General features: G+C 45.1%; 1 protein-coding gene and 1 non-coding gene across 2 annotated transcripts; one reads left to right on the forward strand and one right to left on the reverse strand.

Moving 5' to 3' along the window:
* The first annotated feature begins 20590 nt into the window (after positions 1–20590).
* On the forward strand, positions 20591–28591 carry LOC129867764 (neurosecretory protein VGF-like). Its single transcript, XM_055941273.1, has 2 exons — positions 20591–20819; positions 26601–28591. The coding sequence occupies exon 2, from the start codon at positions 26610–26612 to the stop codon at positions 28578–28580; it is 1971 nt and encodes a 656-aa protein (XP_055797248.1). The 5' UTR covers positions 20591–20819; positions 26601–26609; the 3' UTR covers positions 28581–28591.
* A 21415-nt stretch (positions 28592–50006) lies between these two features.
* trnaa-ugc (transfer RNA alanine (anticodon UGC)) lies at positions 50007–50082 on the reverse strand. The gene has a single exon. It is a non-coding gene; the product is annotated as a tRNA-Ala (tRNA).
* Between the last annotated feature and the right edge of the window lie 22007 nt (positions 50083–72089).

Consider the following 72089-nt stretch of genomic DNA (forward strand, 5'->3'; position numbering starts at 1 on the left):
CCTCTTCCTTCCCCTCCCCTCTTCCTTCCCCTCTCCTCTTCCTTCCCCTCCCTCTTCCTTCCCCTCTCCTCTTCCTTCCCCTCCCCTCTTCCTTCCCCTCCCTCTTCCTTCCCTCTCCTCTTCCTTCCCCTCCCTCTTCCTTCCCCTCCCTCTTCCTTCCCCTCTCCTCTTCCTTCCCCTCTCCTCTTCCTTCCCCTCTCCTCTTCCTTCCCCTCTCATCTTCCTTCCCTCCCTCTTCCTTCCCCTCCCCTCTTCCTTCCCCTCCCCTCTTCCTTCCCCTCCCCTCTTCCTTCCCCTCTCCTCTTCCTTCCCCTCTCCTCTTCCTTCCCCTCTCCTCTTCCTTCCCCTCTCCTCTTCCTTCCCTCTCCTCTTCCTTCCCTCTCCTCTTCCTTCCCCTCCCCTCTTCCTTCCCCTCCCTCTTCCTTCCCCTCCTCTTCCTTCCCTCCCTCTTCCTTCCCCTCCCCTCTTCCTTCCCCTCTCCTCTTCCTTCCCCTCCCTCTTCCTTCCCCTCTCCTCTTCCTTCCCCTCCCTCTTCCTTCCTCTCTCCTCTTCCTTCCCCTCTCCTCTTCCTTCCCCTCTCCTCTTCCTTCCCCTCTCCTCTTCCTTCCCCTCCCCTCTTCCTTCCCCTCTCCTCTTCCTTCCCCTCTCCTCTTCCTTCCCCTCCCCTCTTCCTTCCCCTCTCCTCTTCCTTCCCCTCTCCTCTTCCTTCCCCTCCCTCTTCCTTCCCCTCCCCTCTTCCTTCCCCTCTCCTCTTCCTTCCCCTCTCCTCTTCCTTCCCCTCCCCTCTTCCTTCCCCTCCCCTCTTCCTTCCCCTCTCCTCTTCCTTCCCCTCCCCTCTTCCTTCCCCTCTCCTCTTCCTTCCCCTCTCCTCTTCCTTCCCCTCCCCTCTTCCTTCCCCTCCCCTCTTCCTTCCCTCTCCTCTTCCTTCCCCTCCCCTCTTCCTTCCCCTCTCCTCTTCCTTCCCCTCCCTCTTCCTTCCCCTCCCTCTTCCTTCCCCTCCCTCTTCCTTCCCCTCTCCTCTTCCTTCCCCTCTCCTCTTCCTTCCCCTCTCCTCTTCCTTCCCCTCTCCTCTTCCTTCCCCTCTCCTCTTCCTTCCCCTCCCTCTTCCTTCCCCTCTCCTCTTCCTTCCCCTCTCCTCTTCCTTCCCCTCTCCTCTTCCTTCCCCTCCCTCTTCCTTCCCCTCCCTCTTCCTTCCCCTCTCCTCTTCCTTCCCCTCTCCTCTTCCTTCCCCTCTCCTCTTCCTTCCCCTCTCCTCTTCCTTCCCCTCTCCTCTTCCTTCCCCTCCCTCTTCCTTCCCCTCTCCTCTTCCTTCCCCTCTCCTCTTCCTTCCCCTCTCCTCTTCCTTCCCCTCTCCTCTTCCTTCCCCTCTCATCTTCCTTCCCCTCCCTCTTCCTTCCCCTCCCTCTTCCTTCCCCTCTCCTCTTCCTTCCCCTCCCTCTTCCTTCCCCTCTCCTCTTCCTTCCCCTCTCATCTTCCTTCCCCTCCCTCTTCCTTCCCCTCTCCTCTTCCTTCCCCTCTCATCTTCCTTCCCCTCCCTCTTCCTTCCCCTCTCCTCTTCCTTCCCCTCTCATCTTCCTTCCCCTCTCCTCTTCCTTCCCCTCTCATCTTCCTTCCCCTCCCTCTTCCTTCCCCTCTCATCTTCCTTCCCCTCCCTCTTCCTTCCCCTCTCCTCTTCCTTCCCCTCTCATCTTCCTTCCCCTCCCTCTTCCTTCCCCTCCCTCTTCCTTCCCCTCTCCTCTTCCTTCCCCTCTCATCTTCCTTCCCCTCCCTCTTCCTTCCCCTCTCCTCTTCCTTCCCCTCTCCTCTTCCTTCCCCTCTCCTCTTCCTTCCCCTCCCTCTTCCTTCCCCTCCCCTCTTCCTTCCCCTCCCCTCTTCCTTCCCCTCTCATCTTCCTTCCCCTCCCTCTTCCTTCCCTTCCCTCTTCCTTCCCTCTCCTCTTCCTTCCCCTCCCTCTTCCTTCCCTTCCCTCTTCCTTCCCTCTCCTCTTCCTTCCCCTCCCCTCTTCCTTCCCCTCTCCTCTTCCTTCCCTCTCCTCTTCCTTCCCCTCTCCTCTTCCTTCCCCTCTCCTCTTCCTTCCCCTCTCCTCTTCCTTCCCCTCTCCTCTTCCTTCCCCTCTCCTCTTCCTTCCCCTCCCTCTTCCTTCCCCTCCCCTCTTCCTTCCCCTCTCCTCCCTCTTCCTTCCCCTCTCCTCTTCCTTCCCCTCTCCTCTTCCTTCCCCTCTCCTCTTCCTTCCCCTCTCCTCTTCCTTCCCCTCCCCTCTTCCTTCCCCTCTCCTCTTCCTTCCCCTCCCTCTTCCTTCCCTCTCCTCTTCCTTCCCCTCCCTCTTCCTTCCCCTCCCTCTTCCTTCCCCTCTCCTCTTCCTTCCCCTCTCCTCTTCCTTCCCCTCTCCTCTTCCTTCCCCTCTCATCTTCCTTCCCTCTCCTCTTCCTTCCCCTCCCCTCTTCCTTCCCCTCCCCTCTTCCTTCCCCTCCCTCTTCCTTCCCCTCCCTCTTCCTTCCTCTCTCCTCTTCCTTCCCCTCTCCTCTTCCTTCCCCTCTCCTCTTCCTTCCCCTCTCCTCTTCCTTCCCCTCCCCTCTTCCTTCCCCTCTCCTCTTCCTTCCCCTCTCCTCTTCCTTCCCCTCCCTCTTCCTTCCCCTCCCTCTTCCTTCCCCTCCCTCTTCCTTCCCCTCTCCTCTTCCTTCCCCTCCCTCTTCCTTCCCCTCTCCTCTTCCTTCCCCTCTCCTCTTCCTTCCCCTCTCCTCTTCCTTCCCCTCCCTCTTCCTTCCCCTCCCTCTTCCTTCCCCTCTCCTCTTCCTTCCCCTCTCCTCTTCCTTCCCCTCTCCTCTTCCTTCCCCTCCCCTCTTCCTTCCCCTCTCCTCTTCCTTCCCCTCTCCTCTTCCTTCCCCTCCCCTCTTCCTTCCCCTCCCCTCTTCCTTCCCCTCTCCTCTTCCTTCCCCTCTCCTCTTCCTTCCCCTCCCCTCTTCCTTCCCCTCCCCTCTTCCTTCCCCTCTCCTCTTCCTTCCCCTCCCCTCTTCCTTCCCCTCTCCTCTTCCTTCCCCTCTCCTCTTCCTTCCCCTCCCCTCTTCCTTCCCCTCCCCTCTTCCTTCCCCTCTCCTCTTCCTTCCCCTCCCTCTTCCTTCCCCTCCCTCTTCCTTCCCCTCCCTCTTCCTTCCCCTCCCTCTTCCTTCCCCTCTCCTCTTCCTTCCCCTCTCCTCTTCCTTCCCCTCTCCTCTTCCTTCCCCTCCCTCTTCCTTCCCCTCCCTCTTCCTTCCCCTCTCCTCTTCCTTCCCCTCTCCTCTTCCTTCCCCTCTCCTCTTCCTTCCCCTCTCCTCTTCCTTCCCCTCTCCTCTTCCTTCCCCTCCCTCTTCCTTCCCCTCTCCTCTTCCTTCCCCTCCCCTCTTCCTTCCCCTCTCCTCTTCCTTCCCCTCTCCTCTTCCTTCCCCTCTCCTCTTCCTTCCCCTCTCCTCTTCCTTCCCCTCTCCTCTTCCTTCCCCTCCCTCTTCCTTCCCCTCTCCTCTTCCTTCCCCTCCCCTCTTCCTTCCCCTCCCTCTTCCTTCCCCTCCCCTCTTCCTTCCCCTCTTCCTTCCCTCCCCTCTTCCTTCCCCTCTCCTCTTCCTTCCCCTCTCCTCTTCCTTCCCCTCTCCTCTTCCTTCCCCTCTCCTCTTCCTTCCCCTCTCCTCTTCCTTCCCCTCTCCTCTTCCTTCCCCTCTCCTCTTCCTTCCCCTCTCCTCTTCCTTCCCCTCCCTCTTCCTTCCCCTCTCCTCTTCCTTCCCCTCCCCTCTTCCTTCCCCTCCCTCTTCCTTCCCCTCCCCTCTTCCTTCCCCTCTTCCTTCCCTCCCCTCTTCCTTCCCCTCTCCTCTTCCTTCCCCTCTCCTCTTCCTTCCCCTCTCCTCTTCCTTCCCCTCCCTCTTCCTTCCCCTCCCCTCTTCCTTCCCCTCTTCCTTCCCTCCCCTCTTCCTTCCCCTCTCCTCTTCCTTCCCCTCCCCTCTTCCTTCCCCTCCCCTCTTCCTTCCCCTCTCCTCTTCCTTCTCCTCCCCTCTTCCTTCCCCTCTCCTCTTCCTTCCCCTCTCCTCTTCCTTCCCCTCTCCTCTTCCTTCCCCTCTCCTCTTCCTTCCCCTCTCCTCTTCCTTCCCCTCTCCTCTTCCTTCCCCTCTCCTCTTCCTTCCCCTCCCCTCTTCCTTCCCCTCCCCTCTTCCTTCCCCTCTCCTCTTCCTTCCCCTCCCTCTTCCTTCCCCTCCCTCTTCCTTCCCCTCCCCTCTTCCTTCCCCTCCCCTCTTCCTTTCCATCCCCGCTTCCTTCCTTCTCCTCCCCCCCTCCCCTTTTCCTTCCCCTCCCCTGCCTTGTCTGAGGACTGAATGAAACACATGGACACTCTTGCCCCAGCAATGAGCAATGTTCTTTTTTAAGTTTGATTAGAAGGCTATAAATACCCTCTTGACATGTAGGTTATGACATCATAATGGATCTGTATGTGTTTGTGTATGGTGACTATAGAACGCCTCCACTCCCCTTGGATTTGTTCACATTTTATTGTGTTACAAAGTAGGGAAAAAATCATGGGCATTAATATGGAGTTGGTCCCCCCTTTGCTGCTATAACAGCCTCCACTCTTCTGGGAAGTCATTAATAAGGAGTTGGTCCCCCCCCTTTGCTGCTATAACAGCCTCCACTCTTCTGGGAAGGTATTAATATGGAGTTGGTCCCCCCCCCTTTGCTGCTATAACAGCCTCCACTCTTCTGGGAAGGTATTAATATGGAGTTGGTCCCCCCCCTTTGCTGCTATAACAGCCTCCACTCTTCTGGGAAGTCATTAATAAGGAGTTGGTCTCCCCCCTTTGCTGTAATAACAGCCTCCACTCTTCTGGGAAGGTATTAATATGGAGTTGGTCCCCCCCCTTTGCTGCTATAACAGCCTCCACTCTTCTGGGAAGGTATTAATATGGAGTTGGTCCCCCCCCTTTGCTGCTATAACAGCCTCCACTCTTCAGGGAAGGCTTTAATATGGAGGTGGTCCCCCCCCTTTGCTGCTATAACAACCTCCACTCTTCTGGGAAGGTATTAATATGGAGTTGGTCCGCCCCCCTTTGCTGCTACAACAGCCTCCACTCTTCTGGGAAGGTATTAATATGGAGTTGGTCCCCCCCCCTTTGCTGCTATAACAACCTCCACTCTTCTGGGAAGGTATTAATATGGAGTTGGTCCGCCCCCCTTTGCTGCTATAACAGCCTCCACTCTTCTGGGAAGGCATTAATATGGAGTTGGTCCCCCCCCCCCCCTTTGCTGCTATAACAGCCTCCACTCTTCTGGGAAGGCTTTAATATGGAGTTGGTCCCCCCCCTTTGCTGCTATAACAGCCTCCACTCTTCAGGGAAGGCTTTAATATGGAGTTGGTCCCCCCCCTTTGCTGCTATAACAACCTCCACTCTTCTGGGAAGGTATTAATATGGAGTTGGTCCGCCCCCCTTTGCTGCTATAACAGCCTCCACTCTTCTGGGAAGGTATTAATATGGAGTTGGTCCCCCCCCCTTTGCTGCTATAACAACCTCCACTCTTCTGGGAAGGTATTAATATGGAGTTGGTCCGCCCCCCTTTGCTGCTATAACAGCCTCCACTCTTCTGGGAAGGCATTAATATGGAGTTGGTCCCCCCCCCCCCCTTTGCTGCTATAACAGCCTCCACTCTTCTGGGAAGGCTTTAATATGGAGTTGGTCCCCCCTTTGCTGCTATTGATCTATATAATACCCACCAGGGATTCAGACTCTGTAGTTTATTGATCTATATAATACCCATCAGGGATTCAGACTCTGTAGTTTATTGATCTATATAATACCCATCAGGGATTCACTCTGTAGTTTATTGATCTATATAATACCCACAGGGATTCACTCTGTAGTTTATTGATCTATATAATACCCATCAGGGATTCACTCTTTAGTGTATTGATCTATATAATACCCACCAGGGATTCAGACTCTGTAGTTTATTGATCTATATAATACCCATCAGGGATTCACTCTGTAGTTTATTGATCTATATAATACCCATCAGGGATTCACTCTGTAGTTTATTGATCTATATAATACCCATCAGGGATTCAGACTCTGTAGTTTATTGATCTATATAATACCCATCAGGGATTCACTCTGTAGTTTATTGATCTGTATAATACCCACCAGGGATTCACTCTGTAGTTTATTGATCTATATAATACCCATCAGGGATTCACTCTGTAGTTTATTGATCTATATAATACCCATCAGGGATTCACTCTGTAGTTTATTGATCTGTATAATACCCATCAGGGATTCAGACTCTGTAGTTTATTGATCTATATAATACCCATCAGGGATTCACTCTGTAGTTTATTGATCTGTATAATACCCACCAGGGATTCACTCTGTAGTTTATTGATCTATATAATACCCATCAGGGATTCACTCTGTAGTTTAATGATCTATATAATACCCATCAGGGATTCAGACTCTGTAGTTTATTGATCTATATAATACCCATCAGGGATTCACTCTGTAGTTTATTGATCTATATAATACCCATCAGGGATTCACTCTGTAGTTTATTGATCTATATAATACCCAGCAGAGATTCACTCTGTAGTTTATTGATCTATATAATACCCATCAGGGATTCACTCTGTAGTTTAATGATCTATATAATACCCATCAGGGATTCACTCTGTAGTTTATTGATCTATATAATACCCATCAGGGATTCACTCTGTAGTTTATTGATCTATATAATACCCATCAGGGATTCACTCTGTAGTTTATTGATCTATATAATACCCAGCAGAGATTCACTCTGTAGTTTATTGATCTATATAATACCCATCAGGGATTCAGACTCTGTAGTTTATTGATCTATATAATACCCATCAGGGATTCACTCTGTAGTTTATTGATCTATATAATACTAATCAGGGATTCACTCTGTAGTTTATTGATCTATATAATACCCATCAGGGATTCACTCTGTAGTTTATTGATCTATATAAAACCCATCAGGGATTCAGACTCTGTAGTTTATTGATCTATATAATACCCACCAGGGATTCACTCTGTAGTTTATTGATCTATATAATACCCACCAGGGATTCACTCTGTAGTTTATTGATCTATATAATACCCATCAGGGATTCACTCTGTAGTTTATTGATCTATATAATACCCATCAGGGATCCACTCTGTAGTTTATTGATCTATATAATACCCATCAGGGATTCACTCTGTAGTTTATTGATCTATATAATACCCATCAGGGATTCACTCTGTGGTTTATTGATCTATATAATACCCATCGGGGATTCAGACTCTGTAGTTTATTGATCTATATAATACCCATCAGGGATTCACTCTGTAGTTTATTGATCTATATAATACCCACCAGGGATTCACTCTGTAGTTTATTGATTATATAATACCCACCAGGGATTCACTCTGTAGTTTATTGATCTATATAATACCCATCAGGGATTCAGACTCTGTAGTTTATTGATCTATATAATACCCATCAGGGATTCACTCTGTAGTTTATTGATCTATATAATACCCACCAGGGATTCACTCTGTAGTTTATTGATCTATATAATACCCACCAGGGATTCACTCTGTAGTTTATTGATCTATATAATACCCAGCAGAGATGGAGATTCATCTGAGGCTAGGACTGGTCATACTGGATGACGGTGATGCTGGGGATGACGGGGATGACGGTGATGCTGGGGATGACGGTGATGACGGTGATGCTGGGGATGACGGTGATGACGGTGATGACGCTGATGCTGGGGATGACGGTGATGCTGGGAATGACGGTGATGCTGGGGGTGACGGTGATGCTGGGGGTGACGGTGATGCTGGGGGTGACGGGGATGCTGGGGATGACGGGGATGACGGTGATGACGGGGATGCTGGGGATGATGGGGATGACGGTGATGCTGGGGATGACGGGGATGACGGTGATGCTGGGGATGACGGGGATGACGGTGATGATGGGTATGACGGTGATGCTGGGGATGACGGTGATGCTGGGGATGACGGGATGCTGGGGATAACGGGTATGACGGTGATGCTGGGGATGACGGGAATGACGGGGATGACGGTGATGACGGGGATGCTGGGGATGACGGATATGACGGTGATGCTGGGGATGACGGGGATGACGGTGATGCTGGGGATGACGGTGATGCTGGGGACGACAGGGATGACGGTGATGATGGGGATGATGGGGATAACAGCGATGATGGGGATGCTGGGGATGACGGTGATGCTGGGAATGACGGGGATGATGGTGATGACGGGGATGACAGTGATGACGGGGATGACGGGGTGACTGTGATGCCGGGGATGACGGTGATGCTGGGGATGACGGGGATGACGGGGATGACGGTGATGCTGGTGAGGACGGGGATGACGGTGATGCTGGGGATGACGGGATGACGGGTTGGACGGGGATGATGGGGATGACGGGGATGCTGGGGATGACGGGGATGACGTGGATGACGGGGATCCTGGGGATGACGGTGATGCTGGGGATGACGCTGATGCTGGGGATGCTGGGGATGACGGGGATGACGGTGATGCTGCGGATGACGGGGATGACGGTGATGCTGGGGATGACGGTGATGCTGGGGATGCCGGGGATGACGTAGATGCTGGGGATGATGGGGATGACTGTGATGCTGGGGATGACGGTGATGCTGGGGATGACGGGGATGACGGGGATGACGGTGATGCTGGGGGTGACGATGATGCTGGGTATGACGGTGATGCTGGGGATGACGGTGATGCTGGGGATGACGGTGATGATGGGGATGACGGTGATGCTGGGGTTGACGGTGATGACGGGGATGACGGTGATGCTGGGGATGACAGGGATGACGGTAATGACGGGGATGCTGGGGAGGCTGATGATTCCGTCCCTCCATTGAGTGGGACTGATGATACACAGCTATCTGTTTTCCTCTGAAATGCTTATCAGTGTTACTGACGTCTTGTAACTGCCAAAATAAAGGAAACACTGAGTAAATGAGGGATACAAAGTCTTTTGAAAGCAGGTGCTTCCACACGGGTGTGGTTCCTGAGTTTAACATCCCATCATGTTTAGGGTCATTTGGACATAATTTTTGCTACCATGGCTAGAAGAAGAGAACTCTTATTCAAATCAAATCAAATGTATTTATATAGCCCTTCTTACATCAGCTGAAATGTCAAAGTGCTGTACAGAAACCCAGCCTAAAACCCCTAACAGCAAGCAATGCAGGTGTAGAAGCGCGGTGGCTAGGAAAAACTCCCTAGAAAGGCCAAAACCTAGGAAGAAACCTAGAGAGGAACCAGGCTATGAGAGGTGGCCAGTCCTCTTCCGGTTAGGCCGGGTGGAGAACATAACAGAACATGGCCAAGATGTTCAAATGTTCATAAATGACCAGCATGGTCAAATAATAATAATCACAGTAGTTGTCGAGGGTGCAGCAAGTCAGCACCTCAGGAGTAAATGTCAGTTGGCTTTTCATAGCCGACCATTAAGAGTATCTCTACTGCTCCTGCTGTCTCTAGAGAGTTGAAAACAGCAGGTCTGGGACAGGTAGCACGTCCGGTGAACAGGTCAAGGTTCCATAGCCGCAGGCAGAACAGTTGAAACTGGAACAGCAGCAAGGCCAGGTGGACTGGGGACAGCAAGGAGTCATCATGCTAGGTAGTCCTGACGCATGGTCCTAGGGCTCAGGTCCGCCGAGAGAGAGAAAGAAAGAGAGAATTAGAGAGAGCATACTTAAATTCACACAGGACACCGGATGAGACAGGAGAAGTATTCCAGGTATAACCAACTGACCCTAGCCCCCGACACATAAACTACTGCAGCATAAATACTGGAGGCTGAGACAGGAGGGGTCAGGAGACACTGTGGCCCCATCCGACGATACCCCCGGACAGGGCCAAACAGGAAGGATATAACCCCACCTACTTTGCCAAAGCACAGCCCCCACACTACTAGAGGGATATCTTCAGTCCAATTTACCATCCTGGGACAAGGCCGAGTATAACCCACAAAGATGGACAGACTTCTCCCCATCTTAGCTACTGTTGTATCAATATGTTTTGAACATGACCGTTTACAATCCAGGGTTACTCCAAGCAGTTTAGTCACCTCAACTTGCTCAATGTCCACATTATTTATTACAAGATTTAGTTAAGGTTTAGGATTTAGTGAATGATTTGTCCAAAATACAATGCTTTAAGTTTTTGAAATATTTAGGACTAACTTATTCCTTGCCACCCATTCTGAACCTAACTGCAGCTCTTTATTAAGTGTTGCAGTCATTTCAGTCGCTGTAGTAGGTGACATGTATAGTGTTTAGTCATCCGCATACATAGAGACACTGGCTTTACTCAATGGCATGCTGTTAGTAAACATGTTACTCTCTAGGACAGGAGTGCCGCTAGCGGCACTCCTCCCACACTCCATTGAAAAGGCAGAGCGGCAAATTCAAAAAATACATTTTTTTTAAATATTTAACTTTCACACATTAACAAGTCCAATACAGCAAATGAAAGGCAGACATCTTGTGAATCTAGCCAACATGTCCGATTTTTAAAATGTTTTACAGGGAAGACAAAATATGTAAATCTATTAGCTAACCACCTTAGCAAAAGACACCACTTTCTAACACCAATCAGTTTTTACGTCCATCACCAGCTATCACTAATTCGACCAAATGAAGATATATATAGCCACTAACCAAGAAATAACTTCCTAAGATGACAGTCTGATAACATATTTATTGTATAGCATATGTTTTTTTTTTTAAATGTGCATATTTATGGTATAAATCATAAATTACATTTCAGCTACACTCAAAAATTGCACCGAAAGCAGCCATAACATTTACAGACACCAACATCAAATACCTAATTACTCCTCATAAAACATTTCTGAGAAATACATACTGTGCAGAAATTGAAAAACAGGATTCTTGTGATTCCAGACAATATTTCCGATTTATGAAATGTTTTACATCGAAAACTAAATGTAGCGCTAAATTGGCATAGCCACGCCAGACAGACACACTTGGGCGCGCGCGACCAGTTGACATGCACGACAGATATATGAAATAACATTATAAATTTGGTCTTACTTTGGCTGATCTTTCATCAGAATGTTGATCAAGTTGTCCTTAGTCCAGAAGAGTCGTTCAATCCATTCAGAATGGCAACTTTCCATCTTCATTTAGCAGGGGTACTAGTCGAGTGGCATGGATCTCTCCAACATAAACAAAGGAAACATTACGGAACACGGCAAAACTCCCGAAAAAATTCAAATAATCTGATTAAACTATATTGAAAAAACATACATTACGATGACATGGTCTCATTTATCAAATCAAATCCGAGCTGGAGATAGTTCACATCAGAAACGGCAGCAAAACAAAACATGATATCTCTCCCAAGTCGCGCGCTTCTGACTTCCTGAAATTGACGGTCACGCCAAAGAAATAGGTCTTATTTCACGTCAGAACAAGATAAACGCAAGATTTCTCTTCTGACGTCCTCTTGACACCCAGAGGAAGGCGTACGAGGTGTGTTTCGGGTCATAGGTGGCATGACCATGTATAGGCAGAGCGTTGAAGCGAGCATGAACATCTTGCATTTTACTTCCTGGTCGGGGAAAGTGCTGCCAAAGGACTTGTGTTCCACTCAGAGAAAAAATTAAAACGGTTTTAGAAACTATAGACTCTTTTCTATCCAATAGTATTAACAATATGCATATTGTAAGAGCAAAAATATATTAGGAGGCCGTTTGAAAATTTGCACATATTTTCCAGTTTTTCCAAAACGCCCCCTATAGCCCCTAACAGGTTAAAAAGTGATAGACATCTCAGCACGATATATAGCCTATGTCAATCAACCAATCAAATGGTGTAATTAGGCTACTGGAGAATAATCGTGCTGAGCTTATCTTTTTCCTTCCTCATCACCTCACCCTAAATCTTCTACGATTTTAGCAGGTGCATTCTGTCTTCACAGCGCGCAAACACGAATTTACAAGACTGTGTCCTTGTACTAAAACTGATATTTTGTATTCGTTTTTGAAGTTACAAGCCTGAAACCTTGAACATAGACTGCTGACACCATGTGGACGCCGTAGAAATTGCATCCAGGGAGCTAATTTCCAATATGACCTTTTACTTGCATTTCTAAGAGGACGGCCTCTCAAAAAAATATATACATATTTTTACATTTGTATAAACTTCAAAGTGTTTTCTTTCCAATGATACCAATTATATGCATATCCTTTCTTCGGGGCCTGAGCAACAGGCAGTTTACTTTGGGCACGTCATTCAGGAATGGAGAAAAAAGGGGCCTAGCCCTAAGAAGAGAATTCACTTGGCTAAAACATCAATCAGTCCCATTAATTCACCCCAGCCGGCTTTACATTAGCCGTTATTAGAGTTCTGTGACGTTTCTACAGTCCCACTGCATAGCCTGTAATGAACAGGAACAGAGGGAGCCACCCACCGTTACAACTGACCGACCATTGGTCTATCTATGGAACGGCACCCGCTGTGGAGTGTTCAGAAGAGTGGAGATCAGCTGTTTCTCTCTGCTCGACAGGAGACGAGTGAGAGCGCTTTAATGTGACTGTTCTGCTTGAGTTGGTCACACGGACATCAAATCAATAAACAATTACATTATGGAAATAAAGTTCAGCTGGCCTCCAGTCACAAGCAAACACTATTCTGAAGTTACTTCAGCAGAATCCAAAGGGTACAGGTTAGGCCTCTCTATCCTGATAATACCTTTTTTCCTTGACCATGCCTAAATTATATTACATTGCCCACATCTAATCAATCTATATGCCAACATTTAACTGGAATTGTCTTGGATTGTCTTGTCGGTTTAAATTCTATGACAATATCTCAGTGGTATCTCAGTATTATCTCAGTAATATCTCACTGGTATCTCAGTGGTATCTCAGTGGTATCTCAGCGGTATCTCAGTGGTATCTCATTAATATCTCAGTGATATCTCAGCGGTATCTCATTAATATCTCAGTGACATCTCAGTATTATATCAGTGATATCTCAGTATTATCTCAGCGGTATCTCATTAATATCTCAGTGGTATCTCAGTGGTATCTCATTAATATCTCAGTGGTATCTCAGTAATATCTCAGTAATATCTCAGTAATATCTCAGTGATATCTCAGTAATATCTCAGTAATATCTCATTAATATCTCAGTGGTATCTCAGTAATATCTCAGTAATATCTCAGTAATATCTCATTAATATCTCAGTGGTATCGCAGTATTATCTCAGTGGTATCTCATTAATATCTCAGTATTATCTCAGTGGTATCTCATTAATATCTCAGTGATATCTCAGTAATATCTCAGTAATATCTCATTAATATCTCAGCGGTATCTCATTAATATCTCAGTATTATCTCAGTGATATCTCAGTGATATCTCAGTGGTATCGCAGTAATATCTCAGCGGTATCTCAGTGGTATCTCAGTAATATCTCATTAATATCTCAGTAATATCTCAGTAATATCTCATTAATATCTCAGTAATATCTCAGTAATATCTCATTAATATCTCAGTAATATCTCAGTAATATCTCATTAATATCTCAGTAATATCACAGTAATATCTCAGTAATATCTCAGTAATATCTCAGTGGTATCTCAGTAATATCTCATTAATATCTCAGTAATATCTCAGTAATATCTCATTAATATCTCAGTAATATCTCAGTAATATCTCATTAATATCTCAGTGGTATCTCAGTAATATCTCAGTGACATCTCAGTGACATCTCAGTGACATCTCAGTGACATCTCAGTGATATCTCAGTGATGTTCGGAGACTGTAGAGGACACTATGCAATTGCATCAAGTCAAGCTGTTCAGTAGAACTAGTATCATATCAGGGCAGGAGTGGAAATGTACCATTTTATGACTGAAGCTGTGGTACCCCCCTAGCCCCGTTATAGCTGGGCTGGCCATCATGTGCAGACCTGTTAATGTATTTGGCTGGGACTTGCAGGCCTATCTCCTGGACACACACACACACAGATATGCTGTGCACAGCAAACAAATGGAATATGTGACGAGTCCTCCAAAACTCCCTGGAGAAAACTGTTATCGGTTATCAGAGCGTGGCGCGACTGGACACCAAGTCATTATCATAGCACAGCTAGACACCACCCGACTGGGAGGGAAGTCATTATCATAGCACAGCTAGACACCACCTGACTGGGAGGGAAGTCATTATCATAGTACAGCTAGACATCACCTGACTGGGAGGGAAGTCATTATCATAGCACAGCTAGACATCACCTGACTGGGAGGGAAGTCATTATTATAGCACAGCTAGACATCACCTGACTGGGAGGGAAGTCATTATTATAGCACAGCTAGACATCACCTGACTGGGAGGGAAGTCATTATTATAGCACAGCTAGACACCACCTGACTGGGAGGGAAGTCATTATCATAGCACAGCTATGTTCTACCTTCAGATGAACCCCACAGACATGGTCTACCTTCAGATTAACCCCACTGACATGTTTTACCTTCAGATTAAACCCACTGACATGTTCTACCTTCAGATTAACCCCACAGACATGGTCTACCTTCAGATTAAACCCACTGACATGTTCTACCTTCAGATTAAACCCACTGACATGTTCTACCTTCAGATTAAACCCACTGACATGTTCTACCTTCAGATTAAACCCATTGACATGTTTTACCTTCAGATTAAACCCACTGACATGTTCTACCTTCAGATTAAACCCACTGACATGTTTTACCTTCAGATTAAACCCACTGACATGTTCTACCTTCAGATTAACCCCACTGACATGTTCTACCTTCAGATTAACCCCACTGACATGTTCTACCTTCAGATTAAACCCACTGACATGTTCTACCTTCAGATTAAACCCACTGACATGTTCTACCTTCAGATTAACCCCACTGACATGTTCTACCTTCAGATTAAACCCACTGACATGTTCTACATCTCCAGGCTAAATATATCCTCGCCGATATGCGTCAGAGTAAAAAACAAGGCCTCCTTCTATTACATGACGCAACACGCAGTGCTGACAGTATCAACGCCTCAACATATGAGATCACCAGGTAGAAGGACACTATTCTCAGTTGGTCTACCCAGAGAGGATATGTCACTTCAGATGGTCTACCCAGAGAGGATATGTCACTTCAGATGGTCTACCCAGAGAAAATATGTCACTTCAGTTGGTCTACCCAGAGAGGATATGTCACTTCAGTTGGTCTACCCAGAGAGGATATGTCACTTCAGTTGGTCTACCCAGAGAGGATATGTCACTTCAGTTGGTCTACCCAGAGAGAATATGTCACTTCAGATGGTCTACCCAGAGAGGATATGTCACTTCAGATGGTCTACCCAGAGAGGATATGTCACTTCAGTTGGTCTACCCAGAGAGGATATGTCACTTCAGATGGTCTACCCAGAGAGAATATCTTTTAGTCTAGCCAGAAGAGAATAGATGTGTCTATCTGTTAGTCTAGCCAGAAGAGGCCAGCGTAGCCCTACTGGAGTTGTGATCCTCACTAGAGATTTAGGTCTTCTTTAGATGATAGATCTTTGAGAACGTGAACATTTCCTTACGGAACATTCTACCGAGCTAGGCCGTCCAATGACGATTCACGGTGACATCGGCGACACTGTGTCTTCCTCCATTGAAAGTCTTCTGATGTTTAAAACTCTGATACACGGTGTTTCTGTTTTCCACCCACTATAATACATGGTGTTTCTGTTGTCCACCCACTATAATACATGGTGTTTCTGTTGTCCACCCACTATAATACATGGTGTTTCTGTTGTCCACCCACTATAATACATGGTGTTTCTGTTGTCCACCCACTATAATACATGGTGTTTCTGTTGTCCACCCACTATAATACATGGTGTTTCTGTTGTCCACCCACTATAATACATCGTGTTTCTGTTATCCACCCACTATAATACATGGTGTTTCTGTTGTCCACCCACTATAATACATGGTGTTTCTGTTATCCACCCACTATAATACATGGTGTTTCTGTTGTCCACCCACTATAATACACGGTGTTTCTGTTGTCCACCCACTATAATACATGGTGTTTCTGTTGTCCACCCACTATAATACATGGTGTTTCTGTTGTCCACCCACTATAATACATGGTGTTTCTGTTGTCCACCCACTATAATACATGGTGTTTCTGTTGTCCACCCACTATAATACATCGTGTTTCTGTTATCCACCCACTATAATACATGGTGTTTCTGTTGTCCACCCACTATAATACATGGTGTTTCTGTTGTCCACCCACTATAATACATGGTGTTTCTGTTGTCCACCCACTATAATACATGGTGTTTCTGTTGTCCACCCACTATAATACATGGTGTTTCTGTTGTCCACCCACTATAATACATCGTGTTTCTGTTATCCACCCACTATAATACATGGTGTTTCTGTTGTCCACCCACTATAATACATGGTGTTTCTGTTATCCACCCACTATAATACATGGTGTTTCTGTTGTCCACCCACTATAATACACGGTGTTTCTGTTGTCCACCCACTATAATACATGGTGTTTCTGTTGTCCACCCACTATAATACATGGTGTTTCTGTTGTCCACCCACTATAATACATGGTGTTTCTGTTGTCCACCCACTATAATACATGGTGTTTCTGTTGTCCACCCACTATAATACATGGTGTTTCTGTTGTCCACCCACTATAATACATGGTGTTTCTGTTGTCCACCCACTATAATACATGGTGTTTCTGTTGTCCACCCACTATAATACATGGTGTTTCTGTTGTCCACCCACTATAATACATGGTGTTTCTGTTGTCCACCCACTATAATACATGGTGTTTCTGTTGTCCACCCACTATAATACATGGTGTTTCTGTTGTCCACCCACTATAATACATGGTGTTTCTGTTGTCCACCCACTATAATACATGGTGTTTCTGTTTTCCACCCACTATAATACATGGTGTTTCTGTTGTCCACCCACTATAATACATGGTGTTTCTGTTGTCCACCCACTATAATACATGGTGTTTCTGTTGTCCACCCACTATAATACATGGTGTTTCTGTTGTCCACCCACTATAATACATGGTGTTTCTGTTGTCCACCCACTATAATACATGGTGTTTCTGTTGTCCACCCACTATAATACATGGTGTTTCTGTTTTCCACCCACTATAATACATGGTGTTTCTGTTGTCCACCCACTATAATACATGGTGTTTCTGTTGTCCACCCACTATAATACATGGTGTTTCTGTTGTCCACCCACTATAATACATGGTGTTTCTGTTATCCACCCACTATAATACATGGTGTTTCTGTTTTCCACCCACTATAATACATGGTGTTTCTGTTGTCCACCCACTATAATACATGGTGTTTCTGTTGTCCACCCACTATAATACACGGTGTTTCTGTTGTCCACCCACTATAATACATGGTGTTTCTGTTGTCCACCCACTATAATACATGGTGTTTCTGTTGTCCACCCACTATAATACATGGTGTTTCTGTTGTCCACCCACTATAATACATGGTGTTTCTGTTGTCCACCCACTATAATACATGGTGTTTCTGTTGTCCACCCACTATAATACATGGTGTTTCTGTTGTCCACCCACTATAATACATGGTGTTTCTGTTGTCCACCCACTATAATACATCGTGTTTCTGTTGTCCACCCACTATAATACACGGTGTTTCTGTTGTCCACCCACTATAATACATGGTGTTTCTGTTGTCCACCCACTATAATACATGGTGTTTCTGTTGTCCACCCACTATAATACATGGTGTTTCTGTTGTCCACCCACTATAATACATGGTGTTTCTGTTGTCCACCCACTATAATACATGGTGTTTCTGTTGTCCACCCACTATAATACATGGTGTTTCTGTTGTCCACCCACTATAATACATGGTGTTTCTGTTGTCCACCCACTATAATACATGGTGTTTCTGTTGTCCACCCACTATAATACATGGTGTTTCTGTTTTCCACCCACTATAATACATGGTGTTTCTGTTGTCCACCCACTATAATACATGGTGTTTCTGTTGTCCACCCACTATAATACATGGTGTTTCTGTTGTCCACCCACTATAATACATGGTGTTTCTGTTATCCACCCACTATAATACATGGTGTTTCTGTTTTCCACCCACTATAATACATGGTGTTTCTGTTGTCCACCCACTATAATACATGGTGTTTCTGTTGTCCACCCACTATAATACACGGTGTTTCTGTTGTCCACCCACTATAATACATGGTGTTTCTGTTGTCCACCCACTATAATACATGGTGTTTCTGTTGTCCACCCACTATAATACATGGTGTTTCTGTTGTCCACCCACTATAATACATGGTGTTTCTGTTGTCCACCCACTATAATACATGGTGTTTCTGTTGTCCACCCACTATAATACATGGTGTTTCTGTTGTCCACCCACTATAATACATGGTGTTTCTGTTGTCCACCCACTATAATACACGGTGTTTCTGTTGTCCACCCACTATAATACATGGTGTTTCTGTTGTCCACCCACTATAATACATGGTGTTTCTGTTGTCCACCCACTATAATACATGGTGTTTCTGTTGTCCACCCACTATAATACATGGTGTTTCTGTTGTCCACCCACTATAATACATGGTGTTTCTGTTGTCCACCCACTATAATACATGGTGTTTCTGTTGTCCACCCACTATAATACATGGTGTTTCTGTTGTCCACCCACTATAATACATCGTGTTTCTGTTGTCCACCCACTATAATACACGGTGTTTCTGTTGTCCACCCACTATAATACATGGTGTTTCTGTTTTCCACCCACTATAATACATGGTGTTTCTGTTGTCCACCCACTATAATACATGGTGTTTCTGTTGTCCACCCACTATAATACATCGTGTTTCTGTTATCCACCCACTATAATACATGGTGTTTCTGTTGTCCACCCACTATAATACATGGTGTTTCTGTTGTCCACCCACTATAATACATGGTGTTTCTGTTGTCCACCCACTATAATACATCGTGTTTAAATAACATGCAGAAGACAGTAGAATAGAATTCAATCGAATAAGATGAGGACGTTTCACAGTTGGGTTATTATTGGGGAGTTTCTCATCACCATTAATACATTTGCATATGAATCGTGGTACATTGCCTACGGCGAAGCAAGAGGAACTGCCCTCCCAAACCCTACACCGTTCCCTTGCGGAGTTCCGCTCAGCCCAGTCTCTTCTCTGTCCTGGCACTCCGATGGCGGGACCAGCTTCCCCCTGACGCTACGACAGCAGAGTCGCTGCCCATTTCCGATAACATCTGAAACTCTACAGTACCTCTTCCACCCCCAAAAAAAGCCTTTTGTGAACTAACACTAAGTACTAAAGTACGACCCACACCATCACCATGTTAACAGCTCTAACCTTCCTGGCTGACTTTATTGAGGAAGAATGTTTTACGACTGAGATATGTGTTTGTGTCACCTAACGATCTTAATTGAATCGACTAGCTGGAAGGCTCTCTGGATAAGAACGCCTGGTAAATGACTACAATGTAAATAAGAAAGGAGCATAGACACACATTCAACTCTCTGATCAACTCAGAGCCGGGGTTAATCACCCTCTATTCACTATGTGTGTGTGTGGCGGAGGGAGATAACTGCTGATCGATCAGAGGTGGCTGACAGATGGGAGGGGTGGCTGACAGATGGGAGGGGTGACTGACAGATGGGAGGGGTGACTGACAGATGGGAGGGGAGCCAGAGACGGCCTGAGACAAAAAGCGGATGAAATTTGAGGGGAAGTGGAGCAGTGGAGCTGAATTACATGCGTCACGGCTGCTCCTTCCTGCGGCCCCTCGTGGCCCCTCCACCGAGGATCAGGGGCCATCAGAGGAGAACGGAACTGCACCAGTCTTTCAGTCTTGGAAGCATGCAATCAAATCACCCCAATTAATAAGCTATCAGACAGACTCACTGTGCCTTTCCCCGCTTCTCCTGAACACATCATCAGATCACCCTAATTAATAAGCTATCAGACAGACTCACTGTGCCTTTTCCCGCTCTTCCTGAACATAATGCTGCTGTCTGGGGAGAAGGGGAACTAATTTAACCAACCAACAACATCTCAGTCAGAAAATGTCTGCTGTCACTCTCTCTCCACAGGCACAATGTTCTCCCTTCATTGAGGTAAAGTACTATTTCATTCATGCCATTTCCGTTCATTCATCAACAAGCGGGCCAGCAGACCCATCTCCACATGGACATTCCTATCAATGGAGCTGACGTCAGTCATGCCACGTCACTTCAACAGGAAGGGGGGGTATATAAAGGAATCATGCCACGTCACTTCAACAGGAAGGGGGGGTATATAAAGGAATCATGCCACGTCACTTCAACAGGAAGGGGGGGTATATAAAGGAATCATGCCACGTCACTTCAACAGGAAGGGGGGGTATATAAAGGAATGTTGCGCTGGCCGTGGTGCTGAAAACTCTACTCACGACGCGCAGATGCAACAACTAGTGTATTTGACAGTTGTTCCTTGAGACACAAACACATCACAAGACTTATATACCAAAAATAAATCACCAATATCACATTTCAAGGTAGTTTGTGATAGTCTAGTCCACCGGGAGAAGAGTTGAAACTGTTTATGAATGATTTATGAGGTGAAAGCTTAGAGACTACCTGAGTCACGAGATACAGCACTTCTCCCTTGCGGGAACAACAGGTGAGTTCCAGCATCTGTGTCTTTGTCTTGGTTTGTCTGCTCGCTCCCATGCCCACCGTAGTAATGATATCGGATAACTAGTGTTCCTATGTTAACTAAACTCTCTGAAGAATGAACATGTCATAAATGAAAGGGAACCTTCTATGTTTGGAATCTAGAACCATGTTTTTGGTTGATGAATGAAGAAAAGCAGTTTACAGAACATAGTGACCGTCTAAAGATGAAGTGAGGTAGAGAACTTACAGGGATTTTCTGGAAGTAGTTATTTGATATCGTGGTTTAAAACATCTATTCGGGAGTCCCATAGGGCGGAGCACAATTGGCCCAGCGTCGTCCGGGTTAGTGGAGGGTTTGGACGTCATTGTAAATAAGAATTTGTTCTTAAACTGACTTGCCTAGTTAAATAAAGGTTAAAGGAAGGTTAAATATAGGTTAAAGAAAGGTTGAGTTATTTACTGTCTGTTTGTCTCCTGCTGTGTGATGCTAGACGGAACACCCTGTTAGGCTGAAGGATTGAAGGCTATAGGTTAGGATTAGGTTAGGATTTGGTTAGGAATAGGTTAGGATTTGATTAGATTAGGGTTGAAGAAATTCGGGTTCCTTTTGGTTGTTGGGAACTCTATTCTGGACAAATTGTCACAGCATGAAAACACAGATGTGTACATAAAGCCAGATAAAAAACACTTTTAGGCTATTTTAACATTTGTCACCAATTTTTCCGTCACCATTTTGCCTACCTTATAAATACTTCTGATGTATCTGTCTTGGATTTAAAGGTTAGAAAGCTCCATTCTTCTCTCGCTCTACAGCTAAATATGACATCCGCAAAGACGACATTTCACACACACACATCCATAACAGTATTTCGGAACAGTCTACATACCGTTTGACCTCGGGCGGAGACGTGATCACGAGGTGTCTTAACGAACTGGGTTGTGAGCGGTTGAATGGAACCAGAGAAGGCGGGTTAACGTTAACAGCGTGGCTGGCCTTGTGTGCAGTCTGGGGCAGACGAACTCGGGCTGGTGTCCACATGGCAGTATGGGAATGCAGCGGGTGTGTCCTTGTGTGCAGTCGGGGGGCAGACGAACTCGGGCTGGTGTCCACATGGCAGTATGGGAATGCAGCGGGTGTGTCCTTGTGTGCAGTCGGGGGGCAGACGAACTCGGGCTGGTGTCCACATGGCAGTATGGGAATGCAGCGGGTGTGTCCTTGTGTGCAGTCGGGGGGCAGACGAACTCGGGCTGGTGTCCACATGGCAGTATGGGAATGCAGCGGGTGTGTCCTTGTGTGCAGTCGGGGGGCAGACGAACTCGGGCTGGTGTCCACATGGCAGTATGGGAATGCAGCGGGTGTGTGTTCTTGGCTTGGTGGCTGAGGTGAGGATGGTGCTTTAGCTCCAGGGGATTATGGGAGAATATGTCCACGCTATTTAGATACCAGTTTCACAAAATGTATGCGTTTTAAACACTTACATGGTTACAAATACACCTTTGAGCCAGTGGATTCCTGTGGTTTCTCCACACCTAGCAGAGCTCTGTCTCGCACCGTACCAGAACCAATATTGCGCAAAGTGTTGATTTATTAAAAGCTAGTTCTGTAACGTGTGTTAGACATCAGTCTCCTGTGGAACGTTGTCTCAGGTAATAATACGATGTCTTATTTGACTCAGCAGAAAACAGTCAACCATTTAGCAGTCCTTCAGCCAGAGTGAATTGTGGGTGTATTTAACAGTCCTTCAGCCAGAGTGAATTGTGGGTGTATTTAACAGTCCTTCAGCCAGAGTGAATTGTGGGTGTAATTAACAGTCCTTCAGCCAGAGTGAATGGTGGGTGTAATTAACAGTCCTTCAGCCAGAGTGAATGGTGGGTGTAATTAACAGTCCTTCAGCCAGAGTGAATTGTGGGTGTAATTAACAGTCCTTCAGCCAGAGTGAATTGTGGGTGTATTTAACAGTCCTTCAGCCAGAGTGAATTGTGGGTGTAATTAACAGTCCTTCAGCCAGAGTGAATGGTGGGTGTAATTAACAGTCCTTCAGCCAGAGTGAATTGTGGGTGTATTTAACAGTCCTTCAGCCAGAGTGAATTGTGGGTGTAATTAACAGTCCTTCAGCCAGAGTGAATTGTGGGTGTAATTAACAGTCCTTCAGCCAGAGTGAATTGTGGGTGTATTTAACAGTCCTTCAGCCAGAGTGAATTGTGGGTGTTTATATTTGTCCTATGTGTGTATTAATAAACATGTTTTTTTATCCCAACTCTCATGGCCACGGTCTGCCATTATCAACAGCGACGAGCAATTGGGACTGAGCGCACATCAACAGATGTGTTACCTTGGGGATTCGAACTCGCGATCTTTCTATTATTGGCCCAACGCTCTAACCGCCAGGCTATACTGAATGCAACAGGCAGTAGGTCAGTCTAATACCTCTCTAGCTGGCTGCTTCTCCCTGCAGCTGCTATGCTCTTAACATTAGGGGTTCAACAATGGTTCTTCTAAGATCCTTAAAATTCGATGGAGTACCTTATGGTTCTTGGCTCTGAAACATGCCCCCAAAAGGTTCTTCCAAGAACCCCATCGAAGAACCTCTTAAGTTCTTGGGGAATCTTTCAGGATCCTAATTATCCAACTAAAGAAAGCGTTGTCGGGGTTAGAGGGGAGGGTTTGAACGGGGTGTGCCGTCATTGTAAATAAAAGTTTGTTTTTAACTGACTTGCCTGGACTAGCTTTTCTATTAAAAGTGTACAGACTAAATATAGCTTCTATAGTAATTTACAACCTGTACACAGCTTTTATACCACTGACTATATGCTACAATATATCTCTATACTCGCTAATATCATAACTACAATATATCTCTATAATCTTCATACCCTTGACTACAATATATCTCTATACTCTTAACCACAATATATCTCTATACTCTTAACTACAATATATCTCTAAACTCTTCATACTCGTAACTACAATATATCTCTATACTCTTCATACTCGTAACTACAATATATCTCTATACTCTTAACTACAATATATCTCTATACTCTTAACTACAATATATCTCTATACTCGTAACTACAATATATCTCTATACTCTTAACTACAATATATCTCTATACTCTTAACTACAATATATCTCTATACTCTTAACCACAATATATCTCTATACTCTTAACTACAATATATCTCTATACTCTTAACTACAATATATCTCTATACTCTTAACTACAATATATCTCTATACTCTTAACCACAATATATCTCTATACTCTTCATACTCGTAACTACAATATATCTCTATACACTTTATAATCTTAACTACAATATATCTCTAAACTCTTTATAATCTTAACTACAATATATCTCTATACACTTCATAATCTTAACTACAATATATCTCTAAACTCTTAACTACAATATATACAGTGTATTTGATCCCCTGCTGATTTTGTACGTTTGCCCACTGACAAAGAAATGATCAGTCTATAATTTTAATGGTAGGTTTATTTGAACAGTGAGAGACAGAATAACAACAAAAAATCCAGAATAACGCATGTCAAAAATGTTTTAAATTGATTTGCATTTTAATGAGGGAAATAAGTATTTGACCCCTCTGCAAAACATGACTTAGTACTTGGTGGCAAAACCCTTAATGGCAATCACAGAGGTCAGACGTTTCTTGTAGTTGCCCACCAGGTTCTCAGGAGGGATTTAGTCCCACTCCTCTTTGCAGATCTTCTCCAAGTCATTAAGGTCTCGTGGCTGACGTTTGGCAACTCGAACCTTCTAGTGTACCCACTAGTTACACTCTTAACTAAAATATCTCTATTCTCTTAACTACAATATATCTCTAACCTCTTTATACTCTTAACTACTATATATTGCTAGACTATGTGTACTATTAACTGCAATATACATCTATACTCATTGTACTCTTTGTACTCTTTGTATAAAGTAGATGTTTCTTATTATTATTGCCAAAGGTACTGCATAGATGTAAACATGAATGTTTTAGCAAGAGATAGCACTTGTATAGCCTGAGAAAGTAGCAGAAATCTGCAGAAAGATGTTTTGAACGCATTTTATTGAAGTTAAACAATATATCTCAACACTCTCAAATACAACATATGTCTATATTCTTTATTATCTTAACTACAATATATCTCTATACTATTTAGACTATTAACTGCAATATATATATATATATACTCTTAACTACTATATATCTCTAAACTCTTTATACTCTTAACTACTATATATCTCTAAACTCTTTATACTCTTAACTACAATATATCTCTATACTGTTTATACTCTTAACTACTATATATCTCTATACTGTTTATACTCTTAACTACTATATATCTCTAAACTCTTTATACTCTTAACTACAAAATATATCTATACCATTAACTTCAATATATCTCTATGCTCTTTATACTCCTAACTATAGTACTACTACTAAGCTATATGGAATTGTTTTAAGAAGGTCCTACCAAGGATCATTTTACTTTTTGATTTAGAATTTTAAGACACTTTGAAGTACAAAAATATCTAACAAATTATTTGACGAAAACTTGTTTTGGGCCTTACTGCCATACATTCAATTTACTACATGAAACACCAGATGTTCCACAAACCAAATAAAAATGAAGTTTGTTCTGAAGTGTCCTATTTCTGAGAGGTATCAGACAGTTCAGGAAATGTTTTTAATACATGCATTTCAATCAAATTCAATCAAATGTATTTATAAAGCCCTTTTTACATCAGCTGATATCTCAAAGTGCTGTACAGAAACCCAGCCTAAAACCTCCAAACAGCAAGCAATGCAGATGTAGAAGCACGGTGGCTAGGAAAAACTCCCTAGAAAGGCCAGAACCTAGGAAGAAACCTAGAGAGGAACCAGGCTCTGAGGGGTGGCCAGTCCTCTTCTGGCTGTGCCGGGTGGAGATTAGAAACCTAGAGAGGAACCAGGCTCTGAGGGGTGGCCAGTCCTCTTCTGGCTGTGCCGGGTGGAGATTAGAAACCTAGAGAGGAACCAGGCTCTGAGGGGTGGCCAGTCCTCTTCTGGCTGTGCCGGGTGGAGAAGAGGGTCACATACATGTCTCACGGCCAATCCTAAGAGTTGGCAGCTCTGCATCCATCCATCCATCCATCCATCCATCCATCCATCCCTCCCTCCGTCCGTCCGTCCATCCATCCATCCATCCATCCATCCATCCATCCATCCATCCATCCACCATCCATCCATCCACCATCCATCCATCCCATCATCCATCCATCCATTCATCCATCCATCCATCCATCCATCCATCCATCCATCCATTCATGTATCGTCTTATAGAGAAGTGTAACACAGCTCAGATTATCAGCAATAGTATTATTAACAGTGCAGCATGAAAAATGAGACCATCTTCATAACGATATAATAATCTCTGTCATAATCTCTGTATATAATAATCTCTGTCATAATCTCTGTCTATAATAATCTCTGTCTATAATAATCTCTGTCTATAATAATCTCTGTCTATAATAATCTCTGTCTATAATAATCTCTGTCATAATCTCTGTCTATAATAATCTCTGTCTATAATAATCTCTGTCTATAATAATCTCTGTCTATAATAATCTCTGTCTATAATCATCTCTGTCTATAATAATCTCTGTCTATAATAATCTCTGTCTATAATAATCTCTGTCATAATCTCTGTCTATAATAATCTCTGTCTATAATAATCTCTGTCTATAATAATCTCTCTCCTGCTTTCCCTTTCACCTCTCCTCCTCCAGGTGTTCTGTATGGTCATGACCAGTCGCCACGCCCCCTCCACAGCCCAACTCATCCTGTTAGTCCTGCTCACTGTCACTCCACGGCTGGTATCTTCCCCTGTGGGGTGGGGAGAGAGCGGGGAGGAGGGGCGGTCCAGGACTCACCTCAATAAGGACAGCCTCAGCCCCAGCCCCTTCCACCCTCCCCTGGACCAGACCCAGAACCGGGTAAAGGAGCAGAGCCATGGTGGCCCCACAGACATGGACCAGGCACTAGCCTCTGTATTACTGAAGACCCTGGACCACACCGGGAAAGCACAGACACAGGAGAGAGGAGAGGGACAGGAAGAGAATGACCCAGTCCCTTTGGAGGAGAAAGGGGGTGAGGAGACGAGGAGAGAGGTTGGGATGGAGGAGGAGACGAGGATGGAACAACTAGAAGCAGCACTAGTGGAAGCAGCTCTGGGAGAGGAATTAAGAGAGAGGAATGAGGAAGAGGAGGAGAGGAAGAGGTTGGAGGACAGAGGCGGGCTTCTAGAGGGAGAGCAGGACAGAGCTGGTGGAGGGAGTGAGGAGGGAAGACAGCAGAAGGAAGAGGAGGAGGAAGAGGGGGAGGAGGAAGAAGAAGAAGAAGGTGGAGAAGGAGGGAGATGGGGAGGTGAGGAGAAAAGAGGAGAGGGGAGTGGGAGAGGAGAGGAGGGGAGGCCTAGTGACTCGTCTCTCCAGCGGAAGGCTCGGGGCTACTTCCAGAACATAGACCTCGGTCTCCAAGACAACGAGATTCGTCCTCCTCTGAAGGGATACAAGGCCTATAACACCCAGCTGGCACAGGCTGGCAAGAGGCTCCGCTGGGAGGAGGAGAGGGCACGCAACACACCACTGGGTGGCAACTTCATGGACCACTTTGAGAACAAGGCAGAAGAGGAAGAGGAGGAGGAGGCTCTGTCGTGGGCAGAGGAAGACGCACGTGCGCTTGTGGAGCAGCAGGAGGTGCAGCGGCAGCAGGAGGAGGCAGAGAGGGCCAGAGAAGAAGAGCAGCGACTTGCGGACATTGCGTCTGACATGCTGCTGCAGTACATGGAGAGGAAACGGCAGGGAACGCCGTACCTCATGCCCAGGCAGAAGACGAACGCTGTGGAGGACAAACGCTCGGAGGAGGTGGTAACCGACGTCGACGACCTGGACCAGCAGATAACTGACATGCTGATGGAGATCAGCAGCAAGCTGCACCTGCCGGCCGACGACGTGGTCCAGATCATCTCCAACGTAGAGGAGAAAAAGAAGAAGAAGGAGCTTCCGCCACCTAGCAACCCCATCGCCCCGCGTTACCGTCCCCTAGTTCCCCCTCCTCTAGTGACGGGTCCCATGTACCACTACACAGCCTCCTCCAACCCCAAGAAGGACCCTTACTACCAGCCCTACAAGAACAAGTGGAACAAGGCAAAGGCCTACAAGCAGGACGTCTGGTTCAAACCCCAGAAACAGAAGGACGTCTGGTTCAAACCCCAGAAACAGTTGCTTGCCTTCCCGTCCTACCCCTACTACCAGAAACCCTACCGAGCCTACTACCCTGTGTTCTTCCCCTACCTCAAACCCCAGTATTACGACAAAACGGCCATGTGGGAGGAGTTACCCCACCGCCCGCCCCCAGACTACGAGCTCCAGCCAAACAGGCGCAGACACAGGGCAGGTGGCAGGACAAAAGGGAGAAGTGGGCAGGGCTGGAGACAGCAGCCCCTCCCACCCCATCTCCCCTCATCCCCCTACATCTCCAACTACATCTTGCCACATCCCCGGACATATCAGCCCCTCCCCCTGCCCAGACCCCTCTCTCCCCAGAGCAGACGCCCCCCAGGGCCTGGGGGCTTGGGTGTGGGCGGGGGAAGGGGAAGGGTGGGAGGGGACTATGAAGAGGATGATGGGCTGGTTCCTCAGCTGGACAGTCAGGAAGAACTGGAAAACTTGATATCAAAAATATATATGAAACGCAGAATGTACTAGAGACAGACAGAGAGACAGAGACTACTACAGGAGGGAGGGAGGGAGGGAGGGAGGGAGGGAGGGAGGGAGGGAGGGAGGGAGGGAGGGAGGGAGGGAGTGGAAGAGGAGAGAGAATGACTGGATGGAGAGAAGCGAGAAAGAAGGTGGTGGAATGATTGTTTTTGTTTTTTCCATTCTGTAATTTTGTTTATTTGTGACCAGGGGAGGGGAGAGAGGAGAAGAGGAAGAGGAGAGGAGGAGAGGAAGAGGAGAGGAAGAGGAGAGGAAGAGGAGAGGTGGATCCATCCATTTCCATTGTCGGTCCAGTACAGATCAGGGGAGCAGCTGGCTGTATGCTTTCATTCAGGTCCATCTCTGATGCTGGGGCACATCCAGAGATCTGGGGGTGAATGACAAACAACAGCAGCAGGGTCCCAACAGCAGCAGGGTCCCAACAGCAGCAGGGTCCCAACAGCAGCAGGGTCCCAACAGCAGCAGGGTGCCAACAGCAGCAGGGTGCCAACAGCAGCAGGGTCCCAACAGCAGCAGGGTGCCAACAGCAGCAGGGTGCCAACAGCAGCAGGGTCCCAACAGCAGCAGGGTCCCAACAGCAGCAGGGTGCCAACAGCAGCAGGGTGCCAACAGCAGCAGGGTCCCAACAGCAGCAGGGTCCCAACAGCAGCAGGGTCCCAACAGCAGCAGGGTGCCAACAGCAGCAGGGTGCCAACAGCAGCAGGGTCCCAACAGCAGCAGGGTCCCAACAGCAGCAGGGTCCCAACAGCAGCAGGGTCCCAACAGCAGCAGGGTCCCAACAGCAGCAGGGTCCCAACAGCAGCAGGGTCCCAACAGCAGCAGGGTGCCAACAGCAGCAGGGTGCCAACAGCAGCAGGGTCCCAACAGCAGCAGGGTCCCAACAGCAGCAGGGTCCCAACAGCAGCAGGGTCCCAACAGCAGCAGGGTCCCAACAGCAGCAGGGTCCCAACAGCAGCTGGGTGCCAACAGCAGCAGGGTCCCAACAGCAGCAGGGTGCCAACAGCAGCAGGGTCCCAACAGCAGCAGGGTGCCAACAGCAGCAGGGTCCCAACAGCAGCAGGGTCCCAACAGCAGCAGGGTGTTAACAGCAAAGCCTCATCTAGTGTCTTGTCTTTCTGTCATTGACTTTTCCTGTTGATCTGTTACCAGACACAGTCAATCATTAACACAGAGGTGTTAGGATCCATGTTGTTTCTTCTCTATCTACGGGAGACATTTTAATACCAATCTTCTGTGATACCATACATCCAGACTTCGAGCAGTAGGACCCTGTGGCCCGACCTGATAGACTCTTCCATTGAGGGACAAGTCATTCTCTACCCAGGGCCTAGAGGGCAGGTCATACCTTATTAAACCATCCTCACTAATTTCACAGATTTTTTTCTCATCCTCACAGCTCCCAGATGTCACTCTGTCAAGCTATCTATAATCTTCAAAATAAATGGAAAAGTAGAGGAAGAGGAGAGATGAGAATAAGAGGGGGGAGAAGGAGAGGAAGAGGGGAGAGAAGGAGAGGAAGAGGGGAGAGAAGGAGAGGAAGAGGAGAGAATGAGAAGAAGAGGGGAGAGAAGGAGAGGAAGAGGGGAGAGAAGGAGAGGAAGAGGAGAGAATGAGAAGAAGAGGGTAGAGAAGTAGAGGAAGAGGAGAGAATGAGAAGAAGAGGGTAGAGAAGTAGAGGAAGAGGAGAGAATGAGAAGAAGAGGGTAGAGAAGTAGAGGAAGAGGAGAGAATGAGAAGAAGAGGGTAGAGAAGTAGAGGAAGAGGAGAGAAAGAGGAAGAGGAGAGGAAGAGGAGAGAGACGGATAGGAAGAGGAGAGAAGGAGAGGAAGAGGAGAGAGAAGGAGAGGAAGAGGAGAGAATGAGAAGAAGTGGGGAGAGAAAGAGAGGAAGAGGAGAGAATGATATGAAGAAGAGAAAGAAGGAGAGGAAGATGAGAGAGAAGGATAGGAAGAGGAGAAAGAAGGAGAGGAAAAGGAGAGAATGAGAAGAAGAGGGGAGAGAAAGAGAGGAAAAGGAGAGAATGATATGAAGAAGAGAAAGAAGGAGAGGAAGAGGAAGAGGAGGGAATGAGAAGAAGCGAGGAGAGAAGGAGAGGAAGAGGAGAGAAAGAGGAGAGAGAGAAGGAGAGGGTAGAGAAGTAGAGGAAGAGGAGAGAATGAGAAGGAGAGGGTAGAGAAGTAGAGGAAGAGGAGAGAATGAGAAGGAGAGGGTAGAGAAGTAGAGGAAGAGGAGAGAATGAGAAGAAGAGGGTAGAGAAGTAGAGGAAGAGGAGAGAAAGAGGAGAGAGAGAAGGAGAGGGTAGAGAAGTAGAGGAAGAGGAGAGAATGAGAAGGAGAGGGTAGAGAAGTAGAGGAAGAGGAGAGAATGAGAAGAAGAGGGTAGAGAAGTAGAGGAAGAGGAGAGAAAGAGGAGAGAGAGAAGGAGAGGGTAGAGAAGTAGAGGAAGAGGAGAGAATGAGAAGGAGAGGGTAGAGAAGTAGAGGAAGAGGAGAGAATGAGAAGAAGAGGGTAGAGAAGTAGAGGAAGAGGAGAGAAAGAGGAGAGAGAGAAGGAGAGGGTAGAGAAGTAGAGGAAGAGGAGAGAATGATATGAAGAAGAGAAAGAAGGAGAGGAAGAGGAAGAGGAGGGAATGAGAAGAAGCGAGGAGAGAAGGAGAGGAAGAGGACGTGAGTGAGGGACGTTCAGATACGGTTGTATTTATTCCCGTTTCACCTTTTTTTGTTTTGGGACCATTCTCTTACTAGGAGTCAGAGCTGTTTATTACTGATTTGTACTATTCATTTATACTACTATTTATACTACTATTGTACTATACACCACAGAGAGAAGGAGAGGAAGAGGAGAGCGAGAAGGAGAGGAAGAGGAGAGAGAAGAGAGAAGAGGAGGAAGAGGAGAGAGAAGGAGAAGAAGTGGAAGAGAAGGAGGGGGTGAGCTAGGAGGAAGGGTGAGCTAGGAGGAAGGGTGAGCTAGGAGGAAGGGTGAGCTAGGAGGAAGGGTGAGCTAGGAGGAAGGGTGAGCTAGGAGGAAGGGTGAGCTAGGAGGAAGGGTGAGCTAGGAGGAAGGGTGAGCTAGGAGGAAGGGTGAGCTAGGAGGAAGGGTGAGCTAGGAGGAAGGGTGAGCTAGGAGGAAGGGTGAGCTAGGAGGAAGGGTGAGCTAGGAGGAAGGGTGAGCTAGGAGGAAGGGTGAGCTAGGAGAGCTTGATCTAATAAATCTGTACGTCTTTAGACTTGCATCTCAAAAAAGCTACCAGAAAATGTTCACTTTACAACAAAAAAGCATCCAGTGAGGAGAAATGATTGTATTTGTTTCTATGATTAAACTGTGATCCAAAAAAAGTGAGAATGTAAAACTCAGGAGCCAGAGAAGAGCTCCACAGCCCCTGTTCAATGTGTACATATCAACATGACTACTTTGCTATAAGAGGAAAAAATAAAAGCAAATATTTTATTAAAGTTCCATTTTTTATGTCTTTTTGGAGAGCGTTTGATGCACAGTAGAGTTTTATAATGAACAGTGGAGTTTTATAATGAACAGTGGAGTTTTATAATGAACAGTAGAGTTTTATAACAAACAGTGGAGTTTTATAATGAACAGTAGAGTTTTATAATGAACAGTGGAGTTTTATAATGAACAGTAGAGTTTTATAATGAACAGTAGAGTTTTATAATGAACAGTAGAGTTTAATAATGAACAGTAGAGTTTAATAATGAACAGTAGAGTTTTATAATGAACAGTAGAGTTTTATAACGAACAGTGGAGTTTTATAATGAACAGTAGAGTTTTATAATGAACAGTAGAGTTTTATAATGAACAGTAGAGTTTTATAACGAACAGTGGAGTTTTATAATGAACAGCAGAGTTTTATAATGAACAGTAGAGTTTTATAACAAACAGTAGAGTTTTATAATGAACAGTGGACAGTAGAGTTTTATAATGAACAGTAGAGTCTTATGATGAACAGTAGAGTTTTATAATGAACAGTAGAGTTTTATAATGAACAGTGGACAGTAGAGTTTTATAATGAACAGTAGAGTTTTATAATGAACAGTAGAGTTTTATAATGAACAGTGGAGTTTTATAACGAACAGTGAACAGTAGAGTTTTATAACGAACAGTGAACAGTGGAGTTTTATAACGAACAGTAGAGTTTTATAATGAACAGAAGAGTTTTATAATGAACAGTGGAGTTTTATAACGAACAGTAGAGTTTTATAATGAACAGTGGAGTTTTATAATGAACAGTAGAGTTTTATAATGAACAGTAGAGTTTTATAACGAACAGTGGAGTTTTATAACGAACAGTGGAGTTTTATAACGAACAGTGGAGTTTTATAATGAACAGTAGAGTTTTATAACAAACAATAGAGTTTTATAATGAACAGTGGAGTTTTATAATGAACAGTGGACAGTAGAGTTTAATAATGAACAGTGGAGTTTTATAACAAACAATAGAGTTTTATAATGAACAGTGGAGTTTTATAATGAACAGTGGACAGTAGAGTTTTATAATGAACAGTAGAGTTTTATAACGAACAGTGAACAGTAGAGTTTTATAACGAACAGTGGAGTTTTATAACGAACAGTGGAGTTTTATAATGAACAGTGGACAGTAGAGTTTAATAATGAACAGTAGAGTTTAATAATGAACAGTAGAGTTTTATAATGAACAGTAGAGTTTTATAATGAACAGTAGAGTTTTATAATGAACAGTGGAGTTTTATAATGAACAGTGCACAGTAGAGTTTTATAATGAACAGCAGAGTCTTATAATGAACAGTGGAGTTTTATAATGAACAGTAGAGTTTTATAATGAACAGTGCACAGTAGAGTTTTATAATGAACAGTGGAGTTTTATAATGAACAGTAGAGTTTAATAATGAACAGTAGAGTTTTATAATGAACTGTAGAGTTTTATAATGAACAGTAGAGTTTTATAATGAACAGTAGAGTTTTATAATGAACAGTAGAGTTTAATAACGAACAGTAGAGTTTTATAATGAACAGTAGAGTTTTATAAAGAACAGTGCACAGTAGAGTTTTATAATGAACAGTGGAGTTTTATAATGAACAGTAGAGTTTTATAATGAACAGTGGAGTTTTATAACGAACAGTAGAGTTTTATAATGAACAGTAGAGTTTTATAACGAACAGTGGAGTTTTATAATGAACAGTAGAGTTTTATAATGAACAGTAGAGTTTTATAATGAACAGTAGAGTTTTATAATGAACAGTAGAGTTTTATAATGAACAGTGGAGTTTTATAATGAACAGTGGAGTTTTATAACGAACAGTAGAGTTTAATAATGAACAGTGGAGTTTTATAATGAACCGTAGAGTTTTATAATGAACAGTGGACAGTAGAGTTTAATAATGAACAGTGGAGTTTTATAATGAACAGTGGAGTTTTATAATGAACAGTGGAGTTTTATAATGAACAGTGGACAGTAGAGTTTAATAATGAACAGTGGAGTTTTATAATGAACAGTAGAGTTTTATAATGAACAGTGGAGTTTTATAATGAACAGTAGAGTTTAATAATGAACAGTAGAGTTTTATAATGAACTGTAGAGTTTTATAATGAACAGTAGAGTTTTATAATGAACAGTAGAGTTTTATAATGAACAGTAGAGTTTAATAACGAACAGTAGAGTTTTATAATGAACAGTAGAGTTTTATAAAGAACAGTGCACAGTAGAGTTTTATAATGAACAGTGGAGTTTTATAATGAACAGTAGAGTTTTATAATGAACAGTGGAGTTTTATAACGAACAGTAGAGTTTTATAATGAACAGTAGAGTTTTATAACGAACAGTGGAGTTTTATAATGAACAGTAGAGTTTTATAATGAACAGTAGAGTTTTATAATGAACAGTAGAGTTTTATAATGAACAGTAGAGTTTTATAATGAACAGTGGAGTTTTATAATGAACAGTGGAGTTTTATAACGAACAGTAGAGTTTAATAATGAACAGTGGAGTTTTATAATGAACCGTAGAGTTTTATAATGAACAGTGGACAGTAGAGTTTAATAATGAACAGTGGAGTTTTATAATGAACAGTGGAGTTTTATAATGAACAGTGGAGTTTTATAATGAACAGTGGACAGTAGAGTTTAATAATGAACAGTGGAGTTTTATAATGAACAGTAGAGTTTTATAATGAACAGTGGAGTTGTATAATGAACAGTAGAGTTTTATAATGAACAGTGGAGTTTTATAATGAACAGTGGAGTTTTATAATGAACAGTAGAGTTTAATAATGAACAGTGGAGTTTTATAATGAACAGTAGAGTTTAATAATGAACAGTGGAGTATTATAATGAACAGTGGAGTTTTATAATGAACAGTGGACAGTAGAGTTTAATAATGAACAGTGGAGTTTTATAATGAACAGTAGAGTTTTATAATGAACAGTGGAGTTTTATAATGAACAGTAGAGTTTTATAATGAACAGTGGAGTTTTATAATGAACAGTAGAGTTTTATAATGAACAGTGGAGTTTTATAATGAACAGTAGAGTTTTATAATGAACAGTGGAGTTTTATAATGAACAGTAGAGTTTTATAATGAACAGTGGAGTTTTATAATGAACAGTGGAGTTATATAATGAACAGTGGACATTAGAGTTTAATAATGAACAGTGGAGTTTTATAATGAACAGTGGAGTTTTATAATGAACAGTGGAGTTATATAATGAACAGTGGACATTAGAGTTTAATAATGAACAGTGGAGTTTTATAATGAACAGTGGAGTTTTATAATGAACAGTGGAGTTATATAATGAACAGTGGACAGTAGAGTTTAATAATGAACAGTGGAGTATTATAATGAACAGTGGAGTTTTATAATGAACAGTGGAGTTTTATAATGAACAGTAGAGTTTTATAATGAACAGTAGAGTTTTATAATGAACAGTAGAGTTTTATAATGAACAGTGGAGTTTTATAATGAACAGTGCACAGCAGAGTTTTTGTATGCCAGAAGAAGAAGCTCCTGACACTGTGAATTCAACAACATACATACAAGATTGTAAAGTACATAAATAGCTTCTGTTCTCAGCTCCAGGTCCGGAGGTCCGGCAGCACGGCTGGTTGCCATCCTTCCCCTCTAATCAGTGACCAAAATAGATCTAATGCAGGTGACTGGAAATGTGCCAATAACATACCTACCAGGGACAAGAGAGAATCATCTCCAGGCCTACTGCGGACTTCACGGATATAGCACCAGGCCTACTGCGGACTTCACGGATATAGCACCAGGCCTACTGCGGACTTCACGGATATAGAACCAGGCCTACTGCGGACTTCACGGATATAGAACCAGGCCTACTGCGGACTTCACAGATATAGAACCAGGCCTATTGCGGACTTCACGGATATAGCACCAAACCTACTGCGGACTTCACGGATATAGAACCAGGCCTACTGCGGACTTCACGGATATAGAACCAGGCCTACTGCGGACTTCACGGATATAGCACCAGGCCTACTGCGGACTTCACGGATATAGCACCAGGCCTACTGCGGGCTTCACGGATATAGCACCAGGCCTACTGCGGACTTCACGGATATAGCACCAGGCCTATTGCGGACTTCACGGATATAGCACCAGGCCTACTGTGGACTTCACGGATATAGAACCAGGCCTACTGCGGACTTCACGGATATAGAACCAGGCCTACTGCGGACTTCACGGATATAGCACCAGGCCTACTGCGGACTTCACGGATATAGCACCAGGCCTACTGCGGACTTCACGGATATAGAACCAGGCCTACTGCGGACTTCACGGATATAGAACCAGGCCTACTGCGGACTTCACGGATATAGAACCAGGCCTATTGCGGACTTCACGGATATAGCATCAAACCTACTGCGGACTTCACGGATAGAGAACCAGGCCTACTGCGGACTTCACGGATATAGAACCAGGCCTACTGCGGACTTCACGGATATAGAACCAGGCCTACTGTGGACTTCACGGATATAGCACCAGGCCTACTGCGGACTTCACGGATATAGCACCAGGCCTACTGCGGACTTCACGGATATCTCACCAGGCCTATTGCGGACTTCACGGATATAGAACCAGGCCTACTGCGGACTTCACGGATATAGAACCAGGCCCACTGCGGACTTCACGGATATAGAACCAGGCCTACTGCGGACTTCACGGATATAGAACCAGGCCCACTGCGGACTTCACGGATATAGAACCAAGCCTACTGCGGACTTCACGGATATAGCACCAGGCCCACTGCGGACTTCACGGATATAGAACCAGGCCCACTGCGGACTTCACGGATATAGAACCAGGCCTACTGCGGACTTCACGGAGAGAAGACAGGCTATGTGCACACTGCCCACAAAATGAGGTGGAAACTGAGCTGCACTTCCTAACCTCCTGCCCAATGTATGACCATATTTTGAGACACATATTTCCCTCAGATCACACAAATCCACAAAGAATTAGAAAACAAATCCAATTTTGATAAACTCCCATATCTACTGGGTGAAATACCACAGTGTGACATCACAGCAGCAAGATTTGTGACCTGTTGCCACAAGAAAAGGGCAACCAGTGAAGAACAAACACCATTGTAAATACAACCCATATTTATGTTAATTTATTTTCCCTTTTGTACTTTAACCATTTGCACATCGTTAAAACACTGTATATATATATAATAACACATTTGAAATGTCTCTATTCATTTGGAACTTTTTGGAGTGAAATGTTTACAGTGAGTTTTTAATTGTTTAATTTACTTTTGTTTAATATTTCACTTGCTTTGGCAATGTAAACATATGTTTTCCATGCCAATAAAGCCCTTTGCAATGAATTGAGTAGATTAACCTTGTACCCTGTCAGACCAGGAGAGAACTGCAGCTGACTGTTAGGTGCTGTTAGAATCTACCCTCAGAAAGAACACATTCAGCTGACTGTTAGGTGCTGTTAGAATCTACCCTCAGAAAGAACACATTCAGCTGACTGTTAGAAAACATGGAGAAAAGAGAGAGAAAAGTAAGAGAAATAGCTAAATGGGGAGAGAGGGAGAAGGAGAGATGGGAGGAAAGCAAAAGAAAGATGGATTAAAAGAGAGAGCGAGAGATAGAGTGTTTGGGAGAGCGACAGGAACCGCAGTGAGGCACATGATTGGTGGATGAGTCATACATGTCTTCAGTGAAGTGCAGAGACCCTCACGCACGCACGCACGCACGCACGCACGCACGCACGCACGCACGCACGCACGCACGCACGCACGCACGCACGCACGCACGCACGCACGCACGCACGCACGCACGCACGCACGCACGCACGCACGCACGCACGCACGCACGCACGCACGCACGCACGCACGCACGCACGCACGCACGCACGCACGCACGCACGCACGCACGCACGCACGCACGCACGCACGCACGCACGCACGCACGCACGCACGCACGCACGCACGCACGCACGCACGCACGCACGCACGCACGCACGCACGCACGCACGCACGCACGCACGCACGCACGCACGCACACACACACACACACACACACACACACACACACACACACACACACACACACACACACACACACACACACACACACACACGTACTTGTACATTTGAGCTGAATAATTTGACGGCTGCCTTTGAAGATAATGATTGAGTTGTGATTGAGCGGGCCTTGATTGATGCTGTCAGGGACCAGAACTTTGATTGATGCTGTCAGGGACCAGAACTTTGATTGATGCTGTCAGGGACCAGAACTTTGATTGATGCTGTCAGGGACCAGAACTTTGATTGATGCTGTCAGGGACCAGAACTTTGATTGATGCTGTCAGGGACCAGAACCTTGATTGATGCTGTCAGGGACCAGAACTTTGATTGATGCTGTCAGGGACCAGAACTTTGATTAATGCTGTCAGGGACCAGAACTTTGATTGATGCTGTCAGGGACCAGAACCTTGATTGATGCTGTCAGGGACCAGAACTTTGATTGATGCTGTCAGGGACCAGAACTTTGATTGATGCTGTCAGGGACCAGAACTTTGATTGATGCTGTCAGGGACCAGAACCTTGATTGATGCTGTCAGGGACCAGAACTTTGATTGATGCTGTCAGGAACCAGAACTTTGATTGATGCTGTCAGGGACCAGAACCTTGATTGAGGCTGTCAGGGACCAGAACTTTGATTGATGCTGTCAGGGACCAGAACCTTGATTGAGGCTGTCAGGGACCAGAACCTTGATTGAGGCTGTCAGGGACCAGAACCTTGATTGAGGCTGTCAGGGACCAGAACTTTGATTAATGCTGTCAGGGACCAGAACTTTGATTAATGCTGTCAGGGACCAGAACTTTGATTAATGCTGTCAGGGACCAGAACTTTGATTGATGCTGTCAGGGACCAGAACTTTGATTGATGCTGTCAGGGACCAGAACTTTGATTGATGCTGTCAGGGACCAGAACTTTGATTGATGCTGTCAGGGACCAGAACCTTAATTGAGTCTGTCAGGGACCAGAACTTTGATTGAGGCTGTCAGGGACCAGAACTTTGATTGACGCTGTCAGGGACCAGAACTTTGATTGAGGCTGTCAGGGACCAGAACCTTGATTGAGGCTGTCAGGGACCAGAACCTTGATTGAGGCTGTCAGGGACCAGAACCTTGATTGAGGCTGTCAGGGACCAGAACCTTGATTGAGGCTGTCAGGGACCAGAACTTTGATTAATGCTGTCAGGGACCAGAACTTTGATTAATGCTGTCAGGGACCAGAACTTTGATTAATGCTGTCAGGGACCAGAACTTTGATTGATGCTGTCAGGGACCAGAACTTTGATTGATGCTGTCAGGGACCAGAACTTTGATTGATGCTGTCAGGGACCAGAACTTTGATTGATGCTGTCAGGGACCAGAACCTTAATTGAGGCTGTCAGGGACCAGAACTTTGATTGAGGCTGTCAGGGACCAGAACTTTGATTGAGGCTGTCAGGGACCAGAACTTTGATTGAGGCTGTCAGGGACCAGAACCTTGATTGAGGCTGTCAGGGACCAGAACTTTGTTTACAACAAATCAGCTAATGGAAAAGTCTTTGAGTGACAGTTTCTGCTCTCTGTTGTTTATTTGCCCTTGCCTGCTTTCCACCACACACCTCTGTCTTCAACATCCTCTGCGACAGACTTCCGGTGGCCTTTTGGCAGAGATGCACGTGTAGTTCTGAGTACCGTCTCAAAAGTCCAAAATCCGTAATAAATTCCTGACAACTTGCCTCTGGCCCTTCAAAATTCTTAACAACATGGACCTATGCAACCGAGGACACTCAACTAAGGCACGGGGAAGCCTAAACGATTCCCAAATACAGAAAGAGCAAACTAAGACCAGCGAGGACACATCCAACTCCGCCATATTGAAGGCTCTGAATCAACAACAAACTTCAATGCAGGCGATGGTCAAACATGCAGTTAAGGAATCCCTGGAGGAACTGCTTTCTGGAGAAATTACATTACTTAAAGATATGGTGGAAGCCTCCAACACGTCTATCTTAAAACTCTCAAACGACATAGCCAGCCGGTCGCTATTGTTTGAGGAGAGTGCACAGTTTTGAACATGAAAAATTATTAATAAATCAATCACACCACTACCTGTATTTACTGGTGATTAACACCACTACCTGTATTTACTGGTGATTAACACCACTACTACCTGTATTTACTGGTGATTAACACCACTACTACCTGTATTTACTGGTGATTAACACCACTACTACCTGTATTTACTGGTGATTAACACCACTACTACCTGTATTTACTGGTGATTAACACCACTACTACCTGTATTTACTGGTGATTAACACCACTACCTGTATTTACTGGTGATTAACACCACTACTACCTGTATTTACTGGTGATTAACACCACCACTACCTGTATTTTCTGGTGATTAACACCACTACCTGTATTTACTGGTGATTAACATCACTACTACCTGTATTTACTGGTGATTAACACCACTACCTGTATTTACTGGTGATTAACACCACTACTACCTGTATTTACTGGTGATTAACATCACCACTACCTGTATTTACTGGTGATTAACACCACTACTACCTGTATTTACTGGTGATTAACACCCCTACTACCTGTATTTACTGGTGATTAACACCACTACTACCTGTATTTACTGGTGATTAACACCACTACTACCTGTATTTACTGGTGATTAACACCACTACCTGTATTTACTGGTGATTAACACCACTACCTGTATTTACTGGTGATTAACACCACCACTACCTGTATTTACTGGTGATTAACACCACTACTACCTGTATTTACTGGTGATTAACACCACTACTACCTGTATTTACTGGTGATTAACACCACCACTACCTGTATTTACTGGTGATTAACACCACTACTACCTGTATTTACTGGTGATTAACACCACTACTACCTGTATTTACTGGTGATTAACACTACTACTACCTGTATTTACTGGTGATTAACACCACTACTACCTGTATTTACTGGTGATTAACACCACTACTACCTGTATTTACTGGTGATTATCACCACTACCTGTATTTACTGGTGATTAACACCACTACTACCTGTATTTACTGGTGATTAACACCACTACTACCTGTATTTACTGGTGATTAACACCACTACCTGTATTTACTGGTGATTAACACCACTACTACCTGTATTTACTGGTGATTAACATCACTACTACCTGTATTTACTGGTGATTATCACCACTACCTGTATTTACTGGTGATTAACACCACCACTACCTGTATTTACTGGTGATTAACACCACTACCTGTATTTACTGGTGATTAACACCACTACTACCTGTATTTACTGGTGATTAACACCACTACCTGTATTTACTGGTGATTAACACCACTACTACCTGTATTTACTGGTGATTAACACCACCACTACCTGTATTTACTGGTGATTAACACCACTACTACCTGTATTTACTGGTGATTAACACCACTACTACCTGTATTTACTGGTAATTAACACCACTACTACCTGTATTTACTGGTGATTAACACCACCACTACCTGTATTTACTGGTGATTAACACCACTACTACCTGTATTTACTGGTGATTAACACCACTACCTGTATTTACTGGTGATTAACACCACTACTACCTGTATTTACTGGTGATTAACACCACGACCTGTATTTACTGGTGATTAACACCACTACTACCTGTATTTACTGGTGATTAACACCACTACTACCTGTATTTACTGGTGATTAACACCACCACTACCTGTATTTACTGGTGATTAACACCACTACTACCTGTATTTACTGGTGATTAACACCACTACTACCTGTATTTACTGGTGATTAACACTACTACCTGTATTTACTGGTGATTAAACCCACTACCTGTATTTACTGGTGATTAACACCACTACTACCTGTATTTACTGGTGATTAACACCACTACTACCTGTATTTACTGGTGATTAACACCACTACTACCTGTATTTACTGGCTATTAACACCACTACTACCTGTATTTACTGGTGATTAACACCACCACTACCTGTATTTACTGGTGATTAACACCACTACTACCTGTATTTACTGGTGATTAACACCACTACTACCTGTATTTACTGGTGATTAACACCACTACCTGTATTTACTGGTGATTAACACCACTACTACCTGTATTTACTGGTGATTAACACCACCACTACCTGTATTTACTGGTGATTAACACCACTACTACCTGTATTTACTGGTGATTAACACCACTACTACCTGTATTTACTGGTGATTAGCACTACTACTACCTGTATTTACTGGTGATTAACACCACTACTACCTGTATTTACTGGTGATTAACACCACTACTACCTGTATTTACTGGTGATTAACACCACTACTACCTGTATTTACTGGTGATTAACACCACTACCTGTATTTACTGGTGATTAACACCACTACTACCTGTATTTACTGGTGATTAACACCACCACTACCTGTATTTTCTGGTGATTAACACCACTACCTGTATTTACTGGTGATTAACATCACTACTACCTGTATTTAATGGTGATTAACACCACTACCTGTATTTACTGGTGATTAACACCACTACTACCTGTATTTACTGGTGATTAACATCACCACTACCTGTATTTACTGGTGATTAACACCACTACTACCTGTATTTACTGGTGATTAACACCCCTACTACCTGTATTTACTGGTGATTAACACCACTACTACCTGTATTTACTGGTGATTAACACCACTACTACCTGTATTTACTGGTGATTAACACCACTACCTGTATTTACTGGTGATTAACACCACTACCTGTATTTACTGGTGATTAACACCACCACTACCTGTATTTACTGGTGATTAACACCACTACTACCTGTATTTACTGGTGATTAACACCACTACTACCTGTATTTACTGGTGATTAACACCACCACTACCTGTATTTACTGGTGATTAACACCACTACTACCTGTATTTACTGGTGATTAACACCACTACTACCTGTATTTACTGGTGATTAACACTACTACTACCTGTATTTACTGGTGATTAACACCACTACTACCTGTATTTACTGGTGATTAACACCACTACTACCTGTATTTACTGGTGATTATCACCACTACCTGTTTTTACTGGTGATTAACACCACTACTACCTGTATTTACTGGTGATTAACACCACTACTACCTGTATTTACTGGTGATTAACACCACTACCTGTATTTACTGGTGATTAACACCACTACTACCTGTATTTACTGGTGATTAACATCACTACTACCTGTATTTACTGGTGATTATCACCACTACCTGTATTTACTGGTGATTAACACCACCACTACCTGTATTTACTGGTGATTAACACCACTACCTGTATTTACTGGTGATTAACACCACTACTACCTGTATTTACTGGTGATTAACACCACTACCTGTATTTACTGGTGATTAACACCACTACTACCTGTATTTACTGGTGATTAACACCACCACTACCTGTATTTACTGGTGATTAACACCACTACTACCTGTATTTACTGGTGATTAACACCACTACTACCTGTATTTACTGGTAATTAACACCACTACTACCTGTATTTACTGGTGATTAACACCACCACTACCTGTATTTACTGGTGATTAACACCACTACTACCTGTATTTACTGGTGATTAACACCACTACCTGTATTTACTGGTGATTAACACCACTACTACCTGTATTTACTGGTGATTAACACCACAACCTGTATTTACTGGTGATTAACACCACTACTACCTGTATTTACTGGTGATTAACACCACTACTACCTGTATTTACTGGTGATTAACACCACCACTACCTGTATTTACTGGTGATTAACACCACTACTACCTGTATTTACTGGTGATTAACACCACTACTACCTGTATTTACTGGTGATTAACACTACTACCTGTATTTACTGGTGATTAAACCCACTACCTGTATTTACTGGTGATTAACACCACTACTACCTGTATTTACTGGTGATTAACACCACTACTACCTGTATTTACTGGTGATTAACACCACTACTACCTGTATTTACTGGCTATTAACACCACTACTACCTGTATTTACTGGTGATTAACACCACCACTACCTGTATTTACTGGTGATTAACACCACTACTACCTGTATTTACTGGTGATTAACACCACTACTACCTGTATTTACTGGTGATTAACACCACTACCTGTATTTACTGGTGATTAACACCACTACTACCTGTATTTACTGGTGATTAACACCACCACTACCTGTATTTACTGGTGATTAAGACCACTACTACCTGTATTTACTGGTGATTAACACCACTCTACCTGTATTTACTGGTGATTAGCACTACTACTACCTGTATTTACTGGTGATTAACACCACTACTACCTGTATTTACTGGTGATTAACACCACTACTACCTGTATTTACTGGTGATTATCACCACTACCTGTATTTACTGGTGATTAACACCACTACTACCTGTATTTACTGGTGATTAACACCACTACTACCTGTATTTACTGGTGATTAACACCACTAGCTGTATTTACTGGTGATTAACACCACTACTACCTGTATTTACTGGTGATTAACATCACTACTACCTGTATTTACTGGTGATTATCACCACTACCTGTATTTACTGGTGATTAACACCACCACTACCTGTATTTACTGGTGATTAACACCACTACCTGTATTTACTGGTGATTAACACCACTACTACCTGTATTTACTGGTGATTAACACCACTACCTGTATTTACTGGTGATTAACACCACTACTACCTGTATTTACTGGTGATTAACACCACCACTACCTGTATTTACTGGTGATTAACACCACTACTACCTGTATTTACTGGTGATTAACACCACTACTACCTGTATTTACTGGTAATTAACACCACTACTACCTGTATTTACTGGTGATTAACACCACCACTACCTGTATTTACTGGTGATTAACACCACTACTACCTGTATTTACTGGTGATTAACACCACTACCTGTATTTACTGGTGATTAACACCACTACTACCTGTATTTACTGGTGATTAACACCACGACCTGTATTTACTGGTGATTAACACCACTACTACCTGTATTTACTGGTGATTAACACCACTACTACCTGTATTTACTGGTGATTAACACCACCACTACCTGTATTTACTGGTGATTAACACCACTACTACCTGTATTTACTGGTGATTAACACCACTACTACCTGTATTTACTGGTGATTAACACTACTACCTGTATTTACTGGTGATTAAACCCACTACCTGTATTTACTGGTGATTAACACCACTACTACCTGTATTTACTGGTGATTAACACCACTACTACCTGTATTTACTGGTGATTAACACCACTACTACCTGTATTTACTGGCTATTAACACCACTACTACCTGTATTTACTGGTGATTAACACCACCACTACCTGTATTTACTGGTGATTAACACCACTACTACCTGTATTTACTGGTGATTAACACCACTACTACCTGTATTTACTGGTGATTAACACCACTACCTGTATTTACTGGTGATTAACACCACTACTACCTGTATTTACTGGTGATTAACACCACTACTACCTGTATTTACTGGTGATTAACACCACTACTACCTGTATTTACTGGTGATTAACACCACTACTACCTGTATTTACTGGTGATTAACACCACTACTACCTGTATTTACTGGTGATTATCACCACTACCTGTATTTACTGGTGATTAACACCACTACTACCTGTATTTACTGGTGATTAACACCACTACTACCTGTATTTACTGGTGATTAACACCACTACTACCTGTATTTACTGGTGATTAACACCCCTACTACCTGTATTTACTGGTGATTAACACCACTACTACCTGTATTTACTGGTGATTAACACCACTACCTGTATTTACTGGTGATTAACACCACTACTACCTGTATTTACTGGTGATTAACACCACTACCTGTGTTTACTGGTGATTAACACCACTACTACCTGTATTTACTGGTGATTAACACCACTACTACCTGTATTTACTGGTGATTAACACCACTACCTGTATTTACTGGTGATTAACACCACTACTACCTGTATTTACTGGTGATTAACACCACTACCTGTATTTACTGGTGATTAACACCACTACCTGTATTTACTGGTGATTAACACCACTACCTGTATTTACTGGTGATTAACACCACTACTACCTGTATTTACTGGTGATTAACATCACTACTACCTGTATTTACTGGTGATTATCACCACTACCTGTATTTACTGGTGATTAACACCACCACTACCTGTATTTACTGGTGATTAACACCACTACCTGTATTTACTGGTGATTAACACCACTACTACCTGTATTTACTGGTGATTAACACCACTACTACCTGTATTTACTGGTGATTAACACTACTACCTGTATTTACTGGTGATTAAACCCACTACCTGTATTTACTGGTGATTAACACCACTACTACCTGTATTTACTGGTGATTAACACCACTACTACCTGTATTTACTGGTGATTAACACCACTACTACCTGTATTTACTGGCTATTAACACCACTACTACCTGTATTTACTGGTGATTAACACCACCACTACCTGTATTTACTGGTGATTAACACCACTACTACCTGTATTTACTGGTGATTAACACCACTACTACCTGTATTTACTGGTGATTAACACCACTACCTGTATTTACTGGTGATTAACACCACTACTACCTGTATTTACTGGTGATTAACACCACTACTACCTGTATTTACTGGTGATTAACACCACTACTACCTGTATTTACTGGTGATTAACACCACTACTACCTGTATTTACTGGTGATTAACACCACTACTACCTGTATTTACTGGTGATTATCACCACTACCTGTATTTACTGGTGATTAACACCACTACTACCTGTATTTACTGGTGATTAACACCACTACTACCTGTATTTACTGGTGATTAACACCACTACTACCTGTATTTACTGGTGATTAACACCCCTACTACCTGTATTTACTGGTGATTAACACCACTACTACCTGTATTTACTGGTGATTAACACCACTACCTGTATTTACTGGTGATTAACACCACTACTACCTGTATTTACTGGTGATTAACACCACTACCTGTGTTTACTGGTGATTAACACCACTACTACCTGTATTTACTGGTGATTAACACCACTACTACCTGTATTTACTGGTGATTAACACCACTACCTGTATTTACTGGTGATTAACACCACTACTACCTGTATTTACTGGTGATTAACACCACTACCTGTATTTACTGGTGATTAACACCACTACCTGTATTTACTGGTGATTAACACAACTACTACCTGTATTTACTGGTGATTAACACCCCTACTACCTGTATTTACTGGTGATTAACACCACTACTACCTGTATTTACTGGTGATTAACACCACTACCTGTATTTACTGGTGATTAACACCACTACCTGTATTTACTGGTGATTAACACCACTACCTGTATTTACTGGTGATTAACACCACTACTACCTGTATTTACTGGTGATTAACATCACTACTACCTGTATTTACTGGTGATTATCACCACTACCTGTATTTACTGGTGATTAACACCACCACTACCTGTATTTACTGGTGATTAACACCACTACCTGTATTTACTGGTGATTAACACCACTACTACCTGTATTTACTGGTGATTAACATCACTACTACCTGTATTTTCTGGTGATTAACACCACTATCTGTATTTACTGGTGATTAACACCACTACTACCTGTATTTACTGGTGATTAACACCTCTACTACCTGTATTTACTGGTGATTAACACCACTACCTGTATTTACTGGTGAGTAACACCACTACTACCTGTATTTACTGGTGATTAACACTACTACTACCTGTATTTACTGGTGATTAACACCACTACCTGTATTTACTGGTGATTAACACCACTACTACCTGTATTTACTGGTGATTAACACCACTACTACCTGTATTTACTGGTGATTAACACCACTACTACCTGTATTTACTGGTGATTAACACCACTACTACCTGTATTTACTGGTGATTAACACCACTACTACCTGTATTTACTGGTGATTAACATCACTACTACCTGTATTTTCTGGTGATTAACACCACTACCTGTATTTACTGGTGATTAACACCACTACCTGTATTTACTGGTGATTAACACCACTACCTGTATTTACTGGTGATTAACACCACTACTACCTGTATTTACTGGTAATTAACACCACTACTACCTGTATTTACTGGTGATTAACACCACTACTACCTGTATTTACTGGTGATTAACACCACTACCTGTATTTACTGGTGAATAACACCACTACCTGTATTTACTGGTGATTAACACCACTACTACCTGTATTTACTGGTGATTAACACCACTACCTGTATTTACTGGTGATTAACACCACTACTACCTGTATTTACTGGTGATTAACATCACTACTACCTGTATTTTCTGGTGATTAACACCACTACCTGTATTTACTGGTGATTAACACCACTACTACCTGTATTTACTGGTGATTAACACCACTACCTGTATTTACTGGTGATTAACACCACTACTACCTGTATTTACTGGTGATTAACACCACTACTACCTGTATTTACTGGTGATTAACACCACTACCTGTATTTACTGGTGATTAACACCACTACCTGTATTTACTGGTGATTATCACCACTACTACCTGTATTTACTGGTGATTAACACCACTACCTGTATTTACTGGTGATTAACACCACTACCTGTATTTACTGGTGATTAACACCACTACTACCTGTATTTACTGGTGATTAACACTACTACCTGTATTTACTGGTGATTAACACCACTACTACCTGTATTTACTGGTGATTAACACCACTACTACCTGTATTTACTGGTGATTAACACCACTACTACCTGTATTTACTGGTGATTAACACCACTACTACCTGTATTTACTGGTGATTAACACTACTACCTGTATTTACTGGTGATTAACACCACTACTACCTGTATTTACTGGTGATTAACACCACTACTACCTGTATTTACTGGTGATTAACACCACTACTACCTGTATTTACTGGTGATTAACACCACTACTACCTGTATTTACTGGTGATTAACACCACTACTACCTGTATTTACTGGTGATTAACACCACTACCTGTATTTACTGGTGATTAACACCACTACCTGTATTTACTGGTGATTAACACCACTACTACCTGTATTTACTGGTGATTAACATCACTACCTGTATTTACTGGTGGCACAGACGCTGTTTCATCCTTTCCTACACTTAAATTGCCTAACGATTGCGTCTGAAGCTGGGCTTGCATCTCGGCCATCCTCACAATAACACGATAGTTATTATATATTATATATACGTGTATATTATATAGTTAAATATAGTTATTGTACATACTATGAGTACTTTACGTCTAGAGCCCCTGTACTCCATCCCTCCAGAGGCTTCCTACACTGCTCTCTCCCTCTCTCTTACACCTTGCCCAAACCGGCTGCGCCATCGTGCGCCATCGTGCATAAATTTATTTTGCCCACCCACACCAAACACGATCATGACACGCAGGTTAAAATATCAAAACAAACTCTGAACCAATGACATTAATTTGGGGATAGGTCGAAAAGCATTAAACATGTATGGTAATTTAGCTAGTTAGCTTGCACTTGCTAGCTAACGTTAACATTTACATTTAAGTCATTTAGCAGACGCTCTTATCCAGAGCGACTTACAAGTACATACATTCATACTTTTTTTTGTACTGGCCCCCCGTGGGAATCGAACCCACAACCCTGGCGTTGCAAGCGCCATGCTCTACCAACTGAGCTACACGGGGCCTGACTCTGAGAACTACTGACTCTGAGAACTACTGACTCTGAGAACTACTGACTCTGAGAACTACTGACTCTGAGAACTACTGACTCTGAGAACTACTGACTCTGAGAACTACTGACTCTGAGAACTACTGACTCTGAGAACTACTGACTCTGAGAACTACTGACTCTGAGAACTACTGACTCTGAGAACTACTGACTCTGAGAACGACTTTATTGTGTGAAAATGTACTTGATACAATTGTGATGTGTTGTCTGTCTAAAGATGAATGCACTAATTGAATGTCGCTCTGGATAAGAGTGTCTGCTAAATTACTAAAATGTAAATGTCATTTTTTAATGATTTTATACATTTTATGAATAGGAGCAAATGATTGGCATGTAGTTATGCAGGCTAGCTACTTCTTTGCTAGCTAACGGTGGCCAAGTACAGCTAACACACAATTACATCAAGCAGCTGAAATGACCTTAGTTTCTATCTACATTTCTTTGGATATATCCATTATAATGATCCTGATAAATAATTATCAGTCTCGTCATGTTTATTCTCGACGCACGATGGATTTTTTTTTTTAAATCAATTAAGACCTAGACAACCAGGTGAGTTCTTTACTAATTAGTGACCTTAATTATTCAATTAAGTACAAGGGGGGAGCAAATACCCACAGACACTCAGCACACTCCGTGGCGTTTGACATGAGGTTGAGTCAGACCACAACTGTTGCAAACCAAATACTAGCCTAGTATCATGAGTAAATAATGTCTAGAGGGCCACCTCTCCTCCGCCCTTCCTCCTTCTCCTCTCTTCCTCTACTCCTCCTTCCTCTTCTTCCTCTCCTCTCCTCCTCCCCTTCCTCTGTTAAAATGGCGGCGGAGGGGAGGGCTGCCGTTTTATCGGCTCTTAACCAGCCATGCTATTTTGTGTGTTTTTTCGTGTTGTTCGTAACTTGGTTTGTACATAAAGTTGCTGCTACCGTCTCTTATGACCAATAAGAGTTCATGGACGGCAGAACTGGAATGTGACAAATAAAATTTGATTTGATTTCCTCTTCTTTCTCAACTCCTCTCTGGTCTCCTCCCTCTGAGGTTTCTCTGCCTGTGTCCTCAGCCCATTGGCTTATATCTGAGGTTTCTCTGCCTGTGTCCTCAGTCCATTGGCTTATATCTGAGGTTTCTCTGCCTGTGTCCTCAGCCCATTGGCTTATATCTGAGGTTTCTCTGCCCGTGTCCTCAGCAACATTGGCTTATATCTGAGGTTTCTCTGCCTGTGTCCTCAGCACCATTGGCTTATATCTGAGGTTTCTCTGCCTGTGTCCTCAGCCCATTGGCTTATATCTGAGGTTTCTCTGCCTGGTCCTCAGCCCATTGGCTTATATCTGAGGTTTCTCTGCCTGTGTCCTCAGCCCATTGGCTTATATCTGAGGTTTCTCTGCCTGTGTCCTCAGCCCATTGGCTTATATCTGAGGTTTCTCTGCCTGTGTCCTCAGCACCATTGGCTTATCTACTGGTATGTGTTTGTGTCTGTGTTTGTGTAGCCAGTCTGTCACAAAAAGACTGGTGACTCATCGCCACTTATGTCCCCCCGTCTTCCCGTGAAACACACCAGTAGATATAAAAGCTGTCAGATAATTACAGTGAGTCAGACACTGTAAATACACACCGGGTACGTTCATTTCTAAAAATCCAGTGACACATGTTTAATCTGTGAACATCCAGTCTGGAAAACAACATTTCTGATGTGACTGAAAACTAGTTTCATTCATCCTCAAATGTATTACCTTTCATAAGATACCTGTAAATACAGGTAGATAATCACCTTTCATAAACCTGAAACATTCAATTTAAAGTTTAGATCAATATTAGTGTGTATCTAAATATATTTTTTATTTAACCTTTATTTAACTATGCAAGTCAGTTAAGAACAAATTCTTATTTTACAATGACAGCAAAAGGCCTCCTGCAGGAACGGGATTAAAAAAAAATTAAAAATACAAAAATATATGACAAAACACACATCACGACAAGAGAGACACCACAACACTACATAAAGAGAGACCTAAGACGATAACAACACATGACAACACAGAATGACAGCAACACAACATGAAAACAGCACAACATGGTAGCAGCACTAAACATGGAACACACATTTTGGGGCACAGACGACAGCACACAGGGCAAGAAGCTGGAGACAATACATCACGCGAAGCAGCCACAACTGTCAGTTAGAGTGTCCATGATTGTCCATATAAAGCTGGCGCCGAAGAACATGGCTGACATTTTACATTCTCCCAACCAATTGGGAAATTTTGTTGTTTTTGTTTTGTGTTACTTATTTTTTTTTTTACTTATTATGTTGCTGCTACTGTCTCTTATGACCGAAAATAACTTATGGACATTAGAAAGGCGATTACTCACCACGGGCTGGGAGAAACTTTTTCCTTTAACGAGTCCGACAAGAGGGATATCCTGCTTTCACTGGAACAGGCCATCTGACCACAATTCTACAATTCTATCCTCCTGATTCCTGCTTACAAGCAAAAACTAAAGCAGGAAGTACCAGTGACTCACTCAATACGGAAGTGGTCAGATGACGCAGATGCTAACAGGACTGTTTTGCAGCACAGACTGGAATATGTTCTGGGATTCATCCAATGGCATTGAGGAATACACCACCTCAATCATCAGCTTCATCAATAAGTGCATTGATGATGTCGTCCCCACAGTGACTGTACGTAAATATCCCAAACAGAAGCCATGGATTACAGGCAACATCCGCATCGAGCTAAAGGCTAGATCTGCCTCTTTCAAGGAGCGGGAGACTAATCCGGATGCTTATAAGAAATCCCGCAATGCCCTCAGATGAACCATCAAACAAGCAAAGCGTCAATACAGGTTTAAGATTGAATCCTACTACACTGGCTCTGACGCTTGTCGAATGTGGCAGGGCTTGAAAACTATTACAGACTACAAAGGGAAACCCAGACGCGAGCTGCCCAGTGACACGAGCCTACCAGACGAGCTAAATGCCTTTAATGCTCGTTTCGAGGCAAGCAACACTGAGGCATGCACGAGAGCACCAGCTGTTCTGGATGACTGTGTGAAAATGCTCTCGGTAGCAGATGTGAACAAAACCATAGAACAGGTCTACATTCACAAAGCCGCTGGGCCAGACAGATTACAAGGACATGTACTCAAAGCATGCTCGGAAAGAATCAAGAATGTCAAGAATCTTCAATGACATTTTCAACCTCTCCCGGACCGAGTCTGTAATACCTACATGTTTCAAGCAGACCACCATAGTCCCTCTGCCCAAGGAAGTGAAGGTAATCTGCCTAAACGATTACCGCCCCGTGGCACTCACGTCGGTAGCCATGAAGTGCTTTGAAAGGCTGGTCATGGCTCACATCAACAGGATCCTCCCGGACAACCTAGACCCGCTCCAATTCGCATACCGCCCCAACTGATCCACAGATGTCTCAATCGCACTCCACACTGCCCTTTCCCACCTGGACAAAAGGAACACCTATGTGAGAATGCTGTTCATTGACTACAGCTCAGCGTCCAACACCATAGTGCCCACGAAGCTCATCACTAAGCTAAGGACTCTGGGACTAAACACATCCCTCTACAACTGGATCCTGGACTTCCTGACGGCCCACCCCCAGGTGGTAAGGGTAGGCAACAACACGTTTGCCTCGCTGATCCTTAACACTGGGGCCCCTCAGGGGTGTGTACTTAGTTCCCTCCTGTATTCCCTGTTCACACACGACTGCGTGGCCAAACACGACTACAACACCATCATTAAGTTTGCTGGCGACCCAACAGTGGTAGGCCTGATCACCGACAACGATGAGACGGCCTATAGGGAGTAGGTCAGAGACCTGGCAGTGTGGTGCCAGGACAACAACCTCTCCCTCAATGTGTTCAAGACAAAGGAGCTGATCGTGGACTACAGGAAAAGGAGGGCCGAACAGGCCCCCATTAAAATCGACGGGGCTGTAGTGGAGCGGGTTGAGAGTTCAAAGTTCCTTGGTGTCCACATCACAAACGAAATATCATGATCCAAACTTTCCAAGACAGTCATGAAGAGGGAACTACAAAACATTTTCCCCGTCAGGAGACTGAAAAGATTTGGAATGGACCCCCAGATCCTCAAAAGGTTTTACAGCTGCACCATCGAGAGCATCCTGACCAGTTGCATCACCGCCTTGTATGGCAAAAGCTCGGCATCTGACCGTAAGGCGCTACAGAGGGTAGTGCATACGGCCCAGTACATCACTGGTGCCAGGCTTCCCGCCATCCAGGACCTATATAATAGACGGTGTCAGAGGAAAGCCCAGAAAATTGTCAGAGACTCCAGTGACCCAAGTTATAGACTGTTTTCTCTGCTACTGCAAGGCAAGCGATACCTGGAGCGCCAAGTCTAGGACGAAAAGGCTCTTCAACAGCTTCTACACCCAAGCCATAAGACTGCTGAACAATTCAATTTAGCCTGTACCCATTGACTCGGTACCGGTTCCCCCTGTATACAGCCTCCACATTGACTCTGTACCAAAACACCCTCTATATAGCCTCCACAATGACTCTGTACCGGTACCCCCTGTATATAGCCTCCACATTGACTCTGTACCGGTACCCCCTGTATATAGCCTCCACATTGACTCTGTACCGGTACCCCCTGTATACAGCCTCCACATTGACTCGGTATCGGTTCCCCCTGTATATAGTCTCCACATTAACTCTGTACCAAAACACCCTCTATATAGCCTCCACAATGACTCTGTACCGTAATACTCTGTATATAGCCTCCACATTGATTCTCTACCGGTACCCCCTGTATATAGTCTCCACATTGACTCTGTACCGGTACCCCCTGTATAAAGTCTCCACATTGACTCTGTACCAGTACCCCCTGTATATAGCCTCCACATTGACTCTGTACCGGTACCCCCTGTATATAGCCTCCACATTGACTCTGTACCGGTACCCCCTGTATACAGCCTCCACATTGACTCGGTATCGGTTCCCCGTGTATATAGCCTCCACATTGACTCTGTACTAAAACACCTCTATATAGCCTCCACAATGACTCTGTACCAGTACCCCCTGTATATAGCCTCCACATTGACTCTGTACCGGTACCCCCTGTATATAGCCTCCACATTGACTCTGTACCGGTACCCCCTGTATACAGCCTCCACATTGACTCGGTATTGGTTCCCCCTGTATATAGCCTCCACATTGACTCGGTACCAGTACCCCCTGTATATAGCCTCCACACTGACTCTGTACCGGTACACCCTGCATACAGCCTCCACATTGACTCGGTACCGGTTCCCCCTGTAAATAGCCTCCACATTGACTCGGTACCGGTACCCCCTGTATATAGCCTCCACATTGACTCTGTACCGTAACACCCTGTATATAGTCTCCACATTGACTCGGTACCGGTACCCCCTGTATATAGCCTCCACATTGACTCTGTACCGGTACCCCCTGTATATAGCCTCCACATTGACTCTGTACCGGTACCCCCTGTATATAGCCTCCACATTGACTCTGTACCGGTACCCCGTGTATATAGCCTCCACATTGACTCTGTACCGGTACCCCCTGTATATAGCCTTCCACATTGACTCTGTACCTGTACCCCCTGTATATAGCCTCCACATTGACTCTGTACCGTAACACCCTGTATATAGCCTCCACATTGACTCTGTACCGGTACCCCCTGTATATAGCCTCCACATTGACTCTGTACCGGTACCCCGTGTATATAGCCTCCACATTGACTCTGTACCGGTACCCCCTGTATATAGCCTCCACATTGACTCGGTACCAGTACCCCTTGTATATAGCCTCCACATTGACTCTGTACCGGTACCCCCTGTATACAGCCTCCACATTGACTCGGTACCGGTACCCCCTGTAAATAGCCTCCACAATGACTCTGTACCGGTACCCCCTGTATATAGTCTCCACATTGACTCTGTACCAGTACCCCCTGTATATAGCCTCCACATTGACTCTGTACCGGTACCCCCTGTATATAGCCTCCACATTGACTCTGTACCGGTACCCCCTGTATACAGCCTCCACATTGACTCGGTATCGGTTCCCCCTGTATATAGTCTCCACATTGACTCTGTACCAAAACACCCTCTATATAGCCTCCACAATGACTCTGTACCGTAATACCCTGTATATAGCCTCCACATTGATTCTCTACCGGTACCCCCTGTATATAGTCTCCACATTGACTCTGTACCAGTACCCCCTGTATATAGCCTCCACATTGACTCTGTACCGGTACCCCCTGTATATAGCCTCCACATTGACTCTGTACCGGTACCCCCTGTATATAGTCTCCACATTGACTCTGTACCAGTACCCCCTGTATATAGCCTCCACATTGACTCTGTACCGGTACCCCCTGTATATAGCCTCCACATTGACTCTGTACCGCTACCCCCTGTATACAGCCTCCACATTGACTCTGTATCGGTTCCCCGTGTATATAGCCTCCACATTGACTCTGTACCAAAACACCTCTATATAGCCTCCACAATGACTCTGTACCAGTACCCCCTGTATATAGCCTCCACATTGACTCTGTACCGGTACCCCCTGTATATAGCCTCCACATTGACTCTGTACCGGTACCCCCTGTATACAGCCTCCACATTGACTCGGTATTGGTTCCCCCTGTATATAGCCTCCACATTGACTCGGTACCAGTACCCCCTGTATATAGCCTCCACACTGACTCTGTACCGGTACACCCTGTATACAGCCTCCACATTGACTCGGTACCGGTTCCCCCTGTAAATAGCCTCCACATTGACTCGGTACCGGTACCCCCTGTATATAGCCTCCACATTGACTCTGTACCGTAACACCCTGTATATAGTCTCCACATTGACTCGGTACCGGTACCCCCTGTATATAGCCTCCACATTGACTCTGTACCGGTACCCCCTGTATATAGCCTCCACATTGACTCTGTACCGGTACCCCCTGTATATAGCCTCCACATTGACTCTGTACCGGTACCCCGTGTATATAGCCTCCACATTGACTCTGTACCGGTACCCCCTGTATATAGCCTCCACATTGACTCTGTACCGGTACCCCCTGTATATAGCCTCCACATTGACTCTGTACCGTAACACCCTGTATATAGCCTCCACATTGACTCTGTACCGGTACCCCCTGTATATAGCCTCCACATTGACTCTGTACCGGTACCCCGTGTATATAGCCTCCACATTGACTCTGTACCGGTACCCCCTGTATATAGCCTCCACATTGACTCGGTACCAGTACCCCTTGTATATAGCCTCCACATTGACTCTGTACCGGTACCCCCGGTATACAGCCTCCACATTGACTCGGTACCGGTACCCCCTGTAAATAGCCTCCACATTGACTCGGTACCGGTACCCCCTGTATATAGCCTCCACATTGACTCTGTACCGTACACCCTGTATACAGTCTCCACATTGACTATGTACCGGTACCCCCTGTATATAGCCTCCATATTGACTCTGTACCGGTACCCCCTGTATATTGCCTCCACATTGACTCTGTACCGTAACACCCTGTATATAGCCTCCACATTGACTCTGTACCGTAACACCCTGTATATAGCCTCCATATTGACTCTGTACCGTAACACCCTGTATATAGCCTCCATATTGACTCTGTACCGTAACACCCTGTAAATAGTCTCCACATTGACTCTGTACCGTAACACCCTGTATATAGTCTCCACATTGACTCTGTACCGTAACATTCTGTATATAGCCTCCACATTGACTCTGTACCGGTACCCCCTGTATATAGCCTCCACATTGACTCTGTACCGGTACCCCCTGTATACAGCCTCCACATTGACTCGGTATCGGTTCCCCCTGTATATAGTCTCCACATTGACTCTGTACCAAAACACCCTCTATATAGCCTCCACAATGACTCTGTACCGTAATACCCTGTATATAGCCTCCACATTGATTCTCTACCGGTACCCCCTGTATATACTCCACATTGACTCTGTACCAGTACCCCCTGTATATAGCCTCCACATTGACTCTGTACCGGTACCCCCTGTATATAGCCTCCACATTGACTCTGTACCGGTACCCCCTGTATATAGTCTCCACATTGACTCTGTACCAGTACCCCCTGTATATAGCCTCCACATTGACTCTGTACCGGTACCCCCTGTATATAGCCTCCACATTGACTCTGTACCGGTACCCCCTGTATATAGCCTCCACATTGACTCTGTACCGCTACCCCCTGTATACAGCCTCCACATTGACTCTGTATCGGTTCCCCGTGTATATAGCCTCCACATTGACTCTGTACCAAAACACCTCTATATAGCCTCCACAATGACTCTGTACCAGTACCCCCTGTATATAGCCTCCACATTGACTCTGTACCGGTACCCCCTGTATATAGCCTCCACATTGACTCTGTACCGGTACCCCCTGTATACAGCCTCCACATTGACTCGGTATTGGTTCCCCCTGTATATAGCCTCCACATTGACTCGGTACCAGTACCCCCTGTATATAGCCTCCACACTGACTCTGTACCGGTACACCCTGTATACGGCCTCCACATTGACTCGGTACCGGTTCCCCCTGTAAATAGCCTCCACATTGACTCGGTACCGGTACCCCCTGTATATAGCCTCCACATTGACTCTGTACCGTAACACCCTGTATATAGTCTCCACATTGACTCGGTACCGGTACCCCCTGTATATAGCCTCCACATTGACTCTGTACCGCTACCCCCTGTATACAGCCTCCACATTGACTCTGTATCGGTTCCCCGTGTATATAGCCTCCACATTGACTCTGTACCAAAACACCTCTATATAGCCTCCACAATGACTCTGTACCAGTACCCCCTGTATATAGCCTCCACATTGACTCTGTACCGTTACCCCCTGTATATAGCCTCCACATTGACTCTGTACCGGTACCCCCTGTATACAGCCTCCACATTGACTCGGTATTGGTTCCCCCTGTATATAGCCTCCACATTGACTCGGTACCAGTACCCCCTGTATATAGCCTCCACACTGACTCTGTACCGGTACACCCTGTATACAGCCTCCACATTGACTCGGTACCGGTTCCCCCTGTAAATAGCCTCCACATTGACTCGGTACCGGTACCCCCTGTATATAGCCTCCACATTGACTCTGTACCGTAACACCCTGTATATAGTCTCCACATTGACTCGGTACCGGTACCCCCTGTATATAGCCTCCACATTGACTCTGTACCGGTACCCCCTGTATATAGCCTCCACATTGACTCTGTACCGGTACCCCCTGTATATAGCCTCCACATTGACTCTGTACCGGTACCCCCTGTATATAGCCTCCACATTGACTCTGTACCGGTACCCCCTGTATATAGCCTCCACATTGACTCTGTACCGGTACCCCCTGTATATAGCCTCCACATTGACTCTGTACCGGTACCCCCTGTATATAGCCTCCACATTGACTCTGTACCGTAACACCGTGTATATAGCCTCCACATTGACTCTGTACCGGTACCCCCTGTATATAGCCTCCACATTGACTCTGTACCGGTACCCCGTGTAAATAGCCTCCACATTGACTCTGTACCGGTACCCCCTGTATATAGCCTCCACATTGACTTGGTACCAGTACCCCTTGTATATAGCCTCCACATTGACTCTGTACCGGTACCCCCTGTATACAGCCTCCACATTGACTCGGTACCGGTACCCCCTGTAAATAGCCTCCACATTTACTCGGTACCGGTACCCCCTGTATATAGCCTCCACATTGACTCTGTACCGTACACCCTGTATACAGTCTCCACATTGACTATGTACCGGTACCCCCTGTATATAGCCTCCACATTGACTCTGTACCGGTACCCCCTGTATATTGCCTCCACATTGACTCTGTACCGTAACACCCTGTATATAGCCTCCACATTGACTCTGTACCGTAACACCCTGTATATAGTCTCCACATTGACTCTGTACCGGTACCCTTTGTATATAGCCTCCACATTGACTCTGTACCGGTACCCCCTGTATATTGCCTCCACATTGACTCTGTACCGGTACCCCCTGTATATAGCCTCCACATTGACTCTGTACCGTAACACCCTGTATATAGCCTCCACATTGACTCTGTACCGTAACACCCTGTATATAGCCTCCACATTGACTCTGTACCGTAACACCCTGTATATAGCCTCCATATTGACTCTGTACCGTAACACCCTGTATATAGTCTCCACATTGACTCTGTACCGGTACCCCCTGTATATAGCCTCCACATTGACTCTGTACCGGTACACCCTGTATATAGCCTCCACATTGACTCTGTACCGTAAAACCCTGTATATAGCCTCCACATTGACTCTGTACCGGTACACCCTGTATATAGCCTCCACATTGACTCTGTACCGTAACACCCTGTATATAGCCTCCACATTGACTCTGTACCGTAAAACCCTGTATATAGCCTCCACATTGACTATGTACCGGTACCCCCTGTATATAGCCTCCACATTGACTCTGTACCGTAACACCCTGTATATAGCCTCCACATTGACTCTGTAACGTAACACCCTGTATATAGTCTCCAAATTGACTCGGTACCGGTACCCCCTGTATATAGCCTCCACATTGACTCTGTACCTGTACCCCCTGTATATTGCCTCCACATTGACTCTGTACCGGTACCGCCTGTATATAGCCTCCACATTGACTCTGTACCGTAATACCCTGTATATTGCCTCCACATTGACTTTGTACCAGTACCCCCTGTATATAGCCTCCACATTGACTCTGTACCGGTACCCCCTGTATATTGCCTCCACATTGACTCTGTACCGGTACCCCCTGTATATTGCCTACACATTGACTCTGTACCGTACCCCCTGTATCTAGCCTCCACATTGACTCTGTACCGTACTCCCTGTATATAGCCTCCACATTGACTATGTATCGGTACCCCCTGTATATAGCCTCCACATTGACGCTGTACCGTAATACCCTGTGTATAGCCTCCACATTGACTCTGTACCGGTACCTCCTGTATATAGTCTCCACATTGACTCTGTACCGGTACCCCCTGTATATAGCCTCCACATTGACGCTGTACCGTAATACCCTGTATATAGCCTCCACATTGACTCTGTACCGGTACCCCCTGTATATAGCCTCCACATTGACTCTGTACCGTAACACCCTGTATATAGCCTCCACATTGACTCTGTACCGGTACCCCCTGTATATAGCCTTCCACATTGACTCTGTACCTGTACCCCCTGTATATAGCCTCCACATTGACTCTGTACCGTAACACCCTGTATATAGCCTCCACATTGACTCTGTACCGGTACCCCCTGTATATAGCCTCCACATTGACTCTGTACCGGTACCCCGTGTATATAGCCTCCACATTGACTCTGTACCGGTACCCCCTGTATATAGCCTCCACATTGACTCTGTACCGGTACCCCCTGTATACAGCCTCCACATTGACTCGGTATCGGTTCCCCCTGTGTATAGTCTCCACATTGACTCTGTACCAAAACACCCTCTATATAGCCTCCACAATGACTCTGTACCGTAATACCCTGTATATAGCCTCCACATTGATTCTCTACCGGTACCCCCTGTATATAGTCTCCACATTGACTCTGTACCAGTACCCCCTGTATATAGCCTCCACATTGACTCTGTACCGGTACCCCCTGTATATAGCCTCCACATTGACTCTGTACCGGTACCCCCTGTATATAGTCTCCACATTGACTATGTACCAGTACCCCCTGTACATAGCCTCCACATTGACTCTGTACCGGTACCCCCTGTATATAGCCTCCACATTGACTCTGTACCGCTACCCCCTGTACACAGCCTCCACATTGACTCTGTATCGGTTCCCCGTGTATATAGCCTCCACATTGACTCTGTACCAAAACACCTCTATATAGCCTCCACAATGACTCTGTACCAGTACCCCCTGTATATAGCCTCCACATTGACTCTGTACCGTTACCCCCTGTATATAGCCTCCACATTGACTCTGTACCGGTACCCCCTGTATACAGCCTCCACATTGACTCGGTATTGGTTCCCCCTGTATATAGCCTCCACATTGACTCGGTACCAGTACCCCCTGTATATAGCCTCCACACTGACTCTGTACCGGTACACCCTGTATACAGCCTCCACATTGACTCGGTACCGGTTCCCCCTGTAAATAGCCTCCACATTGACTCGGTACCGGTACCCCCTGTATATAGCCTCCACATTGACTCTGTACCGTAACACCCTGTATATAGTCTCCACATTGACTCGGTACCGGTACCCCCTGTATATAGCCTCCACATTGACTCTGTACCGGTACCCCCTGTATATAGCCTCCACATTGACTCTGTACCGGTACCCCCTGTATATAGCCTCCACATTGACTCTGTACCGGTACCCCCTGTATATAGCCTCCACATTGACTCTGTACCGGTACCCCCTGTATATAGCCTCCACATTGACTCTGTACCGGTACCCCGTGTATATAGCCTCCACATTGACTCTGTACCGGTACCCCCTGTATATAGCCTCCACATTGACTCTGTACCGGTACCCCCTGTATATAGCCTCCACATTGACTCTGTACCGTAACACCGTGTATATAGCCTCCACATTGACTCTGTACCGGTACCCCCTGTATATAGCCTCCACATTGACTCTGTACCGGTACCCCGTGTATATAGCCTCCACATTGACTCTGTACCGGTACCCCCTGTATATAGCCTCCACATTGACTCGGTACCAGTACCCCTTGTATATAGCCTCCACATTGACTCTGTACCGGTACCCCCTGTATACAGCCTCCACATTGACTCGGTACCGGTACCCCCTGTAAATAGCCTCCACATTGACTCGGTACCGGTACCCCCTGTATATAGCCTCCACATTGACTCTGTACCGTACACCCTGTATACAGTCTCCACATTGACTATGTACCGGTACCCCCTGTATATAGCCTCCACATTGACTCTGTACCGGTACCCCCTGTATATTGCCTCCACATTGACTCTGTACCGTAACACCCTGTATATAGCCTCCACATTGACTCTGTACCGTAACACTCTGTATATAGTCTCCACATTGACTCTGTACCGTAACACCCTGTATATAGTCTCCACATTGACTCTGTACCGGTACCCTTTGTATATAGCCTCCACATTGACTCTGTACCGGTACCCCCTGTATATTGCCTCCACATTGACTCTGTACCGGTACCCCCTGTATATAGCCTCCACATTGACTCTGTACCGTAACACCCTGTATATAGCCTCCACATTGACTCTGTACCGTAACACCCTGTATATAGCCTCCACATTGACTCTGTACCGTAACACCCTGTATATAGCCTCCATATTGACTCTGTACCGTAACACCCTGTATATAGTCTCCACATTGACTCTGTACCGGTACCCCCTGTATATAGCCTCCACATTGACTCTGTACCGGTACACCCTGTATATAGCCTCCACATTGACTCTGTACCGTAAAACCCTGTATATAGCCTCCACATTGACTCTGTACCGGTACACCCTGTATATAGCCTCCACATTGACTCTGTACCGTAACACCCTGTATATAGCCTCCACATTGACTCTGTACCGTAAAACCCTGTACATAGCCTCCACATTGACTATGTACCGGTACCCCCTGTATATAGCCTCCACATTGACTCTGTACCGTAACACCCTGTATATAGCCTCCACATTGACTCTGTAACGTAACACCCTGTATATAGTCTCCACATTGACTCGGTACCGGTACCCCCTGTATTTAGCCTCCACATTGACTCTGTACCGTAACACCCTGTATATAGTCTCCAAATTGACTCGGTACCGGTACCCCCTGTATATAGCCTCCACATTGACTCTGTACCTGTACCCCCTGTATATTGCCTCCACATTGACTCTGTACCGGTACCGCCTGTATATAGCCTCCACATTGACTCTGTGCCGTAATACCCTGTATATAGCCTCCACATTGACTTTGTACCGGTACCCCCTGTATATAGCCTCCACATTGACTCTGTACCGGTACCCCCTGTATATTGCCTCCACATTGACTCTGTACCGGTACCCCCTGTATATTGCCTACACATTGACTCTGTACCGTACCCCCTGTATCTAGCCTCCACATTGACTCTGTACCGTACTCCCTGTATATAGCCTCCACATTGACTATGTATCGGTACCCCCTGTATTTAGCCTCCACATTGACGCTGTACCGTAATACCCTGTGTATAGCCTCCACATTGACTCTGTACCGGTACCTCCTGTATATAGTCTCCACATTGACTCTGTACCGGTACCCCCTGTATATAGCCTCCACATTGACGCTGTACCGTAATACCCTGTATATAGCCTCCACATTGACTCTGTACCGGTACCTCCTGTATATAGTCTCCACATTGACTCTGTACCGGTATCCCCTGTATATAGCCTCCACATTGACTCTGTACCGTAACACCCTGTCTATAGCCTCCACATTGACTCTGTACCGGTACCCCCTGTATATAGCCTTCCACATTGACTCTGTACCTGTACCCCCTGTATATAGCCTCCACATTGACTCTGTACCGTAACACCCTGTATATAGCCTCCACATTGACTCTGTACCGGTACCCCCTGTATATAGCCTCCACATTGACTCTGTACCGGTACCCCGTGTATATAGCCTCCACATTGACTCTGTACCGGTACCCCCTGTATATAGCCTCCAGATTGACTCGGTACCAGTACCCCTTGTATATAGCCTCCACATTGACTCTGTACCGGTACCCCCTGTATACAGCCTCCACATTGACTTGTTACCGGTACCCCCTGTAAATAGCCTCCACAATGACTCTGTACCGGTACCCCCTGTATATAGTCTCCACATTGACTCTGTACCAGTACCCCCTGTATATAGCCTCCACATTGACTCTGTACCGGTACCCCCTGTATATAGCCTCCACATTGACTCTGTACCGGTACCCCCTGTATACAGCCTCCACATTGACTCGGTATCGGTTCCCCCTGTATATAGTCTCCACATTGACTCTGTACCAAAACACCCTCTATATAGCCTCCACAATGACTCTGTACCGTAATACCCTGTATATAGCCTCCACATTGATTCTCTACCGGTACCCCCTGTATATAGTCTCCACATTGACTCTGTACCAGTACCCCCTGTATATAGCCTCCACATTGACTCTGTACCGGTACCCCCTGTATATAGCCTCCACATTGACTCTGTACCGGTACCCCCTGTATATAGTCTCCACATTGACTCTGTACCAGTACCCCCTGTATATAGCCTCCACATTGACTCTGTACCGGTACCCCCTGTATATAGCCTCCACATTGACTCTGTACCGCTACCCCCTGTATACAGCCTCCACATTGACTCTGTATCGGTTCCCCGTGTATATAGCCTCCACATTGACTCTGTACCAAAACACCTCTATATAGCCTCCACAATGACTCTGTACCAGTACCCCCTGTATATAGCCTCCACATTGACTCTGTACCGGTACCCCCTGTATATAGCCTCCACATTGACTCTGTACCGGTACCCCCTGTATACAGCCTCCACATTGACTCGGTATTGGTTCCCCCTGTATATAGCCTCCACATTGACTCGGTACCAGTACCCCCTGTATATAGCCTCCACACTGACTCTGTACCGGTACACCCTGTATACAGCCTCCACATTGACTCGGTACCGGTTCCCCCTGTAAATAGCCTCCACATTGACTCGGTACCGGTACCCCCTGTATATAGCCTCCACATTGACTCTGTACCGTAACACCCTGTATATAGTCTCCACATTGACTCGGTACCGGTACCCCCTGTATATAGCCTCCACATTGACTCTGTACTGGTACCCCCTGTATATAGCCTCCACATTGACTCTGTACCGGTACCCCCTGTATATAGCCTCCACATTGACTCTGTACCGGTACCCCGTGTATATAGCCTCCACATTGACTCTGTACCGGTACCCCCTGTGTATAGCCTCCACATTGACACTGTACCGGTACCCCCTGTATATAGCCTCCACATTGACTCTGTACCGTAACACCCTGTATATAGCCTCGACATTGACTCTGTACCGGTACCCCCTGTATATAGCCTCCACATTGACTCTGTACCGGTACCCCGTGTATATAGCCTCCACATTGACTCTGTACCGGTACCCCCTGTATATAGCCTCCACATTGACTCGGTACCAGTACCCCTTGTATATAGCCTCCACATTGACTCTGTACCGTACACCCTGTATACAGTCTGCACATTGACTATGTACCGGTACCCCCTGTATATAGCCTCCACATTGACTCTGTACCGGTACCCCCTGTATATTGCCTCCACATTGACTCTGTACCGTAACACCCTGTATATAGCCTCCACATTGACTCTGTACCGTAACACCCTGTATATAGCCTCCATATTGACTCTGTACCGTAACACCCTGTAAATAGTCTCCACATTGACTCTGTACCGTAACACCCTGTATATAGTCTCCACATTGACTCTGTACCGTAACACCCCGTATATAGTCTCCACATTGACTCTGTACCGGTACCCTTTGTATATAGCCTCCACATTGACTCTGTACCGGTACCCCCTGTATATTGCCTCCACATTGACTCTGTACCGGTACCCCCTGTATATAGCCTCCACATTGACTCTGTACCGTAACACCCTGTATATAGCCTCCACATTGACTCTGTACCGTAACACCCTGTATATAGCCTCCACATTGACTCTGTACAGTAACACCCTGTATATAGCCTCCACATTGACTCGGTATTGGTTCCCCCTGTATATAGCCTCCACATTGACTATGTACCGGTACCCCCTGTATATAGCCTCCACATTGACTCTGTACCGTAACACCCTGTATATAGCCTCCACATTGACTCTGTAACGTAACACCCTGTATATAGTCTCCACATTGACTCGGTACCGGTACCCCCTGTATTTAGCCTCCACATTGACTCTGTACCGTAACACCCTGTATATAGTCTCCAAATTGACTCGGTACCGGTACCCCCTGTATATAGCCTCCACATTGACTCTGTACCTGTACCCCCTGTATATTGCCTCCACATTGACTCTGTACCGGTACCGCCTGTATATAGCCTCCACATTGACTCTGTACCGTAATACCCTGTATATAGCCTCCACATTGACTTTGTACCGGTACCCCCTGTATATAGCCTCCACATTGACTCTGTACCGGTACCCCCTGTATATTGCCTCCACATTGACTCTGTACCGGTACCCCCTGTATATTGCCTACACATTGACTCTGTACCGTACCCCCTGTATCTAGCCTCCACATTGACTCTGTACCGTACTCCCTGTATATAGCCTCCACATTGACTATGTATCGGTACCCCCTGTATATAGCCTCCACATTGACGCTGTACCGTAATACCCTGTGTATAGCCTCAACATTGACTCTGTACCGGTACCTCCTGTATATAGTCTCCACATTGACTCTGTACCGGTACCCCCTGTATATAGCCTCCACATTGACGCTGTACCGTAATACCCTGTATATAGCCTCCACATTGACTCTGTACCGGTACCCCCTGTATATAGCCTCCACATTGACTCTGTACCGTAACACCCTGTATATAGCCTCCACATTGACTCTGTACCGGTACCCCCTGTATATAGCCTTCCACATTGACTCTGTACCTGTACCCCCTGTATATAGCCTCCACATTGACTCTGTACCGTAACACCCTGTATATAGCCTCCACATTGACTCTGTACCGGTACCCCCTGTATATAGCCTCCACATTGACTCTGTACCGGTACCCCGTGTATATAGCCTCCACATTGACTCTGTACCGGTACCCCCTGTATATAGCCTCCACATTGACTCGGTACCAGTACCCCTTGTATATAGCCTCCACATTGACTCTGTACCGGTACCCCCTGTATACAGCCTCCACATTGACTCGGTACCGGTACCCCCTGTAAATAGCCTCCACAATGACTCTGTACCGGTACCCCCTGTATATAGTCTCCACATTGACTCTGTACCAGTACCCCCTGTATATAGCCTCCACATTGACTCTGTACCGGTACCCCTGTATATAGCCTCCACATTGACTCTGTACCGGTACCCCCTGTATACAGCCTCCACATTGACTCGGTATCGGTTCCCCCTGTATATAGTCTCCACATTGACTCAGTACCAAAACACCCTCTATATAGCCTCCACAATGACTCTGTACCGTAATACCCTGTATATAGCCTCCACATTGATTCTCTACCGGTACCCTTTGTATATAGCCTCCACATTGACTCTGTACCGGTACCCCCTGTATATTGCCTCCACATTGACTCTGTACCGGTACCCCCTGTATATAGCCTCCACATTGACTCTGTACCGTAACACCCTGTATATAGCCTCCACATTGACTCTGTACCGTAACACCCTGTATATAGCCTCCACATTGATTCTGTACCGTAACACCCTGTATATAGCCTCCATATTGACTCGGTATTGGTTCCCCCTGTATATAGCCTCCACATTGACTATGTACCGGTACCCCCTGTATATAGCCTCCACATTGACTCTGTACCGTAACACCCTGTATATAGCCTCCACATTGACTCTGTAACGTAACACCCTGTATATAGTCTCCACATTGACTCGGTACCGGTACCCCCTGTATTTAGCCTCCACATTGACTCTGTACCGTAACACACTGTATATAGTCTCCAAATTGACTCGGTACCGGTACCCCCTGTATATAGCCTCCACATTGACTCTGTACCTGTACCCCCTGTATATTGCCTCCACATTGACTCTGTACCGGTACCGCCTGTATATAGCCTCCACATTGACTCTGTACCGTAATACCCTGTATATAGCCTCCACATTGACTTTGTACCGGTACCCCCTGTATATAGCCTCCACATTGACTCTGTACCGGTACCCCCTGTATATTGCCTCCACATTGACTCTGTACCGGTACCCCCTGTATCTAGCCTCCACATTGACTCTGTACCGTACTCCCTGTATATAGCCTCCACATTGACTATGTATCGGTACCCCCTGTATATAGCCTCCACATTGACGCTGTACCGTAATACCCTGTGTATATTCTCCACATTGACTCTGTACCGGTACCTCCTGTATATAGTCTCCACATTGACTCTGTACCGGTACCCCCTGTATATAGCCTCCACATTGACGCTGTACCGTAATACCCTGTATATAGCCTCCACATTGACTCTGTACCGGTACCCCCTGTATATAGCCTCCACATTGACTCTGTACCGTAACACCCTGTATATAGCCTCCACATTGACTCTGTACCGGTACCCCCTGTATATAGCCTTCCACATTGACTCTGTACCTGTACCCCCTGTATATAGCCTCCACATTGACTCTGTACCGTAACACCCTGTATATAGCCTCCACATTGACTCTGTACCGGTACCCCCTGTATATAGCCTCCACATTGACTCTGTACCGGTACCCCGTGTATATAGCCTCCACATTGACTCTGTACCGGTACCCCCTGTATATAGCCTCCACATTGACTCGGTACCAGTACCCCTTGTATATAGCCTCCACATTGACTCTGTACCGGTACCCCGTGTATACAGCCTCCACATTGACTCGGTACCGGTACCCCCTGTAAATAGCCTCCACAATGACTCCGTACCGGTACCCCCTGTATATAGTCTCCACATTGACTCTGTACCAGTACCCCCTGTATATAGCCTCCACATTGACTCTGTACCGGTACCCCCTGTATATAGCCTCCACATTGACTCTGTACCGGTACCCCCTGTATACAGCCTCCACATTGACTCGGTATCGGTTCCCCCTGTATATAGTCTCCACATTGACTCTGTACCAAAACACCCTCTATATAGCCTCCACAATGACTCTGTACCGTAATACCCTGTATATAGCCTCCACATTGATTCTCTACCGGTACCCCCTGTATATAGTCTCCACATTGACTCTGTACCAGTACCCCCTGTATATAGCCTCCACATTGACTCTGTACCGGTACCCCCTGTATATAGCCTCCACATTGACTCTGTACCGGTACCCCCTGTATATAGTCTCCACATAGACTCTGTACCAGTACCCCCTGTATATAGCCTCCACATTGACTCTGTACCGGTACCCCCTGTATATAGCCTCCACATTGACTCTGTACCGCTACCCCCTGTATACAGCCTCCACATTGACTCTGTATCGGTTCCCCGTGTATATGGCCTCCACATTGACTCTGTACTAAAACACCTCTATATAGCCTCCACAATGACTCTGTACCAGTACCCCCTGTATATAGCCTCCACATTGACTCTGTACCGGTACCCCCTGTATATAGCCTCCACATTGACTCTGTACAGGTACCCCCTGTATACAGCCTCCACATTGACTCGGTATTGGTTCCCCCTGTATATAGCCTCCACATTGACTCGGTACCGGTTCCCCCTGTAAATAGCCTCCACATTGACTCGGTACCGGTACCCCCTGTATATAGCCTCCACATTGACTCTGTACCGGTACCCCCTGTATACAGCCTCCACATTGACTCGGTATTGGTTCCCCCTGTATATAGCCTCCACATTGACTCGGTACCGGTTCCCCCTGTAAATAGCCTCCACATTGACTCGGTACCGGTACCCCCTGTATATAGCCTCCACATTGACTCTGTACCGTAACACCCTGTATATAGTCTCCACATTGACTCGGTACCGGTACCCCCTGTATATAGCCTCCACATTGACTCTGTACCGGTACCCCCTGTATATAGCCTCCACATTGACTCTGTACCGGTACCCCCTGTATATAGCCTCCACATTGACTCTGTACCGGTACCCCGTGTATATAGCCTCCACATTGACTCTGTACCGGTACCCCCTGTGTATAGCCTCCACATTGACACTGTACCGGTACCCCCTGTATATAGCCTCCACATTGACTCTGTACCGTAACACCCTGTATATAGCCTCCACATTGACTCTGTACCGGTACCCCCTGTATATAGCCTCCACATTGACTCTGTACCGGTACCCCGTGTATATAGCCTCCACATTGACTCTGTACCGGTACCCCCTGTATATAGCCTCCACATTGACTCGGTACCAGTACCCCTTGTATATAGCCTCCACATTGACTCTGTACCGTACACCCTGTATATAGCCTCCACATTGACTCTGTACCGCTACCCCCTGTATACAGCCTCCACATTGACTCTGTATCGGTTCCCCGTGTATATAGCCTCCACATTGACTCTGTACCAAAACACCTCTATATAGCCTCCACATTGACTCGGTACCAGTACCCCTTGTATATAGCCTCCACATTGACTCTGTACCGTACACCCTGTATACAGTCTCCACATTGACTATGTACCGGTACCCCCTGTATATTGCCTCCACATTGACTCTGTACCGGTACCCCCTGTATATAGCCTCCACATTGACTCTGTACCGTAACACCCTGTATATAGCCTCCACATTGACTCTGTACCGTAACACCCTGTATATAGCCTCCACATTGACTCTGTACCGTAACACCCTGTATATAGCCTCCATATTGACTCGGTATTGGTTCCCCCTGTATATAGCCTCCACATTGACTCTGTACCGGTACCCAATGTATATAGCCTCCACATTGACTCTGTACCGTAACACCCTGTATATAGCCTCCACATTGACTCTGTAACGTAACACCCTGTATATAGTCTCCACATTGACTCGGTACCGGTACCCCCTGTATTTAGCCTCCACATTGACTCTGTACCGTAACACCCTGTATATAGTCTCCAAATTGACTCGGTACCGGTACCCCCTGTATATAGCCTCCACATTGACTCTGTACCTGTACCCCCTGTATATTGCCTCCACATTGACTCTGTACCGG

The sequence above is a fragment of the Salvelinus fontinalis genome, chromosome 13 (assembly GCF_029448725.1).
Source record: "Salvelinus fontinalis isolate EN_2023a chromosome 13, ASM2944872v1, whole genome shotgun sequence".
Classification (NCBI taxonomy): Eukaryota; Metazoa; Chordata; class Actinopteri; order Salmoniformes; family Salmonidae; genus Salvelinus; species Salvelinus fontinalis.

Coding starts and splice junctions, on each gene's coding strand:
- LOC129867764 (XM_055941273.1), top strand. CDS start 26,610: ATGGTCATGACCAGTCGCCACGCCCCCTCCACAGCCCAACTCATCCTG.